Raw genomic sequence first — 72,089 nt, 5'->3', positions numbered from 1 at the left:
TCCTCTGTAGGAAACGAGTTTGTTGGTTGATTTTATTTATTACTTTATAAGTCATCTTTTCGCTGGAAAGATTAGCTTCAAGGATACATCCTATAGCTTTGAGTCCTTTGAGTCCATCCTATAGCTTTCAAGACCAATAGCTTTGAGTTTATCAATCAGAATAGAATGATCAACGGTGTCAAATGCCTTCTGGAGGTCCAGCATGACCATGCCGCAATATTTGACGATATGCCGCAATATTTGCCATCAAAGGGAACAAATAATATATAAATAATATATATAAATATATATACATAAAGTGTCCTAAAGCATAACCTAAAGCACAACTATCTAATACAGAGCCCAAATCAAAGTGACCATAACAGTCAATGCTAGTTAGTGCAACAAGTATCTCAACATCATGTCAAACACAAGCAGAAAAAAAAGCAAAAAAAAAAAAAGAATACTAACACAACCTAATAGTGCAGTGTCCAAAGATCAGAGCGATAAAAACAATGTGTAACGTGTAAAAACGTGTAATAAATGTTGTATGACATTGATTGGACTCTAGCCAATGGAACGTGAGAGATGCTGCTCGGTCCTCCTGTCACTGTGACTGTAACCCAGCTCTGCCAGTGGAGAGAGACTGATGGGCGGCACATGAAAGATTCAGAATCAGAACCCATCTGACACTTCTACACTCACACATGGCTGATGATCAAACAATCAACCTCGTCACAGTGATAACAACAACCATAACTTGATGGAATAGCGGAGTTTCAGCGCGGATGTTTTCGGCTTTAAAATTGCTTTTCTGCACCGGCTGTGTTGAGGGAGGGTCGCTCTTATGGTAAGTGGAAGCCTAGCCCTGAAACGTGACGGTCGCTGATATCAGTGATACCATGACGTACGACCGACCGTCATGGATGAGGATTCACCTCGGCTGGAGGACGCGAATTGAACAGCGTCTACAAACTACACAAACATTCAAATTTCACAAACAAAGTGCTTAATAAAGTCACAACGCATTGTGAATCTTGGCCGGTATTGTATAAATGTTGGCCGGCATTGTGCTCTTTAATAAGAGCACATTATCATTGCGTTTATCGTGCGCTTGCCCAGGCCTTACGGCCTGGGCATAAATATAACGATTGCATTCACCACGGCTTCGTAACTTCGCGGGCACTCGCGCCTGCGGCGCTCGGGCGGGAAGAGCAGGACCAAGGACCGCTGGCCTTCACGCCGCTTGCAATGTCGTGGACAATAACTGAATGTCGTGGACAATAACTGAATGTCGTGGACAATAACTGTGACATCTAACCATAACACGAGCGCTCCCTTCCTAGACACGCTTGGTAATCTGCTAGACGCTCGTGGAAGCCAAGGAAGGCAATGACCTTTTTCCTTGTTGGTTCGTGAGAAAGTCAAGTCAAGTCAAAAAATAATGCTCCTTAATTCATTAACAACAAGGTAGACATTGCGTGACATTTTTGTTTAGTCTTCGGTGCTTGTTGCATTACATAAGCCACCGTGGGGCTACGTTTCCACACGGACCATTACTTCGCTTGCGCCGAAATGTAGTTTTCTCCCTGATTCATTTCGTTCCGTCTACGTCCACGACAAAACTACAAATCCCTAACAGCCAATCGCATCGCGCTCACCAACGTTCTGTCAGTGTGGCGTGATTATGAATCCCACTGGGAAATATGGATAAACACGCCCCGGACTCATTTTTGAAGCTTGTGATTGGCTGAACCGGACGTAGGGAGCGCTCCGTTGTAGTCACTTGGACCGCGCGAGGTGCACCAAAACCCAATTATCATTGCGTTTATCGTGCACTTGCCCAGGCCTTACGGCCTGGGCATAAATATAACGATTGCATTCACCACGGCTTCGTAACTCGCGCGGCCGGCCCTGGCCCGCTCTTCGCGGGCACTCGCGCCTGCGGCGCTCGGGCGCGAAGAGCAGGACCAAGGTCCGCTGGCCTTCGCGCCGCTTGCAATGTCGTGGACAATAACTGAAAACGAGCGCTCTATGCCGTTTCCATCCATCTTTCCCAGTGGGATCCATAATCAGGCGATACTGAAGGGTCAGGGTGAGGAGATGGAGAAGGCACTGTAGAGCTGGAAGGAGCTGGGTCAGGGTGAAGCAGTGTGGCAGGAGGCAGATAGATGGAAGAAGCTGCATAGAGAGATGAGAATAAGATAACATGAAGCCAAAATCTATAAAAACATATACTTTTTCCAATGTTTTCCGAGTTCAATATGAATTCATATACTCATAAGCCCCATGTGTTTTTAATCAATAAATACAGCAGATAATTGTTATGGTTTTAGGCTCATTAAAAATAGATACTTGAGAAAGTATGCCCCACAGAGAGGGGCATTCGCTGCCCATGTGACCAAGAAAGACTACAGTGCAGTGTCTATAGTGCAACTTCACACCATTTCATTTAATGCCCATGTTTTATCATTTAAAAAAAGCCAAAAAGTAACAGTTATTTGGCCTGTGAAACTCAAATACTGTGTTTAGAGTCTCACATGAAGGTAATGCTTTTTATTTTGAGCAAAGGAAGTCCAGAATCAATGACTTAAATGAAAACATTTTGGCTTATTCAGGAGCAAAGGAGTCAGTCTGTGTGTATGCATATATTATAACTTAAGATGACACTGACCTGCATTTATTCTCCTCAACAATACGAAGCAGGCTCTTGTCCTCACAGGAAAAGCTGGAGGAAGATAGACATTTATAACATTATTGATAGACACTTCATCTGCTACACTTCGACATGTAGACAGAAGGAGCTGGGATCGGAACCGCCGACCTTTAGTCTCACAATGTCTAGACACTTACTGTGTACCGGAACCTCTGTGTTCTTCTGATCCATGTTGAAATTACAGCTCCTGCTCAGTCTGTTGTTGGATGAGCTCAGACACAGTTTGTCTTCACTTTTAAGGCCTCAGAATGGGGTCCCTCCCCCACCCGCATTCATGAGCAGGGCGTATACAGTAGCAAGTCGTCCAAGGTGTCAAGACAGATAGCTGCGTACAATTACAATGTTTCTCCTGTGTGTGCACAGTTGCATGCTGGGCGCTTGAGTCCAGGCCGTCCGGCCCACCCGGGCGCGGAGGCGGGCTCGGGCGGAAATGGAACGCCACGGGGAGAATTGGACCGCGACGCGGCGCGTTCCAAATTCCGGGCAAAGGGCCCTCTGCCGGGCGGACGGGGAGGCGCCGGCGGACGCGGCCGGCGTTTTCCGGACCCCGGGGGAAGGGCCTCCGGGGCCCGGAAAAGGCGAGGCGCCAGGGCCGGGGGGGCCAAACCTCAAAGAACGGGCGGGGTCTTTTGCGCAGGCGCCATGCTAATCTTCTCTGTATCGTTCCAATTTTAGCACATTGTGTTGTATATGCATACAACTAAAGGGTCTTCCTCCTTTGTGGAAAAAGCTTAATTTTTAAGATAGTTTTCCACCCTACAACTAAAGGGTCTTCCTCATTTGTGGAAAAACCTTCATTTTTAAAACTTTTTTCCACCATACAACTAAAGGGTCTTCCTCCTTTCTGGGAAAAGCTTCATTTTTATGTTTTTTTTCCCACCGTACAACTAAAGGGCCTTCCTCCTTTTTTTTCTTTATTCGACCCAGCGCACAATTAAAGTGTTCTCCTGTGTGTGGGGAGAGCTTCATTGTGGAAAAAGCTAAATTTTTTCTCACCTTTTCCATTTTTCCACCTAAATAGATCAAAAATGAAGAACGCTTCACAAAAATGGCTACCTATACTTTTTATGATGATTATTTACCTCTTTGCTATGCGGAGGGTATTCTAAGACCGTTGGTTCTCAAAGTAGGGTCCGGGGACCCCCAGGGGTCCTTGTGGGAGTTCCAGGGGGTCCCAGGCCTAGGAACCAAATGGACCCTTACGTGTATGTAACTCTGAGAGTGTACACATGGAACCAAAATGGACCTGGTCTGGCAATTCAACAACAATAAGGATGTTTACATTTATTGAAACACTCATGCATTTGTCTGGCCGTTTGTTTTGAGTTATTTTCCATACATTCCCTCTGTATTTGGAGAGCTGGGTGATGAAAGAAAACTACAAGGTAAAAACCAGCTCCACAGGACGTTCTGTCTCATTGGATAGTGAGCATCACTGCCGGGTGATAGTAGAGCAGTGCTGAACCATGAACCCCCAGCTCGTGGCCGGAAACGCTCGGCCGGAAACGCCTCCGACGCGTCCCCGGCGGCGCGCAATACGTCATGTCCTTTTTTCCCCTTAACATGGGGCTGGATGGGAGTTAGGAGCCAAAGAGCCGACTGTGTGACCGTAGCCAAACGGTTGATGAGATATAGGGTCACTTCCTGTTTGGTGAGGGGCACTTCCTGTTTGGCCAAATAGGCCCCAATTAAGGTTAAGGACTCTTAATCAAGTCATTTGACGCCACCCACGAGTCTGTACGACAAACGGTTCATGAGATATAGGGTCACTTCCTGTTTGGTGAGGGGCACTTCCTGTTTGGCCAAATAGGCCCCAATTAAGGTTAAGGACTCTTAAGCAAGTCATTTGATGCCACCCACGAGTCTGTGCGACAAACGGTCTTCATATGGGGTAAATGGTCCGATATACATCACTGGCCAGATGGATAAGAAATGGAGCAACCTCACCCTAAAGGGTGAGGTTGCATGTCGCGCTGAGGCGTCTTACTAGTAATAATCATTACTCTTGCCAGCATCAACTAATATGAGCTTTGCTACCTGCATTTTCATTGCATTACCACATTAGTAGTACATTTACATAATGCAACTTACTCAACATTATGGCAGCAAACTTAAAATAACTTGTCAGTACTGATTTGTGAGATTACAACCAGGCTAGAATACATGACAAGGGTTTAAACATTAATACTTAATAGGTTGTGTGCTTTTACCCAGAGGTGTTATCTTAGGTCAAGTCAATATCAGATTTGGCTCCTTGACAACCAGGTGTGACTGCACACACATAATCAGCCATATCCTCCATCCCACCCCTCCAAAAAATAGTCATCATCACTTTAGCCAGCATCAACTAATATTAGCTTTGCTACCTGTATTTTCATTACATTACCACATTAGAAGTACAATTACATTAGCAAATCAGCTCAACGTTATAGCAGCAAAATCCGATTTGACCACTTTTAAGTATACAGTGATAAAATGAACTAAAAATCATTTTCAGAGATGCCAACCAGGTTAGAACCCATCACAAGGGGTTAAAGATTAGTTCTGAATAGGTTGGCAACTTCTACCCCGAGATAGCTGCATATGTCTCAATATCAGCTTCGGCCCCCCGACTAAATAGAGTTATTGTCATGAAGCAGTCAGAGAATGGCAGTGTCATCAGAGTTTTTAAGGTAGGTGATATTGGAGGGTTGGCCTCAGCGCCAAAACAGGGTTAATAGATTAATAGTTAATACAGTTAATAGATGTTATCTTTTATGAATGATATTCATTAAGTGTGCCTGCCATGCAATGCAATGGAAAAACACTTATTGTAATCCGCCATACTTAGTTATATCCGTAAGTAACGTCGCCACAAATTTCAGCATGTAATAACTGCCGCACAATTTACGCTGACCCCGCAATATATACATCAAAACATGTGGCTCGGTCGGTAATGGGGTGCTATTACTTTTCTTTCCGATCCGCGTTGCCATGGCAACGTAAAAAACTAAGCTCAAAAACCCCCATTGACTTTGAATGGGAAAAAAAAAAAAAAGAAACTTTGGCCCCACATTACTCTGACATACTTTTGCCTAGCAACGTCACTTAAACTTTAAAATGCACACACAACTTTGGTCTGTTTCCGGCCAATAGGGATGAGCTGTAATTGATTAAGCCCCTCCCCCTCTGTAACAGGAAGTCTATCTAGGTCGTCCTCAGACGAGCCCTCCATCGTTGTTTCCAGTCATCTCGGTTCTCCATACATCTGGCCAGCTCATTGGTGTTCTGTGTCCCTACGTCTTCCTTGAGTACGTCCACGTATGTTTTTGTGGGACGTCCTCGCGACCGGTGCCCATGTGTTGGCTCCCACAGTACCAATTTGCTGGCTGGAAGCTCCTGGTGTCTTTGGCAGTGTCCTGCTAGTCTCATTCTTCTGGTGGCAATTTTCTCGCTTACCTTTGGTATTCCCTCATACAGGCTCCTGTTTGTAACATGTGCACTCCTGTTGATGTTGAGTACTGCACGCAACATTCTAGTGTAGCACCCGTCTAGAGACTTCTGCAGGGTTGGCTTCAGGGTCCAGCATTCACTGCCATAGAGGAGAACAGACTCCACCGTTGCAAAGAAGAAGCTAAGTTTGATTTGGCGGGGGAGGTTAGAGTTCCATACACTGTTCATGCCGTTCAGGGCCCTCCAAGCGAGTGCCTTCCTTACTTTAAGGTCTTTCTCAGTTGAGTCGACCCATGCGCCCAGGTACTTGAAGTCCTTGACTTCCTTCAACACAGCTCCTTCTGTTGTTGTCAGAGGTGAGTGATCAGGTAGGTTATAGGTGATAACCTCAGTTTTCTTAGCATTTAGCCTGAGACCAACTTTGGCACACTCTATCTCCACCCTGTTCAGGAGTTCTTGTGCTTGTTCCATGCTGTCGGAGAGCAGGCTGATGTCGTCCGCATAGTCCAGGTCTGTCAGAACTACTGCGGGATGCCGCCTTGACCTCCTTGGTGTTAGCGTGAAGCCAAGCTCTTGTTCTCGTCCCCCTATGGCTTTCCTGAGCGCATAATCTAGAACTATGATGAAGAGGTAGGGGGCTAGGGTGTCTCCTTGCATTACACCCGCTCGGATGTCAAACACCTCACTGCTGCCATCTGGGGTCACCACTTTGGCCCTTGTTTTTGCGTACATGGTCTCGATAGCCCGGAGAATGTTGGGAGGGACATTGTAGGCCTCAAGGATCTTCACCATCTTGCTTCTGTGGATAGAATCAAAAGCCTTTTTGAAGTCAATGAAGCACAGTACAGCTGCTAGGTTGTCCTTTTTCACCTCCTCTATTAATCTCCTTAATGCCAGGATCTGTGCTACGGTTGTTCTCTCCTCTCGAAAACCATTTTGGTTTTCTCTCAGGTGAGGGTCGATGGCATGCCGTATCCTGTTCAGTATCATTCGGTTGAAGACCTTAGCTGTAATACATGTCAGGCTGATGCCTCTGTAGTTGTCTGGCTTTGAGAGGTCTCCAGCTTTAGGCACCGGGATGATGTTAGACAGAGACCATATTTCAGGTTGCTTGTTGTGCTGTAGAGCATTGTTGCAAAAGTCTAGGATGAGGTTGTCTAGGTCGCAGTTCTTCAAGACCTCTGGGGGTATGCCATCCGGCCCAGCACTCTTTCCCTCTCTCAGGGTGGATTTTGCCCTGGCGAGCTCGCTGGTTGTGAAGGGTCCATCGTCGATGTTCAGGCCCTGGAGGACTGTCGGTATATTTTCCTCCTCTCCCTCTTCCACTGATGTTCCCAGGAGCCTCTGGAAGTGGTCGAACCATGTTGCCACCCTCTCCTCTGGGCTGTGTCCTTCCTGGCAGCAAACACCATGTTCAGGAAGAAAACAGGGAAGAGATGGACCTTCCGAGACCGAGCCTCGAGGCCTGGAGAGCTACCTAGGCTATATCAGTTGGACTATATCCTAGTGAGGCTAAAGTGGAGGAATTCCATCCTGAACGCTGAGCCATACAGCACGTTCAGCTCTGTAGGCTCTGATCACCGTGTGGTCTCCATGAGGGTGCGACTGAGCCTCAGGGTCCCAAAGCCAAGCCCCAAGATTCGGCATGACTGGAAGGCATTCACGACCAATCCGGGCCTCCAAACCAGGTACACGGAGGAAGTCAGGAAGCGCTTTCGGCAGCTGGATAGGGGAGAGGAGCCCAGCCGTGAATATGGGAGATTCATCACAGCGAACGAGGAGGCGACCAGACTGTGCGTGCCAGTGCTGAACAGAGTAAGAGCACCACCACGGTCCAGACACCCGAAGGTTGTAGCAGCACGAGGCAGGTTGGAGGAAGCACGACTCAACTTTGAGCGTGAGCCAACAGAGGAGAGTCGCGAGACACTGAACGAAGCCAAACAGTCTCTCTTCAGCACCTACGACACCATCAAAGGGGAAGAAGTGATGGAAAGTGTGCGAAGAGTGCAGGCGGCGCAAGGTGAAAGGCAATACGGGGAGGCCTGGAAGGTAATAAATGAGATGACAGGGCGGAAAAGGGCCAAGGAGGGCCAGGTGGAAGGACACATAACAGGAAGTGCCCTTCGCCAAACAGGAAGTGCCTCTACATCTCATGAACCGTTTGTCGTACAGACGCGTGGGTGGCGTCATATGACTTGATTAACAGTCCTTAAGCTTAATTGGTGCTTCCTTTGTCAAACAGGAAGTGCCCTTTGCTAAACAGGAAGTGCCTCTTTATCTCATGAACCGTTTGTCGTACAGACGCGTGGGTGGTGTCATATGACTTGATTAAGAGTCGTTAACCTTAATTGGGGCCTATTTCGCCAAACAGGAAGTGCCCCTTTATCTCATGAACCGTTTGTCGTACAGACTCGTGGGTGGCGTCAAATGACTTGATTAAGAGTCCTTAACCTTAATCGGGACCTATTTCGCCAAACAGGAAGTGCCCCTCACCAAACAGGAAGTGCCTCTTTATCTCATGAACTGTTTGGCGTACAAACGCGTGGGTGGTGTCATATGACTTGATTAACCCATTTAGACCTAAGTCCGCCTGGAAAAAAGCCTTAAAAACCTATGGCCGATTGGAAAAATACCCCTAAAACCTGAGATTTTATGGAAAACAAAATTTCAAAACTGTTTGATAGCTTACACCTTTGGCTTTCATGGGAAATTACTTGTCATGGTCCAGACCTTTATCATTCTTTAAAAAAAAATCTGCAAACTCAAATATTGTAATAAATCTTATAAACCGTCTAATAAAAAATACATTTCCCAGCCTATGTAGCACATAGAAACATAATTAGAAAATATTTGAGACCTTACACCATAGGCCTTACACCATAGGCCACCACTTTGACAAGAAACAACAATCCACCAGCCTTTATATTGAATATTTCAATTCTTGTTGTTCCACCAGCCTTTATTGAATATTTCAATTCTTACGAGCACCCAGCTCAATATTGAAACTTCATCGCCCCTGCTTTACACCACACCAATCCACCAGATTGTATATTGACTGTGTCAATTCTTGTTTTTAGCTCCATTTAACGGTAAATCTGGCGAGCGACATTTGTCATTATTATTATATGTGCGTGCACGCGTGTGTGTGCGCCTGTTTATGTGAATGAATGAACCATATCATCATAATCATTTTATAAGTGTTATTACTAGTCCGGGAGGCAGGCCCAGCCCTCATAATGTCCTCTGCTAACTTTTTTTCACTATTATTTCCTGTTAGCATATACCTTGGGCCATCACAAGTTCATACTGAACACCCCCAACTCGGGGCCGTTTGGTCGCAGGGGCCCAAAAACCCATTTTTTGGTACCTGTCTCTGGCGAAATTATGTAAATGTATAAAATAATTCACTAAAATTACATACATTGTCACACACGTATGAAGTTTGGTATGGAGTATCCTGACACATAGGGGTAAGTGGCAAAATAGGATTATAGTGCTTACTACCAATGTATTTTAAGATATCACCCTCAACATCCCCAGAAACACAATAAAATTGCTGTCCGCTTGACACATTATCATCAAATATGATCATTTTCAAGCAGGTTATGGTGAATATAATGACCTCTACTGTATATAGAAAACTTCCCACATTCATAAGCTTCAATTTGAGCCCAAGATGATCTTCTCATCTTGGGAATTACTGTTTATGTAGCCAAAATACTGCACTATACCTCAAAACGGAGAAAATATAATATTCAGTCAGTAGCTTTACAGAAGCCTAGAATCCAACAATGGGTTCACAAGTACTGCTGTTTGAAGTTATAAACATGAAAAATGAGTACTAGCAGGGAAGTAAATGTTGTTAAATGTTATAAAAAATATGTTTCATATGCACAAAATAGCTCTTTGCAATACAAAAATCAAACATCGGTTCGACGTGGAGCGGTGAATCTGAGCAGCTATATCCTGTGTGTGTGTGTGTGTGTGTGTGTGTGTGTGTGTGTGTGTGTGTGTGTGTGTGTGTGTGTGTGTGTGTGTGTGTGTGGGGACAGGTTATTTAGACAAACTGTACTGTACTGTACCTTACTGTACCTTACTGTACTGTACCTTACTGTATTGTACCTTACTGTACTGTACCATACTGTACCTAAATGTACTGTACCTTACTGTACTCTATCTTACTGTACTGTACCTTACTGTACCTTACTGTACTGTACCTTACTGTACTGTACTGTACTCTACGGTAAGGTAGAGTAACTGTACCTTACTGTACTGTACTGTATCTTACTGTACTGTACTGTACTGTACTGTACTGTACTGTACCTTACTGTACTGTACTGTACTCTACCGTACTGTACCTTACTGTACTGTAAGCTCAGAGTGGAGCATGTAAGCACTATAAGCCTATACTACTATAAACACTTTTGACCACAACAAATAGTGTAAAAGCGATAGCTTGTTTTGGTCAAAAGTGTTTTTATTTTTCATGAATCCGGTACTAGTTGTCGTTACAAACACAGACAAGCCATCAATCACACTCTGCTAAACAGATGTTATGCTTTTATGTATTTTGCCAAGTCCCGGAAAAGATGCCCTGTGATTGGCCATTACAGTCACTTTGACTGGCACTTGTGCCGAATACTCACCCCAAAACATTATTTATGAGATTGTGGTGGCTTGTGTGGGACAACCAAGGCATGGATGTGTTTGTAATGACAACTAGTAACACACTCATGAAAAAGAAAATCACTTTTGAACAGTAGTGTAAAAGTGATCTCTATGCTATGAGAGCTGCCGGGTTCTGCTGTGGAAACTGGACAACACCATTTCTACCTAATAGACCCCATGGTCTTTTGGGATCAATATAAGTAGGAAAATTAGCATATAAGTGATTTATTTAGGGCGGAGTTGTCCTTTAAGTTATACAAGTAGATGAGTGGAACTATGAACTCATCACCATACCCCTTTCCCCCCATCAACCATAGTAGATGAGGGATGCAGTATGTTGGTGGTTGGTAGGTAGTTAGATGAGGGATGCAGTATATGGTGGTAGGTAGTTAGATGAGAGATACAATATGGTGGTAGATAGGTTGGTAGATGAGAGATTCAGTATGGTGGTAGGTAGGATGTTAGATGATGGATGCAGTTTTGTGGTAGGTAGGTAGGTAGGTAGGTAGGTAGGTAGGTAGATGAGAGATGCAGTATGGCGGTAGGTAGGTACAGTAGTTAGATGATGGATGAAGCATGGTGGTAAGTAGGTAGGTAGGTAGTTAGATGAGGGATGCCGCATGGTGGTTGGTAGGTATTTAGATGAAGGGATGCTGTATGGTGGCAGGTAGGTAGTTAGATGAGGAATGCAGTTTGGTGGTAGATACTGTAGGTAGTTAAATAAAGTATGCAGTATGGTGGTAGGTACAGTAGGTAGTGCATATAGACCACTTTAGTGCAACTGTAGAATGCTTTAGTGAATCTGTAGATCAAGTGCATCTGTAGTCCACTGTAGTGCATCTGTATACCACTGTATGCATCTATAGACCACTGTTCTCATATGTAGACCTCTGTACTATGGATGCGGTATCGGCACTCGAGGTATCGGTACTCGCCCCGATACCAGCCTATTTTGCTGTACTTGTACTCGTCCGATATTGCTCACAGCAGTGCCAGTCCTTGTACCATTTTGTCCTAAGACACAGTTTTGTGTATGTTAGTTCAACTAATGAACAGTGTTTTAACCTTCTCTCACTCTAGGCATGACAACATAATTATTTAAAGCATTTTATTTTGGAGCGCCACACACAAGCACTTGTACAGAAACGTAACTTACAGTATCGGTATTCGGTATCGGCAAGTACTAAATTAAGTACTCATACTTGTACTTGGTCAGCAAAGAAGTGGTATCAGGACATCCCTACACTGTACTACAGTACATAGACATTATTCCTGGCCCATTGCAGGAGGGACGCCCCGCTCCCAACTACCCAGTCAGTCTACAGGGTACTTCCGGGTTCTGTCAGGCATGCATGCATATGTTAAGTCAAATTATTTCCCTCAACTTTTATCTCATTTTTTTAGCTGTACTGTACTGTACTATCACAACTGCCCCCCACTGGGGGCCCCAAGGCTGAGGAATATCTTGCCCCTACACGTCAGAGCTGTACAGTCAATTGGTATTTTTCATCTTTATCAATCAAATATAGTATGCCTTTCCTTTACTGGTGCTGATGTTTTCTTTTTGTTCCTTGTATTCTTCTTTGTATTTTATGCTGTTATCTTTTTATTATATTCTATTTGTTTTAACCTGTGCAGCACTTTGCGCGACCTGATCATGTTAAATGTGCTTTATAAATACATTTTGAGTGCTGAGTTGAGATGCAGTATACTCTAGTGATCTATACAGTAGATACGGTACAGTGGTCAATGTATGTGGTCTATAGATACAGTACAATGGTCCATATATGAGGTACAGTGGTCTATAGATGCACTACAGTGGCCTAGAATAGATGCAGATCTCATGCGGCTATTTCTTTTTTCATACCTCTCTCCCACAGGGGAACTTTTGCTATACTGTATTATTATTGTATTGCAAAGAGCTATTTTGTGCATATCAAACATATTTTTAATACCATTTAAAAACATTTGCTTCCCTGCTAGTATTCATTTTTCATGTTTATAACTTCAAACAGCAGTACTTGTGAACCCATTGTTAGATTCTAGGCTTCTGTAAAGCTACTGACTGAATATTATATTTTCTCCGATTTGAGGTATAGTGCAGTATTTTGGCTACATAAACAGTAATTCTCAAGATGAGAAGATCATCTTGGGCTCAAATTGAAGCTTATGAATGTGGGAAGTTTTCTATATACAGGAGAGGTCATTATATTCACAATAACCTGCTTGAAAATGATCATATTTGACGATAATGTGTCAAGCGGACAGTAATTTTATTGTGTTTCTGGGGATGTTGAGGGTGATATCTTAAAATACATTGGTAGTAAGCACTATAATCCTATTTTGCCACTTACCCCTATGTGTCAGGATACTCCATACCAAATTTCATATGTGTGTGACAATGTATGTAATTTTAGTGAATTATTTTATACATTTACATCATTTCGCCCGGAGACAGGTACCAAAAAATTGGTTTTTGGGCCCCTGCGACCAAACGGCCCCGAGTTGGGGGTGTTCAGTATGAACTTGTGATGGCCCAAGGTATATGCTAACAGGAAATAATAGTGAAAAAAAGTTAGCAGAGGACATTATGAGGGCTGGGCCTGCCTCCCGGACTATACCTCCAGATAGCTGCGAATCTGTTGTTCTGGAGTTTGGGTTTGACTCTGTGCTGCAAAGAGTCGGGTCTCTGAAACTAGCCGTGTCAAAGTGCGTCCGTGAAAAGTTATCCAGTCCTGATGAAATCCATGAAACACTTCTTCATCATCGTCGTTGTTTTCAAACATATCACGTAACAATAACAATGCCAATTCCAGCGGGCCTGGTTTGCCTTCGCTCAACACGTCTTCCATTTCGCCGCTATGAGTAGCTGCACTGGGATTCTCCGACAAATAAAGTTATGTAAGCAAAAAAAAAAAGATCCCAACATGCTTTGTGGTAGTCAGGGAAGCATACGTCATCGCCTCCTGATGCATTTCATTGGCCACGAGACCAGAAGAGGGTAAAAACTACAGGAAACGCATTTTGTGTTCCCGGTCTGAATGGATAAACAGCATTTTGCGTTCCCGGCCTGAAAGGTAGAAACGCATTTTGCGTTCCCGGTCTAAATGGGTTAAGAGTCCTTAACCTTAATTGGGGCCTATTTCACCAAACAGGAAGTGCCCCTCACCAAACAGGAAGTGACCCTTTATCTCATGAACCGTTTGTCGTAGAGACTTGTGGGTGGTGTCATATGACTTGATTAAGAGTCCTTCACCTTAATTGGGACCTATTTCGCCAAACAGAAAGTGCTCCTCGCCAAACAGGAAGTGCCCCTTTATCTCATGAACCGTTTGTCGTACAGACTTGTGGGTGGCGTCAAATGACTTGATTAAAAGTCCTTAACCTCAAATGGGGCCTATTTCGCCAAACAGGAAGTGCCCCTTGCCAAACAGGAAGTGCCCCTTTATCTCATTAACCGTTTGTCTTACAGACTTGTGGGTGGCGTCAAATGACTTGATTAAGAGTCCTTTACCTTAATGGGGGCCTATTTTGCCAAACAGGCAGTGCCCCCCACCAAACAGGAAGTCACCCTATATCTCATGAACAGTTTGTCGTACAGACGCGTGGGTGGCGTCAAATGACTTGATTAAGAGTTCTTAACCTTAATTGGGGCCTATTTTGCCAAACAGGAAGTGCCCCCCGCCAAACAGGAAGTCACCCTTTATATCATGAACCGTTTGTCGTACAGACGCGTGGGTGGCGTCAAATGACTTGATTAAGAGTCCTTAACCTTAATTGGGGCCTATTTCGCCGAACAGGAAGTGCCCCTCGCCAAACAGGAAGTCACCCTTTATCTCATGAACCGTTTGTCGTACAGACTTGTGGGTGGTGTCAAATGACTTGATTAAGAGTCCTTAACCTTACTTGGGGCCTATTTCGCCAAACAGGAAGTGCCCCTTTATCTCATGAACCGTTTGTCGTACAGACTTGTGGGTGGCGTCAAATTACTTGAATAAGAGTCCTTAAACTTAGTTGGGACCTATTTCGCCAAACAGAAAGTTCCCCTCGCCAAACAGGAAGTGCCCCTTTATCTCATGAACCGTTTGTCGTACAGACTTGTGGGTGGTGTCAAATGACTTGATTAAAAGTCATTAACCTTAAATGGGGCCTATTTCGCCAAACAGGAAGTTCCCCTCGCCAAACAGGAAGTGCCCCTTTATCTCATTAACCGTTTGTCGTACAGACTTTTGGGTGGCGTCAAATGACTTGATTAAGAGTCCTTTACCTTAATTGGGGCCTATTTTGCCAAACAGGAAGTGCCCCTCACCAAACAGGAAGTCACCCTTTATCTCATGAACCGTTTGTCGTACAGACTTGTGGGTGGTGTCAAATAACTTGATTAAGAGTCCTTAACCTTAATTGGGGCCTATTTTGCCAAAGAGGAAGTGTACCTCGCCAAACAGGAAGTTACCCTATATCTCATGAACCGTTTGTTGTACAGACGCATGGGTGGTGCCATATGACTTGATTAAAAGTCCTTAACCTTAATTGGTGCTTCCTTTGCCAAACAGGAAGTGCCCTTCGCCAAACAGGAAGTGCCTCTATATCTCATGAACCGTTTGTCGTACAGTCGATAATGTTAAAGCTAATGCAAAAAATGTTAATGTTAAAAAATCTAACGCTAATCTAACGCTAATGCTAACACCAAAATAAATCTAACGCTAATGCTAACACCAACCGCTACACAAGGTTGCACACACTTAGCGAGCTGCAGGCACACTTAAAATTTCTTAGAAATTTTCTTTTCTAGTTTTATTTCAATCCATCAGAACACAGTTATCAACAATCAAATATATCCATATACAGGACAATCATTTATGTAAAATACATAGAGAATATATTGTGGTTAAATTGATGTTTCTACATCTTGGAGGCATCTCGACCCATGATGGCCTTTTTAGTGTTCTTCTCAGGTTTCAAAATCATCAAATAACACTTTGGTCCAAACAGTGCAACCAAAAGGCCAAAACTAGACGCTAAAATAGCAAATACCTCAACTACATCTGCATATTTGCCTGGAGAACTTATATATGCTGGGATGAAGGCTATCCACACGGCACAGAAGATCAACATGCTGAACGTGATTAACTTGGCTTCGTTGAAGTTGTCTGGAAGATTCCTTGCCATGAATGCTAAAATGAAGCTCAGAAGTGCCAGTAAACCAATATAACCCAGCAACACTGCAAAACCAACTGTTGATCCCACTGCACACTCATAGACTATCTTATCACTGTGGTATTGAGTGTTTTTATGAGGGGTTGGAGAGGCAGAAACAAGCCAGACAGTGCAGATTATGGCCTGGATAAAAGTAAGAACCAGAACTGTTCCTCTCTGCTGCACAGCACCAAACCACTTCATAATGTCTGCTCCTCCGGGCGTTGAGGCTTTGAACACGGCCAACACCACCATAGTCTTTACTAGGATACAGGAGGCACTCAACACGAAGCTGATTCCAAACACTGCATGTTTCAGCTGGCAGGTCCACATTCTGGGACGACCGATGAACAGCAGTGAGCACAGGAAACACAGTTTGAGTGACAACAAGAGAAGGAAGCTGAGTTCTGAGTTGTTGGCGCGCACCATGGGTGTGCTTCGATGATAGATGAAGATTCCCAGGACAATGGCACAGATAAGTGTGCCCAGCAGTGAGATGGTTGTCAAGGAGATACCCAGGGGCTCTTGGTAGGAGAGAAACTCCATGCTCTTGGGGACACAGCGGTCACGCTGGGGACTGGACCAGGAGTCCTCTGGACAACTGGTGCACTCTGTAGAGTCTAACAAAGCAGAGAAGATGAAGGGGGCAGACAAGTACAATGTTAGCCTAAAGGTAACCTACCGTTCACTCAGATCAACTAACACAGGGATGCCTTCTTCAACCGCTTATCCGGAATCGGGCTCGAGGACCAACACAGGTGTTTCAATTGTCTGATTGGCATAGAACTGATGTTCTACGCCTATCAGAACACCTGTGTTGGTCTTCAACATGGCCGCTGTAGGACTACAAATGAAACCCATGAATAATACAATCGGTATCATTAACAAATATAGCATCGGTAAGAAAAAGAAAACTTTCTTTTGTTTGTATTTTTTTTTTCTTTTCCCAATAACGTGGGTTTTTCGGATAGGAGGTTTTGCGTTTTGGACATCGATCTATAGTGTAAATCTACCAGTCTCGTTGCTGATCTCTCCCCCAGAACAAGCAATGCAGTCAAAGCAGCAGACAGGTTCTCCTTTCTTTCTGGCCACACGGGTTCCAGGGGAACAGCTCTCACTGCACACTGACCTAAGTGGCTACAGATGAAAGTAACAATGATCAATCACAGTCACAATGACAATTTGAGCTCAACATTAGGACATTTAGAAAACCAAAGTGACCTTTTTTGTTTCAAAGTTCCAGAAGATTCTGTCTTCATCAAGGAAGAGTTCTTCACCTGCTGAGGCTGACTTCTTAAACATGCCTATGTTGTGAACCTTTGCACTCCCATCAGGGAGCCACACCCAGTTCATGATATCACAGATTGGCAAGGCATCACTATCCTCATCAAATAATACTTGATCACCAAATGATGTGGTGAAGTTTATCCTTTCCAGGTAATAAACAAGCTAGAAATGGTGTGATGAACAGAATTATGAAGAGCAACATCTACTGTCAGTGTCAAACTTTTGATTAATAAATACCTCATATTTACAGTACAATTTAACCAGTGATGGGCATTAGCGAGCTACAAGTAGTGATGCCATAGCTTAACTACATTTCTCAGTAGCGTCACGGTAGAGCCGCTCCTTTTGAACCAAATAGCTTTTTCTGTAGCGTAGCTATTTAGTAGACCCCAGTAGTGACATAGAGTCCAACAAAAGCTACACGTTACTAATAAAGTTTGTGTGCAAAAATGAAAAAAATATACTTCTATAGTACAGTCGGCAGCGGTGTCATTTGCCAAAAAGGACAGCTCTACAAGCTAACAACGTGTCTCGGCTCGACAGGGCGTTCACTTGAAGATCTACCCTTGCTTCCATGGCCCCTCCCCCTTCAGCAACAAGTCACACAGTCACCGCTAGTGCACACAGATAGAGATAGACAGACACACAGAGTGACGGAGGAGTTATGGACATACTTTGGATAGGCTATTCCAAAACCGACACAGTTAAACTAAGGTTATTTGCAAAGTTTGCAATGTTAGAACGTCACTCGAATGGCAAAGACATCCCTTCAGTTCAGGTGATAGCAATGCATGGAGGAGAGACAGTGGCGGGGCTATTCCCAGCGTCAACGTGAATCATTTGCGGGATTAATTTCTCCAGAGATCTTGGCTGCTGCCTCTCTCTGCATGCAGCGACTGGAGTGGAGAGGGGAGACGCGATGCATTGATAGAACGTAACACCCGGTAGAACATTCTCCGCTTTGAATACTGCCCGACTTTTTTATCTCTTTGAGGCAAAAGGAATGGGGCTATTAGCGTTGGCATGTAACAAATTATCACACGGACAGTTGAATTCAATGTTTTCAGAGGAAAGTCTATCTATCTATCTATCTATCTATCTATCTATCTATCTATCTATCTGCACTACAGTACAAAATGAATAGTATGAATCAATGATGCTTTTAAAAATAGGCTACTTAAAGTACAAAAAAAGGGTTAGGGTTAGGGTACTCAAGTACATTTACTCATTTACTGTCCACCGGTGGCTGCAGCTTATCAGCTGTTCAAAAACAGCACACAAGTCAGTGCACTATTTTGTCAACAGCTAACTAATGACAGTGAAGTGACAATTTAAGGACCGTTTAGACATTTTTAATACCTAAAAAATATATAACTAAAAAGACCATTACTGCATCAAAAGTTATCAACAAACTATGAAAAACGGTCAGACGGTCAAACATTGGCCAAATTGACAAATATTATAGGAAAGAGGCACACATTTTAAAAATGGCAGATCTACAAGCTCGAAGCACGTTGTATTCCGAGGCGTTGTGAGTTTATAGATCTGCTATTTTCCACAATATTTATCAGTGGAACAAAGTCAAACTAAATGTAATATGCCTCAACTCTTACATCCCAATTGCTTGTCAGGGTGGGGGGTCCCCAGTTCAAATATAAATCTTTTTTGGGGGTCACAGCCTGAAAAGGTACACATCCTCACTAACTAATCAGAATGGGGTAGTGTGTATGTCTGTCCGTATGTCCGTATGTGCATCTGCAACTCCACGTTCAGCAGTTGTTCAATTGTCTAAAAAACATAATACAAAAATCAATAACGCATATGCCTTGCTGACCATCAACTTTTCCACCTTCAGATGCGTCTCTACTTTTCATAATCACAGAATGTTTAGATTTTTTCCCAAAATTTTGGCCTGTAGGCGGCGCAGGGCCAGACTGGGGCACCACACAGTATAGGCACTGCAGGGCCTGACTGGGGCACCACACAGTATAGGCACTACAGTAGGCACTACAGTAGAGTACAGTAAGGTACAGTACAGTAAGGTACAGTAGAGTACAGTAAAGTACAGTACAGTAAGGTACAGTAAGGTGCAGAAGAGTACAGTAAAGTACAGTAAGGTACAGTAGAGTACAGTTAAGTACAGTACAGTAAGGTACCAGACAGTAAGGTACAGTAGTGTACAGTAAAGTACAGTACAGTAAGGTACAGTAGTGTACAGTAAAGTACAGTACAGTAAGGTACAGTAGAGTACAGTAGAGTAAGGTACAGTAGAGTACAGTAAGGTACAGTAGAGTACAGTAAGGTACAGTAGAGTGCAGTATAGTACAGTAAAGTACAATACAGTAAGGTAGAGTACAGTAAGGTGCAGTAGAGTACAGTAAAGTACAGTAAGGTACAGTAGAGTACAGTAAAGTACAGTACAGTAAGGTACCACACAGTAAGGTACAATAGTGTACAGTTAAGTACAGTACAGTAAGGTACAGTAGAGTACAGTACAGCACAGTAAGGTACAGTACGCTACTGTAAAGTACAGTAAGGTACAGTACAACAAGGTACAGTAAGGTACAGTAAGGTAAAGTACAGTAAGGTACATTGCGGTACGTTACAGTACAGTACATACAGTACAGTACAGTAAGTACAGTACACACACAAGGGGCCCTATTATGATCCAGGTCTTATGCCTTATGCCTTAACTTCTTTGCCTTTTTTTACTATTTTGTTTTTGTTTTTTAAATATTTCAAATAGCTGATCTGCAAGTTCACAACGTGCAGATGTAGATCAGCATTTGAAGTATTTAAAAATGTTTTTCAAAATAGTGAAAGGTAAAGAAGTTAAGGCATAAGCCATAAGACCTGGATCATAATGGGGCCCAGGGTATGGCTGCTCAGATTCACCGCTCCACTTCGAACTGGCTGGACTGGGCCCCCACACAGTAGGTGGTGCAGGGCCGGACTGGCGGTGCAGGGCCGGACTGGGGCACCACATAGTAGGCGTTGCAGGGCCGGACTGGGCCCCCACACAGTAGGTGTTGCAGGGTCGGACTGGGCCTCCACACAGTAGGCGTTGCACGGCTGGACTGGGCCCCCACACAGTAGGTGTTGCTTCGCTGTAGCTTAAGCTATAGGCCTATTTCATCGAGAGTAACTCGTATTGCCCATCACTGCATTCAACCAACTAAAACCGGGAAAGCATCAGTAACATTTTAGATTTTATCGTTGGCTATTCAAAAGTAGCAGATATGCAAGCTCACATTGCGTCACTTCATGCTGTGCTGCAAGCTTGTACATCTGCTATTTTTGAACATTTTTTAAATAAAAAAAAAGTGTGAGAGTGAGTTAGAACCCAACGAGCAATTTAAGGGTTAAATGATATCATTTGAGTGATTAAACTTCAACTTGACGTCTAGCTAAAACTAGTTTATCAAGGGTTTAAAATTGCAATTTTTTTCAACGTCTATACATAGACTAGACATTGTATCACCGTCATTTAGACGACTACATTTCGCCGTTAGCGGCCACCGAAAGTAGTGAAAATGATGGCAGCCAGCAGGGTTTAAAAACATGATTTCTTGGTTCTGAGAGCTGTTAAGGAAACCTGTGCGCTACCGCTGGACCACAGCAACAGCTTGAATCTGTGTTGTGTTCCTGCACTATTAGTAGTTGACATATCGCCTCCCGCTGTTCGTTTTAGGTCGGTGCATTTTGTTTGACAACGCAAACTAACTTTATATTGATGCATAGCTATAAAACGATTTTATTTAATCATTATCATTGAATAATGGTGGGGTGGCGATGTGGGGAGAGTCGAACAGCCGTACGTGTTTGTGTGTGTTGCTGTCAGAATTAATGTAACTCAGAGAAGTATGCTGTCATGAGCAGCACCACGGCATTATGCCGTTACCCTATTTATTACACTTTTAGAATTTTTCAAAGGACTTATTGCCCAGCTTTTTAAAGACGGCTAAAAGACGTGCACATTTGGCCAGAAAACTGCTCAGTGGATGCAAACTACAACTATTAAGGTAGAACCGGAGATCTAATCATTTCAAGCTATACTGTTAGCATCCGATAATGAACAACTTGATAAAAATGTAAAACATATGTTATGGTCTAAACATCGTTTTCATCCAAACGTTGATATATCGTTCAACTGGAAACGTCAGATGACGGCTAAAACTAAACTAGACTATATAGTGATCTTTAGCTCTTAAAATTACTTTAGTCCAATTTGAAAATCAGGTGTGCAAATTAAAGCTGTTTTTTTAATCAATAAGTATGGAATAATGGATTAAATGCAGTCGGCTAGAATCGGTCTGTATAAAGATGTAATCTAGCCAGTTGAAATTAAGGCTAAGCATAACCCAGACGGCTAGATGGGGTCTAGTGCTCACTGGGAAGATTTCTGCAAATGTAGAATCGGCCTGAAGTTTCCTTCAAAGACTGCCTTTTTTTCACCTGCATAATAGCCTGTTGCAAAGTTTTGTCGCATTCTGTCTCAAAATTGTTCACACATTTGTTATTCAGAATCATTAAAAAAACCTTAGTTTGACCCCTCACATGCTACTTAAAGCAGATTACTTTGGGGGTATCTTTTTCCTTTATAGCAGGGGTGTCCAAAGTGCGGCACGGGGGCCAAATGCGGCCCGGTGACACATTGTATACGGCCCGCAGCTTCACTCCTAAATTGTAATATAAACAGCCTGCCAGCACCGTCAAACAAGAATATTTTATAGTATAATTTGTTAGGATTCCTTGTTCCCTGTTAGCTCATTCTGAAGGGGTCAAAAAAGCCTATTTTGTTGTATTTTTTTCCTTGCACATCTGGTTACATTTGGTAATGTGTGTTATTTATGTTTTGTTCAGAGCACACAACTGACAAAAGATATTAAATATTGATGATGATAGTTAAATAAAATGTTGTAATTGCGATGCATGTGTATGTGACTTTGTTATGGTCCGCCAAAAGTATATTTTGTCAGGAGATTTATTTGGCCCTTGCACCTAGGGTGTTTTAATATTTTCTAATGTAGCACTCTTTGAAAAAAGTTTGGACACCCCTGCTTTATAGGATAGTGTATGGGCCCCAAACTTTTACCCCTATAAATGAAATTGCTCAGTGCTGACATGCGGTCAGTAGGTGGATTTAGGCCAATAAATATATACACCACATTTCATACCCCACCCCACCTCAGGGGCAGCCGGACTAAAACACTTTGGTTCTGGCATTCAATTCCTAACCCCATTCACTGGGATCTTGGGAGTTTTGGAGAGGGACTGCTTCCAGACAAAAGCTGAAGTTTGCAGGGCACGTTTCCCTTGCTGGAATAATGCATGCTGTGTTCGGGGGATCGAATCCAGGGACTTGTAGGCCAGTCAATCTAAGCTAAAAAGGGGCATGACCCAAAAGAAATTGCAATAGTAATCATTCAGGGCTTTTTATGATCCTTAGGCTCATCCAAAACACATGTTAAAAATCTTCCAAAATATTCTTAGTGGATCAAGGTAAATTCAGGGGAGTGCATCTCTCCACTCCGACATGTCTCCTTTCCAACATGTCTCCATTCCGACACTAAACGGACCCACAACACTATGGTATAGTGATGGTTTAGTGATGAGTCATCACTTTTCACACTTTTGTCGAGGAATGTTTTTTGTGCAAAACAAATGCTTGCAATGGATTCAGAATCACGAAAAACCCCTAGTTAAACCCCTCACATGCTACTTAAAGAAGATGTTTTTAGGTATTTTCTCCCGTGTATAGTAAGTGAAGGCACCCAAACTGGAAGCCCCTGAATTTACCTTGATCCACTAAGAATATTTTGGAAGATTTTTAACATGTGTTTTGGATGACCCTAAGGATCATAAAAAACCTTGAACCATTACTATTGCAATTTCTTTTGGGTCAAACCTTAGGTTGACTGGGCTATTGAGGCCATGGGTGAACTTGCTTCACTCCTTGCTTCATTCACTGAGTTTGCGCTGCATTTTTATTGTACATGACAACATGAGTACATTCCAGTGTTCAAGGTGCACTGATTCCATCGTGAGACTCCTTGGGTCTTGTGTGATTGCAATGGGTGTCTGTGATTTCAGGAAAGGCTGCCCAATAATTCCATGCCTTTTTTATTTTTTTTGCCAATTCCAAACATTAATGGGCAGTGCTTGGTATTTTTGAGGTCCCAGCATCTGTGAGATGTGTTGGGATATCTTTGTATATTTTTCCGCGGTGACATTGATGATTTTTTGACCAGTTCCTCTCCAGCTATCATCTAACGACCTCAAAACTGTCACTAAACCATCGTTTTCTGGGGTCATTTATAGCCCAAGGAATGTTTTTAGTACAAAACAAATGCTTGCAATGGATTCAGCATCATGACAAACCCCTAGTTAGACCCCTCACATCCTACTTAAATACCCAGAAAAAAAGGTTTTTCTGGGTATTTTACGCCTGTATAAAAAGTCGATGGGAGCCCAACTTGATTTGGCCACTGTGGCGACCCGAAGGTCGCCGACTCGGGTGCCCTAGCTAAATCATTAGAGCATGCCCTGGGCTACATCTGTGCAAAATTTGGTGTTTTTGGACTGATTAGCACGGGTGGCAGTGACAACAGGGTTTTTAGGAGGACCGGACCTGGGCAGCAGAGGCTGACCCTGGGGACGTGGAACCTAACAACGCTGATGGGGAAGGAGCCTGAGCTTGTGCGTGAGATGGAGCGCTACCAATTAGACCTGGTAGGGCTCACCTCCACACATAGCAAAGGCTCTGGAACCAAACTCTTGGACAAGGGGTGGAACTTGTTCTTCTCTGGAGTTGCCCAGGGTGTGAGGGCTCAAGCGGGTGTGGGGATACTCACAAGTCCCCGGCTGAGCTCTGCTACGTTGGATTTTACCCCAGTGGACGAGAGGGTCGCCTCCCTCCGCCTTAGGGTTGGAGGGGGGAAAACTCTGACTGTTGTTTGTGCATATGCTCCGAACAGCAGCTCAGAGTATTCGGCCTTCTTGGATACCCTGCAGGGGGTCCTGCATGGGGCACCTGTGGGGGATTCCGTAGTCTTACTGGGGGACTTCAACGCACACGTGGGCAATGACAGAGATACTTGGAGTGGCGTGATTGGGAGGAACGGTCTCCCCGATCAGAACCCGAGTGGTGAGTTGTTGTTGGACTTCTGTGCTAGCCATGGAATGACCATAACAAACACCATGTTCAAACATAAGGATGCTCATAAGTGTACCTGGTACCGGAACACCCTAGGCCAAAGGTCAATGATCGATTTTGTAATTGTGTCAGCTGATCTGAGGCCGTATGTTTTGGACACTCGGGTGAAGAGAGGGGCTGAACTGTCAACTGATCACCATCTGGTGGTGAGTTGGTTCCGATGGCGGGGCAAACCTCTGGACAGACCCGGCAAACCCAAGCGGGTAGTGCGGGTGAACTGGGAACGTCTGGAGGAGAACTCTGTCCGGGAGGAATTTAACTCTCACCTCCGGCGGGACTTCTCTGACATCCCTGTGGAGGTTGGGGACATGGAACAGGAATGGGCCATGTTCAAAGCCTCTATGGCTTCGGCTGCAGCTGTGAGCTGTGGTCTGAAGGTCTTAGGTGCCTCAAGGGGCGGTAACCCTCGAACACCCTGGTGGACAGCGGTGGTCAGGGAAGCCGTCCGACTGAAGAAGGAGTCCTATCGGGATATGTTATCCCAAGGGACTCCGGAGGCAGTTGCAAGGTACCGACAGGCCCGAAGGGCAGCAGCCACAGCTGTGTCTGAGGCTAAGCAGCGGGTGTGGGAGGAGTTCGGGGAGTCCATGGAGAAGGACTTTTGGGCGGCACCAAAGTTGTTCTGGAAGACCATACGACACCTCAGGAGGGGAAAGCGAGGAACCATCCAAGCTGTGTACAGCAAGGGTGGGGATCTGCTAACTTCAAATGAGGAAGTCGTAGGGCGTTGGAAGGAACACTTTGAGGAACTCCTAAACCCAATCACACCAGACCCATCCTCCCTGACAGGAGCAGAGCCTGAGGATGATGGAGGGTTGACGTCAATCTCCGGGAAGGAAGTCACTGAGGTAGTTAAACAACTCCACAGTGGCAAAGCCCCGGGGGTTGATGAGATTCGTCCAGAAATGCTGAAGGCTCTGGATGTTGAGGGGCTGTCTTGGTTGATACGTCTTTTCAACATTGCGTGGAAGTCTGGGACAGTGCCGAGGGAGTGGCAGACCGGGGTGGTGGTTCCACTTTTTAAAAAGGGGGACCAGAGGGTGTGTGCCAATTATAGAGGTATCACATTGCTCAGCCTCCCCGGGAAAGTTTACGCCAAGGTACTGGAAAGGAGGGTCCGGCCGATAGTCGAACCTCAGATACAAGAGGAACAATGTGGATTTCGTCCTGGTCGTGGAACTACTGACCAGCTCTTCACTCTGGCAGGGATCCTGGAGAAGGCCTGGGAGTATGCATATCCGGTCTACATGTGTTTTGTGGATTTGGAGAAGGCATATGACCGGGTCCCCCGGGAGGTTCTGTGGGAGGTGTTGCGGGAATATGGAGTGAGGGGATCCTTGTTGAGGGCCATCCAATCTCTGTATGCCCAAAGCGAGAGCTGTGTCCGTGTGCTCGGTAATAAGTCGGATTCTTTTCCGGTGGGGGTTGGCCTCCGCCAGGGCTGCGCCTTGTCACCTATCCTGTTTGTGATTTTCATGGACAGGATCTCGAGGCGAAGTGGTGGTGGAGAAGGTATAAGGCTTGGTGAGCTAAAGGTTGAGTCACTGCTTTTTGCGGATGACTTGGTTCTGATGGCACCATCGGTCCAAGACCTTCAGCTCTCACTGGATCGGTTCGCAGCCGAGTGTACAGCGGCCGGAATGAGGATCAGCATCTCTAAGTCTGAGGCCATGGTTCTCAGCAGGGAACCGATGGAGTGTGCAGTCCAAGTAGGGAATGAGACGTTACCCCAGGTGAAGGAGTTTAAGTATCTCGGGGTCTTGTTCACAAGTGAGAGAAAGGGGAAGACGGAGAAGGAGATCAGCCGGAGAATCGGAGCAGCAGGAGCGGTTTTGCAGTCGCTTAATCGCACTGTTGTGAAGAAAAAAGAGTTGAGCCGTAAGGCAAAGCTCTCTGTCTTTCGAGCAATCTTCGTTCCCACTCTCACCTATGGTCATGAAGTGTGGGTCATGACCGAAAGTATAAGGTCTCGGGTACAAGCGGCCGAAATGAGTTTTCTCAGAAGGGTGGCTGGTATCTCCCTTAGAGATAGGGTGAGAAGTTCAATCACCCGCGAGAGACTTGGAGTAGAACCGCTGCTCCTTAACTTGGAAAGGAGTCAGCTTAGGTGGTTCGGGCATCTAGTACGGATGCCCCCCGAGCGCCTTCCTAGGAAGGTCCTCGATGCACGTCCCACTGGGAGGAGACCCCGTGGCAGACCTAAGACCAGATGGAAGGATTATATCTCCAGACTGGCCTGGGAACGCCTTGGTATACTCCCAGAGGGAGTGGAGGAAGTTGCGCAGGATAAGGAAATCTGGAAGTCTCAGTTGGAGCTGTTACCCCCGCGACCCGATTCCGGATAAGCGGTTGAAGATGGATGGATAGCACGAAATTACCATTCTATCTCCCTAAGACCCCCGACTATTAGTGATGCCTGTCAGGTAATGGTGATGGATGGCGTCGTGGGTGGCCACTGTGGCCCAATTCCAATCCATTGACTTGCTGACTCACTGACTTAGCCAAAGTCAACGTGCGCGTTCACGTTGGGGCTTAAGGGCTTGAGGGTTGTTCCAATTGAAATCGGTAAGTCAGTGAGGGTGCGGGAAGGCCCCTTTTTATTGACTTTCCTTAAGTCTGTACATTTGCAGCCTTTGGCAAAGGAATTACCCACAGTTCATAGCGTTACTAGGGGAATCCTCTGAATCCTACAAATGTCAATCATTTAAATATGGAGATGAGTCATGAATCGCGGTTAGATAAAGTACAACAACAACAAGCAGTAATGCTTTCTCACTGTTCTCAAAGGGAGACAGAATGGAAGATTTAGCCTGTATTTAGTTAAAAATAAGGGGACATATGATAAGACATGTGCAAGGTACGGAATATGGAAATACAATTTAAAACAAATAACATTATAACCCATAATCTAAACAGAACTTAAAATGAACAGATTAATGCATATATTATAATAATAACAACAATCACAGCCTTTAAAGCAACGACTGTAAATGAGGACTGTCACAGCCCCTGTAGTCGGCCTACTAGGGCCTTTATGGTTGTAGGATTCTCATTTTAACTGACTTCCCACAGGTCCAGCTGATTGCCAATCGGGTGCATTGGGAGGGGCCAGTGTTCCCAGGGTGCACTATAAAAGGCTGGGTGTGGCCATACTCAGTCTCTCTCTCCTGCCATGAGTGTAGCAGCACTTTTGGCTAACTAGCCTAACTTTTGGTTTGCACCATTCAACATCCCCACACTACATTTTCCACACATCCACTCACTGCTGACACCACTGATTACTCTCATTGACACACCCCATAGGATTATTTTTTTAAGCCTTTAAGTTTTGTTGTTAATATTGTTTATAGTGTAAATAAATATGTTTTGTGCACTTTACAGCTGTGTCCCTCTCCTTTTGTTATGGCCTAAGAGCCGTGGTCATGACAGGACAGTAAAGAGTATGGGGTTATTTTTGTGCCATAATTAATTTGTATTCGAACTTTGCCTTTTTTTGAGCGGTGCAAACCGCTCCTATGGACCGCTTTTTTACCAAAATCATGATGTCACTAATGATGATGACATGAGTTAGCTAGACCAATGAAACACTTCGATTCTGTTGATTTGTCTATGATGTCATAGGCACAGAGGCACCCGATTGGTTCACCCTGATTTAGAACGCGTTTAGGCCGCAGAAAATACGTCATAAAAAATGATGTCATAGGCACAGAGGCACCCGATTGGTTCACCCTTTAGGTCGGAGAAAATAAACATGGTGTCCAATCAAATGCTTACTTGATTATGAATTGACCAAACTGAACAGACCAATGAATTTGAATTTCAAAATTGTATTAGATGAATATCATTGATAAGCGATAAAATAACCACACTTTTAGACAGACTGTGGATAATTTCACAGGTTATAAATGACAGGCAGCTAATACAAGTTTAAGATACAAATGAACAGACTTTGAAAAACTAAAATATTCATCTTCTGGCCTCTTCTCGCCTCTCTGGAGATCGACTCTCTGTAGCTCTACTTATTTTGGAAAAGATAAGTATCCACACGCTTCCCCTCTGCTCCAAGGCTCCACCATGGTCACCTTGCCCTTTGGTTTCCTCTCCCAGTAACTACCACAGATATAAAGAGCTAGATGCCTCGTTCGCCTCTACAGTTAATTGGAGCGATGTGCAAAAGTTCTAGTCCGGACTTCCTGGAAAAACGAAGGGAACGCTGTCAGTCAAAGTACTATTACCATCTATTGTGATGTAGACATGACATCATGTATATGATCGAAAAGAATTGGTTTATATTGATGTTGTATATTGTGAATGTTAACCTAGGGATTGTGAATGCTAACTTGTCGATGCTGATAAATGCTGACTTGGTGATTGTGAATACTAAACTGCTAGTGTTGAAATTGGCTAATTTATTGTTAGAACAGCTAGCTATTGATTGATCATGGCCACACACACACACACACACACACGCACACACACACACACACACACACACACACACACACACACACACAAACCATATTTATATATAATGTGTGTAATAATAAAAATATTATTTAATATCTTCAATTTAAAAGGGAAAAGCATTTATGATTATTTAAAGAAAAGGCTTGAAAATCGAAGTCCACAATATATCATACTCCCTAAATATTTTTGAACCGCTCACTTCGCACGGGTGCGATTTTTTTTAAATACACATAAACAAATTAATTTGAAAAAAATATCTAAAAAAAAAGTATGAATGTTTTTTGGGAAGCTGCAGTGATTATTATGCCATAACAAACAAAAAATATGAATATTTTCTTACAGTTTTACGAGTTGTTTTTTTGGTTACTTCATCACGAATGCTTTCATCATCTGCACGACTACGAATCTCAGTCAGCAGTGAGGAAACTGCCAAAAATCCCATGATCCGCAGAGAGCCAATGATGTGAGGCCTGTCCCACTAGCCAATCAAAAGGCTCCGGAGTTGGCATGGCCACCAGCTGTTGCCATGTCTTGTAAAAGTGAGTACTCTGGGCTTTCTTTTCCATATTTTTAGCTAATTCCATCACCAGTCCCTATGGAAATCTAAATGCTCAAAAAATAATACATAAATACTACAATGAAATAAAATAAATAACAAAATTATATAAATAAAAAATACATAGTTTTATAGATCTAGTTAGTCATCCATATGTTTTCAGATCTATGTGCCCATCCCCATGTTCTATTAACACATTGCCTGCCACACGTTTTTTATAAAACTCTTCCAAAACATGTCAGGGTTTTGGAGCATTTTGACTAATTTGCAATGAATATTTTGAAAATGTTTCTATGTTTCTATGTCTATGAACAAATGGAGTATATGGATGGAAAGATTAAAATATATACTTTCACGAAAAATAAACTGAGTTTAAATTATGTTCCATGATTTTTCTATGAATTCTTTAGCGACTACTGCTCCAGCCCAAAATGGCCTAATTTTATTAAAGAAAAGGCTAGAAAACACCTTTTTATGAAACTAACATGAATAAAAGTCTCTTATTGGTTTGATTTTGTTGTTTCAAGCCAATAGATGCAACTGTGGCACTGTGTCTCAACACACACGCGCGCGCACACACACACACACACACACACACACACACACACACACACACACACACACACACACACACACACGTGCGCGCGCACACACATGCGAACGACAATTGAGGACCTCCTCCTGATATTTCAGGGTAAATGAAACCAAGCTTGCTTGCTTGCAAACACACACACACACACACACACACACACACACACACACTCGCGCGCCCGCGCACCCATTTCTCAGCTAATGAAACTCAAACGAACATCTTTGCAGCACGCACCCGAATCCAGTGATTTCTTAGCTAATGAAAGGCAACATCTTTGCAACACGCAGGCATCAGTGGCGTTTTGCAAACTCCTGGGGCCCCCCTGCGAGGAGGGGGGTGGGGGCCCTTTCACCAATTGTAGCCCACATCATCACGTTAATATGAGTCCTTGCTTCAATAAGAATGTGTACACACGAAATTGGATACAATGAAATATATTTAATGGTCCAAAATAAAAATTTACTGACTACATGCAGCCAATAAAGGACCAATCTGAACAACACTGCAGCAGCAGCCAATATAACACAATGCTGTCATTCAATGTTATATGAGATACATGAAGGTTTCCTGTGTAAATAGAGCTACTATTATCTCCTTTTAGTTGACTTTGAAACAGTGAACTGTACCGTCATGAAACTGTACCTTTCCTATGCAAACTACTGATAAAGTATTCAATCAACCCAGAGTCAAAACCAACAAAGGGTCAAACTATTTTTTCTGCTATACCACCAAAATGTGGAAAGCCTTACCAAAGGCCATAAAGGAGTGTGGATCACTAGCATCCTTTAAAATTGCCCTGAAAAACCACTTACAGGCAGCAGCCGTTCGCAACTGGTAAAAAACTAACCTAGCCCAACCCTACCCTCCCCTGCCCCTACCTCCCCTGCCCCTTCATTGTATATACTTACTGTTTGTTTAGACTCTTTTTTTTGTTCTCTCATTTTTCTTTTCTTTACATATCTACTGCATAGTACTGTGTTCTATTTGTCTGCCATTCAATGTTATATGAGATACTTAAATGGTTTCCTGTGGAAATAAGCTTAGTCTTTTCATGGATCTCCTTTTAGTAGACCTTGTACCAGTGAACTGTACCGTCATGAAACTGTACCTTTTCCTATGCAAACTTCTAATAAAGTCTTCAATCAATCAATCAAATCAAATGTTTTTTGCAGCCATTTAACACAAATGTCCCATGTAACTTCTACCATGTCAGATCTCTTCACAAATCAGCACCATGGACAGCCAAAGGAAGTTCTGAGGTGTGAGGCAGAGAGAGAGAGAGAGAGAGAGAGAGAGAGAGGGAGAGAGGAAAGAAAAGCTGTGTATTAGTATTGCAAGGGCAACCAAAATAGCGCATCAAATAATTCACAGCGAGCCTGGATCACTGCAGACCTGTGCGTTTGTGTGTGTGTGTGTGTGTGTGTGTGTGTGTGTGTGTGTGTGTGTGTGTGTGTGTGCGCGTGTGCGTGTGTGTCCTACACAGCCATAAACAAGCACAACAAACTACAAATAGGCCCGCCTACACTAGCCCTTTATTTGGCCTAATATTCCTAATATAACAAAAATATATTCTTACCTTTAAAAAGCTCCAAAGCGTCCTTCCCTCCTTGCATTCTTCTTAGCGAAATCCTTTACAACGTCTCCTAAATCCAACTGGCGAGCGCGCTGGTTTTCAATGCTGAGAACAGCCAATCCTGACAGTCTGTCCTAGGACATGGTGCTTCTCAGATGTGTCTTTATGATTTTCAATTTAGAAAATGATCTCTCCGCACTTGCTACGGTGACTGGTATGGTTAAAAACAGCTCTGCTGGGTTCTGCTGGGCATAAGCAACGGATCCTTTGAATCTATGTTTTTAACTGGGAAACGATTATATCAATAGAACCGTAAAAGACAGCAACTTTGAAATGTTTCTCTGGACACGTGAGGCGCTGGTCTTCGCAGAGCTCGTCAAAGTGTTGCTTTGTGCGTCGTCCGCGTTTCTGAGTGAAATTACAGCTAGAGCCCCATGAAGCTGCAGGATCCTTTGCTGTGTTTGTCCCAGCAACAGAAGGGCCAGGAGTGGGACTGGGAGAGCTGACAGCCGGGTGTGTTGTTATCTTCATACCCCGGCCTCGGCCCCAATCTTCCCGCCGTCGGTGTCAATGTTAACCACCGCATCTCGCGGGGGCGCCGCGCCAGCACTTGCAGTTGTAGGTTTAAATATTGCAGAAATCTTTGGTAGTTTGGCTATATTTTGTTGTTGTTCTTGGTGCTTTTGAGAACCACTGCTGTACTTCCTCTTACTCATTTGAAATGATGCGCTGTGTAGTCTGCTGCTGCCATGTATGTCACGTGAGTGGCTACGAGGTAGTCAGGTGACAGCCTGGTGTTTGTTATAGAATGGAAGATTCGTGATTCTTGCCTATCATCTTTTACATTCAGTTTTTAAACACATTTCAAGGTTTATATTTTCTTTATTTAAAAATATTTGTATTTTTTTTGAAAAAAAAAGACAAAAAAGTTTGAGCGAGTACGGACGGTCCGAGGCGGCGGGGGCTCGGGGCCCCCGCTGTGCGGGGCCCCCACGCATCGCGTGGCTTGCGGGGGCTTCCCGTCCGCCACTGGCAGGCATGCGTGTTTGGGCAGATCAGATAACTTTCGACGCAGAGGAAAGTTTGCTGGATCAACGCACGCGTGCACGCATGCACACAGCACACAACACAACTGGATTTTATTTACCCCTTTTTGAGAGATCTTTCAGCGGGGTGCGTTCTTTCTTGTCCAGACAGAGGCGACAACAACCAGTGGTTGACCATTACACAACACAGAGGGACAACACTGGAATCGCCTTGGATCATTTTGTTTACTGACTATTTAGCCACATGGATTATAGTTTTACGAGCCACTACAGCAGATGACTGTTTGTTTATCAATGGAATATCTTTACGAGCCAGGAGTGGACTGGGGGAGGAGGACCGTGTATCAGGTAGGAATCTGATCAGGCTAAACACTGGGGTTTTCCATGTGTGTCGTAAATGTGTGTGCAGGGGTGTCACACCAAAATCTGGGCCTTGGGTACAAGGATTCACTGCGGGACCCCCATGATTGTTCTAGGGGGGATTTCAAAAGTCGCAGATCTACAAGCACGCAGAGTGCCGCGCTGTGAGCTTGTAGATCTGCTATTTTTCAATAGCTAAAGTATAAAATAATTAAGTCCCCTCCACCTTGGGCCCTAGTAACTCAGTCTCACTTCCCCCCTGTGTTAGTCCCGTCTCCTCCTTCTCTACTCCACTATATAAAACTGTCTTCACCTGTCACGTATAACAAAACTGGCAGACCCAAAAGCAGAACACGACACCAAAATCAAAGTCCAAGGGTTTTTAATTCAAAGGCTGGAATGGAGGGAGGTAAGGGTGTCGTCTGGAGTGGGGCTAGCAGGTAGGCTACCAGGTGGTAGTAGGCTAGCAGTGGTCGGCTAGCAGTGGTGGGCTAGCAGGTAGGCAGGTTGGCAGGCAAACAGACAGGCAACGCATGGAACTGTGAAAACGATCTGGCAGCGCGCCGCAGGAAACCAGGGCTTTTATGGAAAGGAGGTGATGAGTAGACGGCTGCCAGGTGAGTCTGATGAGAAGACCAGAGACAGGTGTGCCAATCTGGAAAGCCAGGAGCCAAGCCTACGCCCACACACAGACAGACAGACTAACACATAGACAAACACAGGACACTGGGGCAGGGGCCATGACAGTGCCTCCCCCTCAAGGAACGCCTCCAGGCGATCCACCAGGCTTGTCAGGGTGTGCACGGTTGAAATCAGAGATGAGGGACGGATCCAATATGAAACGACGTGGCACCCAGCATCGCTCCTCAGGACCGTAACCTGCCCAATCCACCAGGTACTGGAAGCCCTTACCCCGACGACGTACGTCCAGCAGCCGCCGGACGGTGTAGGCAGGGTGATCATCAATGACGCGGGGGGGTGGGGGGGCCACATCCGGCGGAGAAAGTGGGCTGGTCACAACTGGCTTTAGCTGGGAGACATGGAAGGTGGAATGGATCTTCATGTGAGGGGGTAACTTGAGCTTGACCGCAGTAGGGTTGATGATGGAGAGGATTTCATAAGGACCAACAAAACGGGGTGAAAGCTTCCTGGAGTCAGTCTTCAAGGGAAGGTCTTTGGAGGACAGCCACACAAGTTGGCCAGGCTGATACACAGGGGCAGGGGTTCGGTGGCGGTCAGCAAATCGCCGATTACGGTCCACTGAGCCGAGGAGGGCAGCGCGCACATCCTTCCACACCTTACGACAACGTTGCAGGTGATGCTGGACAGAAGGAACAGCAATGTCAGCCTCTTCAGCTGGAAACAGTGGCGGTTGGTAACCCAGGGAACCCTCAAACGGTGATACACCCGTGGCAGCGCAGGACAGGGAATTGTGGGCATATTCAATCCACACCAGGTGAGTACTCCAGGAGGAGGGATTCTTGGCAGCGACACACCTGAGGGCAACTTCCAGATCCTGGTTGGCCCTTTCAGACTGCCCATTAGTCTGAGGGTGGAAGCCAGACGACAAACTTACAGAGGCCCCAAGGGCGCGACAGAAGGCTTTCCACACCTGGGAGATGAACTGGGGGCCTCTGTCCGACACAATGTCCAGGGGTATGCCATGAATCCGGAACACATGGTGCACCATGAGATCAGCCGTTTCCAGGGCTGTGGGCAGTTTAGGGAGGGCCAAAAAATGAACCGCTTTCGAAAATCTGTCCACAATGGTGAGTATAACAGTATTGCCTTGTGAAGGAGGGAGACCAGTAACAAAGTCCAGAGCCAAGTGGGACCAGGGGCGACTAGGAACTGGCAAGGGACGGAGTAGTCCGGCAGGTGGCTGATGCGACGACTTTCCACGAGCACATACAGTGCAGGCAGACACAAAGGCCCGAGTGTCAGCGGTCATGGTGGGCCACCAGAAGTGCCGCTTGAGAAGGGACAGGGTGCGATTTATTCCAGGATGGCATGCAAAGCGTGACGTGTGAGCCCAGAGGAGGACCTTAGAGCGTACTGAATCAGGCACAAAAAGTCTGTTAGCTGGGCCACCACCCGGGTCTGGTTGAGCCTGCTGAGCCGTACGGACCACTGATTCGATTTCCCACGTCACTGCAGCCACCACACAGGATGAGGGAAGTATGGGCTCAGGACAAGAAGAAACCTCAGGTGAGTACAGGCGAGACAGGGCATCTGGTTTGACGTTGCGGGAGCCTGGCCGGTAGGTTATGGTAAACCGGAACCGTCCGAAGAACAGTGCCCACCGGGCTTGACGGGAGTTGAGTCGCTTGGCTGATTGAATGTAGGCGAGGTTCTTGTGATCTGTCCATACGACAAATGGGTGTTCTGCCCCCTCTAGCCAATGTCTCCACTCCTCCAAAGCAAGCTTGACTGCGAGCAGTTCCCGATTACCTACATCATAGTTGCGCTCAGCAGGGTCCAGGCGGTAGGAGAAGAAAGCGCAGGGATGGAGTTTTTGATCATCGGCTGAACGCTGGGACAGGACGGCCCCCACCCCGGAGTCCGAGGCATCAACCTCCACGGTGAACTGTCTTGAAGGATCGGGATGGATGAGGACAGGGGCCGTGGTGAAACGCCTCTTCAACTCCTTGAAGGCAGCTTCAGCTTCCGCAGTCCACACAAAAGGAAAGGATGTAGAAGTCAACTTGGTAAGGGGAGCGGCTACACGGCTGTAGTTTCTGATAAAACGCCGGTAGAAATTAGCGAACCCCAAGAAGCGCTGAAGTTCCTTCAAAGTAGTGGGTTGGGGCCATTCCTCCACTGCTCGCACCTTTTCAGGGTCTGCTTTCACCTGGCCACTTTCAATGACAAACCCCAGGAAAGTTGTAGACGTGACATGGAATTCACACTTCTCAGCCTTGCAGTAGAGTCTGTTCTCGAGGAGGCGCTGCAGCACCTGCCTGACGTGCTCCACATGCTCCTCTTTGTTGCGGGAAAAGATCAGGATGTCGTCCAGGTAAACAAAGACACAGCGATTAAGTAGATCACGGAGGACATCATTTACAAGGGCTTGGAAAACGGCTGGTGCGTTGGTCAACCCAAAAGGCATGACAAGATATTCAAAATGTCCAAGGGGGGTCTTAAATGCAGTCTTCCACTCATCGCCAGCCCTGATGCGAATTAAATTATAAGCATTGCGTAGATCTAGCTTGGAGAAAATGGTTGCTCCCTGAAGAGGCTCAAAAGCAGCGGCAATCAAAGGTAATGGATACTTGTTCTGAACGGTAATGTCATTTAGTCCACGATAATCAATGCAGGGACGTAGAGATCCATCCTTCTTCCCCACAAAGAAGAACCCTGCACCCACCGGGGAGGAAGAAGGGCGAATAGCGCCAGCAGCCAGGGACTCGTGGATGTACTTCTCCATGCTCTCTCTCTCAGGACGAGACACGTTGTACAGTCGACTAGATGGCAGTGGGGCCCCAGGAATCAGGTGGATAGCGCAGTCATAGGGCCGATGCGGTGGAAGAGACAGGGCACGCTGTTTGCTGAATACCTCTCCGAGGTCATGGTAAACAGTAGGAACTCTCGACAGGTGGGAGGCTCATAGACTTCAGGGGAGCTGGTGCCTTCTGACGGCGAGCGGGCAGAGCGCAGGCAGGTAGAGAGGCAGTAGGAGCTCCAGCTGACCACCTTCCCTGCAGTCCAGTCAATATGGGGATTGTGGAGTCTTAACCAGGGTTGACCAAGGACAATGGGCGCAAGAGGAGAGGATATGACATGGAACTGGATGTGTTCATGATGATTACCAGAAACAATGAGGTGAACAAGCACAGTGCGATGGGATACTTGAGCGAGAAGGCTACCAGTGAGGGCATTGGCTCGCAGAGGTGAGGATAGAGGCTCAAGAGAAATGCCGGCTTGGGAGACAAGAGCTGAGTCAATAAAGTTCTCATCTGCCCCTGAATCAACCAGGGCAAGCAAGGACAAGGACTGAGACTGCCACCGGAGAGAGGCAGTGAACTGCATACGAAAACGTGATTCAGGGGAAGAGACTGCTTGGCTCACCAGAACCCCCACTGCTACTGGCGAGCCTCCTCTTTTGGCCGCAAGGGGCAGGTGGACCGGAAATGGCCGAGTTTTCCGCAGTAGAGACACGCCCCCGAGTTAATGCGTCGAAGGCGCTCGTCAGGAGTGAGGCGGGTCCGACCCAATTGCATCGGCTCCTCACCAGGGGGTCCGGAGGACTCGGGTTGAGATACAGGACGTCTGGGTTCTTCTGGAAAGAATCGAACTGAGGAAGCTGTGGGCCTGGAAGGAATGGGTTCTGCTTGCCACTGGGCCATCTGGTCAGAGATCTTTATGGCGGTGGTAATAGCCTCATCTAAGGAACGCTGATCCCCTCTCAGAGCGATCTCTCTGCCGATGGCACGGTTGAGCCCACTCTGGAAGGCGGAGAGCAGTGCCTGATCATTCCAACCAGACTCAACGGCTAAGGAACGGAACTCGCCAGCAAACTCTCTCACAGAACGTCTTCCTTGATGGAGTCTCAAAAGTTGCTGACCGGCCTGTTGACCACGAATGGGATGATCATAGATTCGTTTGAGCTCAGTAGAAAACTGGGCAAAGGAAAGAACTGTGGGGGAATGCTGCTCATACAAGGCGTTAAAGTAGCTGAGGGGAGGCCCCTCCAGTAGACTGACAATGAAAGCCATCTTGGCCGCTTCTTGAATAAATCGGGATGGCTGAGCATTAAAGGTGAGCTGAACCTGGGTTAAAAACTCACGGCAGGTGTTGGGGTTGCCAGAATACTTCGCCGGAGGAGGAATATGTGGCTCTGCTGCATGGACAATAGGTGGTGAGGCAGGGACAGGAGGTTGAGAGGCATCTGGTGGATCAGTGCTGGGACTGGGAGCAGCTAGTTGAGTGGCAATTTGAGACACCTCACCAACTAGGGTCTGAAGGACAGCCTGGATGTCACCGATACGCTGTCCCTGGTTGGTTATGGCTGACTTAATCCTTTCCAGTTCCGCTGGGTCCATTATGGCCAGATCGTTCTGTCACGTATAACAAAACTGGCAGACCCAAAAGCAGAACACGACACCAAAATCAAAGTCCAAGGGTTTTTAATTCAAAGGCTGGAATGGAGGGAGGTAAGGGTGTCGTCTGGAGTGGGGCTAGCAGGTAGGCTACCAGGTGGTAGTAGGCTAGCAGTGGTCGGCTAGCAGTGGTGGGCTAGCAGGTAGGCAGGTTGGCAGGCAAACAGACAGGCAACGCATGGAACTGTGAAAACGATCTGGCAGCGCGCCGCAGGAAACCAGGGCTTTTATGGAAAGGAGGTGATGAGTAGACGGCTGCCAGGTGAGTCTGATGAGAAGACCAGAGACAGGTGTGCCAATCTGGAAAGCCAGGAGCCAAGCCTACGCCCACACACAGACAGACAGACTAACACATAGACAAACACAGGACACTGGGGCAGGGGCCATGACATCACCTAAATACACTCAAATCTAAACGAATTCTATACTGTCATCTCTAGGCTATCAATAAACTATCTAAACTCTAACTCTAACTCTAACTATCCTATATTCAAATCTTGGTTGGAGTCTTGTCCCACTGCTGTAGTGTAGTGCACTGCTGTAGTGCTCTCTGATGTTTTGGATTGGCTGATAACATGTGTTTCAATGCAGTTTTCTGACTTTTTTTTTTCATTCACGTGAATTACCCGGTTCCCTTTGATGTTGCCCTACTGTATTAAATCACAGGCGGCGCGAGAGCGCCATCAATTGTAAAACAATGAAAAGACTATGAAACGTAGCTGTACTGTAAGGCGGTAAATAGCTGGCTATAATGGAACGTATATAAAAGTGGTTGGCGGCAGATGTGTTAATAGATCTATGGAGTCATCATATGTTTTACGGGTCTACATGCCCATCCCCATGTTCTATAGATCTATGGGGTCATCATATGTTTTACAGATCTACAGGCCCATCCCCATGTTCTATATATTGGTCAATCCATGTTTTTATGTCCCATCCATATGTTTTATAGATCATCTATTGATCCATCCCTATGTTCTAAGGTTCTATGGACCCACATATTTTATAAATCTAAAGGCCCATCCCCATGTCTTACAGATCTATGATGTTCTCTAGATCTATGGACCACATATGATGCATTGTGAGCTTGTTGTAGATCTGCTATTTTCAAAAAAGTAATGTTGAAAAACATGAATAAACTAGAAAGGTGCCATCCTGGGAAATTGCAAGTGTGGTTGCACTGATGCAAGTCGCGAGGAATCCACTGGGAACTGAATTCCGTCTTTGCATTTCTATAATTGTATTAAATAAGAGAAGTACTCTTTGTATTGTACTTCTTTTAAATAAAGGGGCCTCTGCATCGGCCGAGGGACCCCCCGGGGACCCCCTGGAGCTCCGGGGACCCCCGCGGACCCCCTGGCGCTGCCGCAAAGGGGCTCCGAAGGGGCCCAAAAATAGGAGCGGCACTTTCATGGGAAATGCGGGACTTTGACTGTGCCATGGGTGACAGCGCCGCCTGGAGGCGGCCCCGCGGTACACTCCATAGATCTATAGAACATGGGGATGGGCAGGTAGACCCGTAAAACATATGATGACTCCATAGATCTATTAACTCATTGCATGCCAGGCCCGATAGTCCCGAGATTATTTCAATGTCTTTCCCTGCCAGGCCCGATAGTCCCGAGAATTTCCGCCATTTTGAAAAAAAATAAAAATAAAAATTCAATTTTTTTTTTTTTCAAAAATTTTTTTGGACCCCAAAAAATGTAGTAGGCATGATAGAAATCGCGAAATTGCATGTTTAACCCCCATAGCAACCCCATCTATCAAACATGGCAGCCATCTTTGTTTACATTTTAGGAAAACATAATGGCTTGTATCTCATGAATGCCTGAACGGATTTCCATTCGGATTTTTTTGTTTGAAAGCTGTGAGCAATGTGGACACACGTGGTGCATTATCTAGGCATGGGTGTGCATGATCCGTGCACTATGAATTACATGGAAGTCTATGGAGACCAGAGGCACCATAGAGTACGAAGGTATTGTTAAATGGCGGGGAATGTGTTAATAGAACATGGGGATGGGCATATAGATCTGAAAACATATGGATGACTCCCTAGATCTATAGAACTATGTATTTTTTATTTATATCATTTTGTTATTTATTTAATTTCATTTCATTATAGTATTTATGTATTATTTTTTGAGCATTTAGACTTCCATAGGGACTGGTGATAGAATTAGCTAAAATTATGAATAAGAAAGCTCAGAGTACTCACTTTTACAAGACATGGCAACAGCTGGTTGCCATGCCAACTCCGGAGCCTTTTGATTGGCTAGTGGGACAGGCCTCACATCATTGGCTCTCTGCCGATCATGGGATTTTTGGCAGTTTCCTGACTGCTGACTGAGATTCGTAGTTGTGCAGATGATGAAAGCATTCATGATGAAGTAAACAAAAAAACTACTCGTAAAACAGTAAGAAACAAAATATATATATTTTTTTGGCATAATAATCACTGCAGCTTCCAAAAAAACATTCGTCCTTTTTTTTAACGGATATTCTTTTCAAATTAATTTGTTTACATGTTTTTTTTTTTTTTTTTGTAAAAATGTTTTGGAGTAAAAAAAAGGCAAAGTACGAATACGAATTAATTATGGCACAAAAAGAAACCCCATAATATGGTGTTAAATGTGATGTAAAGTGTCATGAATAAAACACTCATCTAAAGTGCTGTCCCGTTCCCTTTGGAGCTGCACCCTCTGGCTGAGTCCCCAGGAGTTATTTTGCTCACCACAAGGGGGGTGTACCCATAAGCCCATACCATGTTGACATCACTAGTTAAGTCAGTGAGTCAACAGTCAACAGGGCTTAGGTGGGACATGGAATTGGGCCTGTGTTCCATCACCATTCCCTGACAGGCATCATTAAACAATCCCTTAACCTACACTTCCTCATTCACTCATTGCCTAAATGTTACTCCATAACCTCCCCCCGTATTTGTATTTTCCTGTGTTCTGTTTGATATCTTCATCAGGCTTGCTTTACTAGCATGGACAATGATGGGTATACAATTTAAGCCATTACTTGAATGAATATCTCTGTATGATTGCTTGCACTGGCCTGAACCCCTCAAGCTAACATAGCAGATGTCATTTCCATTGCTCTGGTTAATTGGGAGTTTGATACCAAATCCAGGGGAAATTCAGGAGTAATGACAATTCAGGAGACTCCTGCCGGATTCAGGGGTGTTGGCAACCCTGGCTATACATCAGGGGTTCCCAAACTTCTTTGTCTCAGGGCACCCCATAAATACTTTTTTAATCCGAGGCAACCCTACATTATAATTTTCACTCCCAGCACCTTATATTTATAGCATATCGTCGTTGTCGGGTGGAAACCTTATATGTCCAAAACCGTTTGTTTTGTATTTATCATCTATAAAATGTACTAAACTAGTGAAAACAGCAGATCTACAAGCACACACAGATCTACAATTACACAACGCCTCGCGTTGCGAGGCGTTGTGTGCTTGTAGATCGGCTGTTTTCACTAGTTTTGTGCGACAGTCTTGGCAGGTCTTTGAAACTTGGGAGATACAAGGTTTCTGCCCGACAGTGATGATATTTTAGTGATTATGTTGTGAGGAAAACGTTGAGATAATAGCCGTTTTGGTTAGAACTGACTGAAAATAACTTTGTACTTCAAGTTTAAAATCATACTAAATATTTTTTCCCAAGTGCCCAAATAAATTCCAAATATTATCAAATGATCTCGCGGCACCCCTGGACTGCCGTCACGGCACCCCAGGGTGCCCCGTCACCCACTTTGAAAACCCCTGCTATACATGATGTCAAGCTTGCACCACTCCTCCATTGAACTCAATGGACTTTTGGGGTTTGGGGTTACTCTATAAAATTGCTCAACAAAGTGTTACTCTATAAAGTTAGGATATACCTATAGTATAGAAAAGAAAAAAAAAACTCTGTACTGTTGTTTACTTAAGTAAAAGCATCAATACTGCAATATAGAAATAGGCTACTCTGTTACAAGCAGGGCAGGAATTTCACGGCGGCCACGACGGCCATGGCCGTCGTTGCCCCTCTCTTTGGCCGTGTGCCCCTCGAAAAATGACATGCTCAAACGGCCACAGTGGCCGTGGTGCCCCATGCAGTGCCCAGCGCCCACAGCAGTTCACAATTTCATTGAGGAATAAAGAGGAGACAAAAATGTAGAACTACAAAATAAAGACTGGGCTAAAATCTGTCTTCATTTTAGTTCACGAACAAAGAGAGTACGAAATATGTCCTGTGATGCGCATTACGTTCAAACACCTGCTGCTTTCTGACATGCAGCGGCAGATAGAGGCGGGACGTTCGCAAACGAATTGAGTCTTTTGAACGGCTCTTTGATATGAACGATGGGATCCGGTTCACAGTATAGGGAGCCATTCCTTTCTAATGATGAACAACAGTGGTGGGAAAAGTACAACAATGTAGAAATACTCTGCCACAAGTTGAAGTTTGGAATAAAAAATGTAGGCTACTTGATTAAAAATATCAAAGTATTGGTATCAAAATGTAGTTAAAGTACTGATAGTAGCTAGAAAGTAGGCCTACTAATTATGCAAAATGTCCCATTTCAACATTTTTCCAATGGATAAAATGTAGGGGGAAAAAACATTTGAAAATAGCAGATCTACAAGCAGCTCACAGCTTGTAGATCGGCTATTTTCAAATGGAAGGTAGGCCTATGTACATTATGTCTGAAATAAATGTATATAGGGTTGAAGTGATAATTATAATCAAAATGTACAAAGTAACTACAACTAGTGACTAGAATGAGCCAGTCTTTTGAACGGCTCTTTGAAATGAACGGATCCCAGAGATCCGGCTCACTTCAAAGAGCCATAAATCCCATCTCTAGTGGCAGAGCAGCAGCGCGGAGAGAGAGAGAGAGAGAGAGAGAGAGAGAGAGAGAGAGAGAGATAGAGAGAGAGAGAGAGAGAGAGAGAGTTGAATGGCTCACAGCAGTAAAAGTTACAAAACTACTAAGCGACGATGTTTATCTGCAACATGTTCCAACTTTATCAAGCCATACGTCCAACACGCGACAAAATAAAGGAATAATAAAGCTAGAACAGGGAACCAGGCCAGCTGATGATGTGATGGAAATAATCCCCCCGCCCAGATGTGTGGAGACAGAGTGAGAATGTGAGTGAACGGCTGTGTACACGTACCTGAACTCTAGCATTGGCCAAAAAAACGAATCCATACAAAAATGTTAAATCCATGTTGCTCTACTGTTAGCCTAGCGTGTAGCAACAACAAACACAAACTCAAATGACTAGCCCGCTTGTTTGCACGCGACGCTCACGTGTATGCACGTGCACGTGTTTGTTTGCGTGTGTGTGTGTGTGTGTGTGTGTGTGTGTGTGTGTGTGTGTGTGTGTGTGTGTGTGTGTGTGTACCTATAGGCTACTGGACTGGTGGTTCTGCAACTTCTGCAGGTGTTGTTTAGTAATGTTAGGCTGTGGCTACTGGGTTGTGGGTTCAGTTGGATGAACTGGACATTGTCTACTAGCTGGTATTGTCTTACTGTACTGTACTGTACTGTACTGTACTGTACTGTACTGTACTGAACTGTATGTAGTGTACTACTGTAATGTACTGAGATCAGTTGGTTGAATAGACATTGGTTATATAACCAGGACAGGTGTTCTGTGTTGTTTTGTGCTGTATTCCTAAAATAGTTTTTTTTTCATCAAAAGGATGAGAGGAAATGTGTGAAATAATTATGATTACATGGCAATCTTTGTCCAATTAAGGGGTAAATAAAGGGGTAAAATAATTGTCATGATGACTAAAACTAGTCTAAAATGTCAACAGTTTTTGTTTGTACTTAATCTTTAAGCAAAATTAATTATGACCGTCGGGGTGTGGACTTAAAATCACTGTTTTAATTGATGGCCTTCCTGCCCTGGCACTTGGCCTTTGTGCCCTAAAAAAATTGACAACACTAAAGGCCAAGTGGCCTTGCCCCTAAAATGACGAAATTCTAGGCCTGGTTACAAGTAAAAGTCCGGAATTTCAAAATGTACTTAAAGTACCAAAAGTAAAAGTCCAAAATGTTTGAAAATAGCAGATCTACAAGCTCACAACGTTGTAGATCTGCTATTTTCAAATAGTAGCATGTATAAATAGCATGTATAAAATATTAAAGTGGTTCATGTATGTTTTATAATATTATATAGTAACTAGTGACTAACGTTTTCAAATAAATGTAGTGGAGTAAAAGTACAATATTTGGATCTTTTTTCCTCAGAGGAGGGCTGTGGGCAGGTCAGAAACCCATCGTCTTGTGACATCATCGATTGCCAATCCAGCTTATAGAAACTGCAGGCTTTCTATTCCTGAAAAGTTGCAATTTTAAAGTGGAAGCCATTGCTCTCGCGATAATAAAAATCGAAATATTTTTTTCAAAAATATTGATTACATTTTCTTTTTGGAAAATGATGTCACAAGACGATGGATTCTGAACTTCCCACAGCTCTCCTAGGAGACTTGGACAGAGTAGAAAAAAATTGTGATATTTTACCATGAACATTAGTGAGGACCTATTATATGAAGACAGGTTGAAAAGTGGTGAACTACTCCTTTAAGTACAGTACTTAAGTAAATGTACTTAGTTACTTTACTCCACTTTTAATATCACACCTGCCAGGGCTGGACTGTCTGCAAACGGGCACAGCTGTGGCCAGTAAAAGGCCCTCTTCCTGGCACACACTGCAACATGTCATGGATGGCATGGGCCAGAGCGTACACAGCCTTGTACACATTATACTCTAGCCTGAGGTCAGACATATCCAAAAGCTTAGTCTCTGCTGTTCCCAGGTCCTCTTGTCCAGTACACACCCTTCCACCAGCATCCACCCACTCTGACGGAAGGGGTGCAAATTTACATTGAAATGTGTGCTCCCAAAACTGCCTGACCTGGAAAAAAGAAAAAAAAAAAAAAAAATGAAGACTTAAATGTAATACCTTGAGGTATTTAAAAAGAGACATCAACTTGACATTGCAGCTTAAATACTACATTCATCTTACGGACAGCGAACGGCCAATGTGATCTTTTCTCCGAGCACGACTTACAATGAATGCTGTATAAGTTTGACGAATCAACAAAGATCGGAGTCACCCCAAAGAACGTTTCAGAAGATGCCAGGTCTGGCATCTTCTGTGATTGAGGCATCTTCTGTGATTGAAGGTAATGAATGAAGTCAAAGACAATGACGGGATTCTAGATGCTGCCAATCCCAATTTCCGGTTGCCGATCCCAATTTCCGGAAGTTCTCAGACTTCCAATAAAAATGACGGTCATATATATATATTTGTAAATTATTTGTATGCATCAGTGACAAGCAGGTGTGTAAATGCATTACATATTGGATTGCACTATTTGAACATAAACATGTCATTTACACATTATATAGGAGCAGGTTCATCTTGTACAAAGTCATTCATTATCTACATTGTCATTTTCGCATTGAGCGCATGCAGCGTGCGTAATGGTTTTGCAATAATCAGTTGCATTTGAACATATCTCTTCGGAATTATTGTTACTGCACAGAAATGAGCACACCAGATTAATCCTTCATAAAGTGGCTCAGCAGCTGACCTGTTAAGGCAATACATTATAGGCTACTCACAGGTAAGTTGATTAAACATTTGTTAGAATCTTGTAGTCTCCAATTTTTTGTGTTCAAGTGGTAATGTTTAACGTGTCCACATTTATGAATATATATTGTTTCACATGGATGCGACAGTCTTAGTAGTGTGGATAGTGTGCATAGAAGTTTGTTTTTCGCGCGGACCGACAGAGTTTCTGCTGCCTTTAAACGCTAAATTATCGTTTGCACCAGAAAGAAGAAACAACTACAATCTGCCACAAACATCCCTTTCCCTAAGAGTGTTCATGCCTGAATGACTACCGTCCAATAGCACTGACTTGGATAGTCAGGAAGTGCTTTGAACGGATGGCCGTGATCATCTTCAAATGTGTGTGCATTGTTGTTCATTTGTGGTAGGACAACTTGCCAACTTTACAGTTTGAAAGTGCCTATGATGTATTCTTCTAACCTGTAATTATACAACTTGATTTGACTGATGATCAATACACTACTTTATAAAAACCGGGACGGGTACATTTTGACTGTGACAACTTCGCGGGAAACAACTCTCTTGTTCTGGTCTTACCTTCACAATAAAGTGTGTCCCATCCACATTTTCAACAGATTATAATTAACAGAGAATAGGTGTAACTCAACAGCGTGCGTGTCGTTTCGAGGTCCCAGCAGTCTGGTTAGGGTTAGGGTTAGGGTTAGGGTTAGTGTTTAGGCTTAGGGTTCGCATTCACCTGGTTAGCATTCACCAGCGTCTGCAGATTAGCTTTCACCAGCGTCCGCAGGTTAGCTACTGAGACCTTGAAACAACAGGATCTTTGAATTGCGCTACGCGCCCATTTGTGTGAGAAAGACGGGGAGAAAGAGAGAGAGAGAGAGAGAGAGAGAGAGAGCTTAAGAAACAGATTTGAAATGTGCCTGATTTGTGGTGACAATCATTATAATGAGGTGCCATGTCATTATCAACTGGTCAGGATGTCCACAGAGATTCATATTTTTCGGTATTTATCATAAAACAAACTGGCAATTACTGGACTAACGCGACCCATGAAAGATCATCTTGAACATTGAAATCCAAAAAGACTTTTTTATACGATGATATTTCTGTGGCTGTCGAGGTCATTTTCAGGATGGATTTCTAACAAGAAGTCCTTGAAGCCCGGTATCTCTCCACGGCGGACCGCAATTCCCAGGGTGCCTCTCAGGTAGGGCATGTAGCGAGGGGTCTGGAGGTTGGGGTCTGCTATCCAGCCCACGTCGGCTATCCACTGGAGACCTGTCACCTTCTGCCTTACCACCTGTTGATTGTGATCAACAACAACAACTACTAGAATAGTAATAACAAGTAACACGCCAGCGCGAGTAGCAATTTCCCCCAACACACACACACACATACACAGACACCGTTCGGTTAAACAATTTGTTTGATGAGCTGTGACAGTGGTCTCTTCATGTGGTGCTTTCGTGCCAACTGTTGGAGGTCAGTGTGTGTGTGTGTGTGTGTGTGTGTGTGTGTGTGTGTGTGTGTGTGTGTGTGTGTGTGTGTGTGTGGGTGTTTGTGTGTGTGTGTGTGTGTGTGTGTGTGTGTGTGTGTGTGTGTGTGTGTGTGTGTGTGTGTGTGTGTGTGTGTGTCTCAGCAGTTGTACAACTGCGTTTCAGGGTAGCATGACATAATAGCGTGTTGCAATAACAAAATAACATTAACCCATTTAAGCATTATCAGAACAAGGGTAATATTCAGCTTGTATGAGTTTGAACAGCCTATCAAAGGCTGTACTGTCCATGACGTCAAAATAGCATGGACCAATCAAAGGCTGTGAACGGTACAATTTTTTTTGTTAAACACGTTTAGCTTAGGTGAGCTATGTGTTACCTAGGAACTGTGACAATAACCACAATCTGTGCAAGTGTGGTTACTATCTAAGATCAAAGGTAATATTCAGCTCGTATGAGTTTGAACAGCCTATCAAAGGCCGTACTGTCCATGATGTCAACATAGCATGGAACAATCAAAGGCGGTGCTAATTTTGTTGCACTCTGTAGATCTGCTATTTGTCAACAGCTAAAGTATGAAATAATTATAAACGTGGATCATAGCCCCCAAACCTCGTCCATGAGTTTGATCATACGGATCCCGTACACAATCACAACGACCACGTGAGCCGTGGATTTCTTCATCACAGAGACGATCCTCCGGATTTCGGCCGGGTCGTTGTCCCAGGGCATGACCTCCAAATACGCCAGGCAACCGAAACCAGACCGGGCCAGCTCCGACTGGAAGATCTGGGCCGCGTCACGGCCATAGGCATCGTCGCTGTTCAGCAGCCCTGCCCAGGTCCACCCGAACCGCCTCATGATCTGGAGCATAGCGCGCACCTGCATGATTGGTAAAGAATAGAGGGATAAGAGCAGAGGCGTCAATAGAGCATCGCAGTGGAAGTGGTTTACTGGTGCCACTAAAAATCTCCCATTCGTTTTTCATAGACTTTTACAAAAATATTTATAACAATTATGTTAAGCCTAGAACCAAGCCATCCAGTATCTCAGTGAATCATGAACATGAAATACATGAAATGTAAATGTACTTCTTACATTAAATTAACAAATGTAATCTATGACTATCTGCGTTGATTATTCTGTTATTAAATCACTAACTACAAAGCAAATTAGAACAAAATGATTGGTGAACTGAATTTCCCCTGCGGGATCCGGATCAATAGTCAGTGGTTCTAAACTGGTGGGTCGGCAATCATCTGTGCTCACTCAACAGTAAACAAACCAACATAAAGTTAAAGTGTATAGAGGGTATCTGCACACACAAGTAACAATTTAAGGACTTTTTAATACCTCTAAAATGACAAATTAAACATTGGCCAAATTGGTCAAATATTAAAGGAATAAAATTAGAAAATAAGGCTTTGTGAGCATGTAGACCTACTAATTTCCTATGATGTTTCATTTTATTTTCTGTTGTTGCTGTATATTTGAATGTCTTTATTGTTGATCCTTCTGTGTGTAATCTCGTCAGTATTGCAAATGAGGGTGAACCTCAATGCTCTTTTCGAGAATAAATAAAGGTTTCAATCAATCAATCAACCAGATCTGCTATTTTCACAATATAACCGTGTTATACATAATGTGATGTCCCCAGTTAGAATTGGGAACACATTTTAATGTATGGGAGGGGCTTACAGTACATGTACACACAGTATGTAGCAACATATTTGTTTTTGTAGGCCAATTTCTGATTTAGGCCTAACTATAGGTTAGGCCTAAATGGGTTTATGATTATTTTGGGGGTCGCAGCCTGAAAAGGTTGAGCACCACTGATCTAAATCAGTGAATCTATAACACGGATTACACAATGTAAAGGTCTAATAATTCTCTATTGATGCGGTCAACAGAGACCTTAGGCTCTTATTCGCCCCCTCTATTGATGCACCTTCTCTTTATTGGTACTGTACTGCTCTTGTCTTTGTTTTAGTTTTTTTCCCCTCTTATCTATCTTTTCTTACGTCTCTGTAACTTTGTAAATAACTGTATACTGCTGTGCTTCTACTGGACAACTGCATTTCCCCCTTGGGATAATAAAGGTATCTATCTATCTATCTATCTATCTATCTATCTATCTATCTAATACACACACACACACACACATAAGCAAATGAGAGGTGACATGCAATATCAATTACACTCACTAGAGGGAGGTACTTCTCAAGTGTGTGGAACATGTATTACTTTTAGAAGTTCACCTGGATGGTGTTACTTATGATTGTTCTGAAGAAGGAAGGGTACTGGTTCTGGTCACTCAGACAGGATTCAGGTTCAGGTTCAGGTTCGGTTTATTAGTCAAATGCGTATCCATACAAGTACAGACAAACAATGAAATGCTTGTGCCAAGAGCACTCTCAGCCTTATTGCACACAAAACAATACGACAACAACAGGTCACCCAGGACAACCCAAAAAACAACAAAACAACCATACAGTGTGACAGTGTACAGTTTAAAAACTGCGTATATTGCACATGACTACCTACGTCTCGCTTCCATCTCTTCGTTAAGCAACCTGATTGCTTGAGCATAAAAACTATTACTGAAACGGGTGGTGTGAGATTTGATGCTCTGGTAACGTTTTTTTGAAGGGAGGAGATAGAACAGGGAATGGGCGGGATGACAGCTGTCCTTTAAGATGTTCTCTGTCTTTTTCTTACAGCGTGTGTTATAGATTGTGTGTAGCTGTGGTAATTCTGTGCCAATGATTTTGGCAGCTCTCTTCACAATTCTCTGTAACTGTTTACTGTCTTGAGCAGTCACGTTACCAAACCACACTGTTATGCATCCTGTCAATACACTTTCTATGGTACAGCGATAGAAATTAACAAGAGCCTTGGTGCTTAGGCCAAATCTCCTGAGGCGCCGCAGAAAGTACAATCGCTGCTGCGCTTTCTTAAGGATACCTTCGCTGTTTTGAGACCATGTGAGTGAGTTTGTTATGTGAACACCCAGGAATTTGAAACTGTCCACTATGTCTACAGGTGAACCATTTATGGTTACGGGACTGTGATTGACTTCAGATTTCCTAAAGTCAACGATGATCTCTTTTGTTTTACTAACATTTAGAGAGAGATTGTTATTCTGGCACCATAGGGTTAGCTCTTCAATTTCCCTCCTATAGGCCCTCTCATCATCGTTGGATATTAGTCCTATAACCGTGGTGTCATCTGCAAATTTGAGAATAGAATTATTTCCACACCTGGCAACACAGTCATAGGTGAACAGACTATACAACAAGGGACTGAGGCAACAGCCCTGGGGCGCTCCAGTCCTGGTCAATATCTTAGATGAATGCTTGTTCCCTATTCGTACAGATTGTGGCCTGCCTGTCAAAAAGTCAAACAGCCAGTTGCAGATACTACTGCCCAGACCAAGACCCCTGAGTTTCAACACAAGCTTAGATGGTACAATCGTGTTAAAGGCAGAGCTATAATCTATGAAGAGTAGTCTGACATAAGAGTTCTTATTCTCCAGATGTTTCAAGGCAATGTGTAGTGCGAGAGAAATAGCATCATCGACTGATCTATTAGCACAGTATGCAAACTGTAATGGATCAGTATTGGCAGGGATAATGTGCGTTATATGTGATATAACCATTTTTTCCAGACACTTCATAAGAACAGAGGTCAAAGCCACAGGGCGATAATCATTAAGACAGGTGACAGGTTTTTTCTTTGCTATGGGTACAATTATGGTTTCCTTGAAACACAACGGTACCACACACAATGACAGGGACATATTGAAAATGTCAGTAAAGACTCCCGAAAGCTGGTCAAAACACAACTTAAGGACACGTGAGGCAATCCCATCAGGACCGGCCGCCTTATGAGTCCCAACGCTTTTAAAAGTTTTACTCACATCTCGTTGTGTCACCTGCAGCTCCACCGCACCGGGTGTACCCCGCACCGGTGTAACTGGGTCCGTGTTGTGAGATTCAAAGCGGGCGAAAAAGTTATTCAATTCGTCCGGTAGAGAGTCCGAGGTGTTAATAACAGCCGGCTTCGGTTTGTAATCCGTAATCGCCTGCAGCCCTCTCCACATACGCCGTGCGTCACAGCCACTATAGTTGTTCTCCAGTTTGTCCCTATATTGTCTCTTAGCGTCTCTGATCGCCCTCCTCAGGTCGTATCTGGATTTTTTGTACCGTTCCTCGTCCCCAGATTGAAAAGCGGCTCGGCGCTCCCTCAACTTCAGACGAGTATCCTGGTTCATCCACGGCTTCTCGTTGGGATAGGAGCGAACGGTTCGCGCTGGGATGCAATTATCCACACAGAATTTAACATAGCTGGTGACAGTGTCAGCATAGTTATCCAAACTTGTGGCTGAGTCTTTGAAGATGGAGCACATGGAATAGTAACTTATCTGGAAAAAGGCACATAAACCTCTTTAATATCCCCTGCAAGCAAAGCATGCATGTGAGTGGGGCAAGGACAGACTCTAAGAGATGCTGAATGCTCCACTCACTCAACCAAATACATACATATATATATATATATATATATATATATATATATATATATCAGAGGTTGCGCTAGGATTTTTAACAGCCGGTCATCGTGACCGGCATGATTAAAATTTATCGGACATCTGATAAAAATACCGGACATAATAATTTGAATGCATGGATGACAAGCAGGTGCAAAAACATAGCCAATAACAACAGTTTAAGTCCTGCTGTATAGTTGGGACTGAACTAATTGAATGTAAAGGAGTAGTAGGCTGTACAAAAAACATACAGCTTCCGAAGCTGTATGTTTTGATGATGATCGATCATCTTGCATAAGGAAATTGATTATATTGGACTACTCACGCAGGCTGTGTGTTTGCACAGATACTGCATGGTTTCATAACAAGTTGTTTCTGTTCTGCATCATATTTCAGGCCAACACATAATAATGTACAGAATAATGAGAAATAGTCTGAAAGTGGGGTCTGCGCAATGTTTCATAGGTTGATAGATTAATCTGGCCAGAAAGGAATCAATTATAGACTACTCACTAGTATGGTCGAGTGGTCACGATCATCCTGCATCTCTGTTATGCAACTTTGGGAAGGTTGAAAAGGCTTTGGTGGTGATCTTGTACAGTTTCCATAACATCTCCTCATAAAGAACTTCAATCGAGTGTATAAAGTTTGTCTTATATGGGTTGTAGTTGTCCTGCGTGCCTTCCATAATTCCCATGGGTTCACAGTGCGCATTGCAAAATGACGCTGAAATGGACTGCTGTCTTCTCTCTCCCCCAGCGCCCCGTTCGCAAATTAATGTTTAGGCTAAACAGTTCTGATAATACAACTTATTTTGACTGTCCATTCATGTACTATAACTTAAACTGCGCGCTCATATTCCAAAACCAAGGCAGCTCATAGAGAGCATAGCGACAACATAACAAACCGACAACTAGGCCTACCCAGCAACAACTATCATTTCCTGTCTTACCTTCACAATAAAGTGTCTCCCGTTTACCTCCCAATGCAGCTTATTTCACACAGGTTATTATTAACAGGAAAAGTGTAACTTAACCCGTGTGTGTTTGTGCAACCAGACGTGCATGTGAGAGAGAGTGATGAGGGAGAGAGAGAGAGAGAGAGAGACATTGAGAAAGAGAGAGAGAGAGAGAGAGAGAGAGAGAGATTTGCGGTGAACTGCCGTGTCATTTTCAATCGGTCCTTATGTCCGATGAGGTTTATATTTTCCGGTCTTTGTCATTATAAATCGGTCAAATCCGGCAATTTCCGGTCTAACGCAATCTCTGATATATATATATATATATATATATATATATATATATATATATATATATATATATACATACATACATACATACATACTGTACATGCATATATACTGTACATGCATAGGCTACATGCATGTTTCTTTCTTTTCTTTCTTTGGCAAATTACCTCCCCACTTCATACCACACACAAAAGTAGCACAGAATAGCCGATCTACGAGCTCAACGTTTTGAGCTTGTAGATCGGCTATTGTTTTATTATTCCTTTGTCCTTAATCCTTAAAGGTAGACGTTTTTAGACATTGGTTTCCACCCCACAGCAACGACACACATTGTACGTCACATATTTGTATAGGGGAAATCTCAATATTTCTAACTTTCAATAGTTCGACTAAGGGTTAGTGTTAGGGTTAGGTTTAGGCTTAGTTTCACTGAGGTTAGGGTTAGGGTTTGGGATAAGTTTAGGCATAGTTTTACTGAGGTTAGGGTTAGGTTTAGGCATAGTGGTTAAAATTCACCAGGTTAGCATTCACCAGCGTCGGCAGGCTAGCATTTCACCAGGTTAACATTTCACCAGGTTAACATTCACCCGTGTCGAACAAATGGAACCTCGAACAAATGTTTTGTCGCAATATCGACACGCTCCCATTTGGATAAATGACCAAATCACCAGAATTAGGAATAATATCAAATAGGTGATGGCAGAAGGGCGTTCGGGTAGGAAACTTACCATGGGCACTCTGTACAAACCTAATACACTAGAGATGGCGATGGAGTTCGCTGAGGAATCAGCGCCCACAATTCCGGGCACCGGAGGAGACCCGAAGCAGCTCTCATCCAACTGAAACTGCTCCTCCCTCCCACTGATCAGTGACAAGGCTGCACGGAACGCAAGTCCAAGTGTGAAACAGGTGTCATAGAGAATGTACCCCAGAGTGACATTGGGTAGTAGACTGGGGTTCCTGTTGATCTCTGTGATGGCAAAAGCCATGGTCTGGGCCCACCTGAACGCGTCAATGTTGAAACTAACAGACAAAAGCCCCACTGTAACCATGCATAGATATTTTATTGGAAATATAATAACAACTTTAGAACTGACAAAAAAAAAAAGGTTCAAATTCGTTCTCCAGCTATACCACTAACATGTGGTCAATTCGCCCTACCGAAAGCCTTAAAGGAGCGTAAATCCCTAACTTCCTTCAAAATCGGTCTGAAAAGTCACCTACAGGTGGCTGCTACTCAAAACCTAATAGACTAAGCTCATTCTTACCTCCCCTTTTCCACTGTAAATATCTTGTATTTGTTTTATGTATTTATTTTTTATAACTACTTCTTTTGTTTTCTTTTTGTTATTGGTGATATCCTATATGCATAGTACTGTGTTCTATATGTCTGTCTTTCACTGTTATATGAGATACATGACGTGGTTCCTGTGTAAACAAGCCGTAGAGCTTACTAGGATCTCCTTGTAGTTGACCGTGTACCAGTGAACTGTACTGTCATGAAACTGTACCTTTTCCTATGCAACCTTATAATACAGGGGTCTTCAACGTTTTCAGGCCAAGGACCCCTTAGTTGAGAGAGAGATGAAGCAGGGACCCCCACAACCTTCGTTTGACAGCACAATCATCAGTGTATTTTGGATTCATGTCAATTTGTGTTTTCAGATATTTAACCACTTGAACTGTCTTAATAAAGTCGACCTTTCACTCTGTACTTATTTATTTGGACATTTGAAAAAATATTTAGTATCATTTTAAACTTGAAGTACAAAGTTATTTTCAGTCAGTTCTAACCAAAATGGCTTTTATCTCAACATTTCCCTCCCAACATAATCACTGAAATATCGTCACTGTCAGCCGTGTCAGGCAGAAACTTCGTATCTCCAAGTTTCAAATGTGTACGTCTTTTGGTAAAGCAAAGCCCTGCTTCATCATACAAGACCGTCGCACAAAACTAGTGAAAACAGCTGATCTACAAGCACACAACGATGCGAGGCGTTGTGTGCTTGTAGATCTGCTGTTTTCACTAGTTTAGTACATTTTATAGATGATAAATACAAAACAAACGGTTTTGGACAGGGTTAGTCCAAAATGTCCAAAACCGATATGCTATACATATAAGGTGCTGGGAGTGAAAATTATAATGTAGGGGTGCCTCGGATTAAAAAAATATTTATGGGGTGCCCTGAGACAAAAAGGTTTGGGAACCCCTGCTTTACACCACTGACACTCACCCATAGCAAATGGGGTCCTGTTGTTCGGAGGTGAAGGACAGATCAGGGAAGACGGAGGAGAGGTGGATCTCAAACACAGCGCCCAGAACCAAGTCCCCGGGCTTGTGGATTCTGTTGAGATGGAACGGTGCCTGTAACTCACAAGAAGACGAGGGAGATGAGACAGACAAGGGATAGATGGCACACAACAACATCAGGTATGAAAGCAGGTACGGGTCTAGAGAAGCCCTCATGACTGCCCTCCTCTGTCTTACACCCTCCCCCCTTTTCTAATCCTTTGGCCAGTTGTTAAGTTTTATATGCAGCGCTGTGCCATGTCCCCCCTGTGCCACCTCATGGCATTACGTAATCTTTCACGGCACCCATCTGAGCGGAGGCAGAAGCAGGGGCAGGGCTTAGCAATATACTTTCATATGAAAATAGTAAACAATTATCTGTGTGTGCGTGCGTGTGCGTGGGTGTGTAGCCCTCACCAGGGCTACATTGACAACTATTCACCCCAATTTAGGTCACACATACATTATGTATTGTGTTAAAAGTAGCTCATAATGAATCTGGACATGCTGGTGTCAGAAAAACCTACGATAGGCTACTTAGGCATTTGTTTTGGCCTTGTATGAAGAGGGATGTTTCGGCATTTATCAAAACTCTGAAAGGTCTCCTGCAGGCCTATTGCACTGAGTTAGGTAAAGATTGGGAAGAAGGTCTGCCGTGGCTAATGCTTGCTGCTAGGGAGGTAACGCAGGTTCAGCCCAAACCTTTGCTCATACATTGCTTAGTCTTTGCTCATACAGTAAGAGGTCCATTGGCTGTGCTGTTGGCTGTGCTGTCTGGGGATTGGATAGAGGCACAGCCGCCCAAAAATGTGATTGACTTTAATGGTTTTCGTCATCGGCTCTACACAGCTGGGTTGATGGCTAAAGAAAAGTTAGCATCAGTTCAGGATAAGATGAAACAGGTGTATGACACTAAAGCTGAGCGCCGTGTGCAGGGCCGCTACAACCCATTTTGGTGCCCGACGCACAACTGTCTGTCTGGTGCCCCCCGCGATAAGTGGTAATGTTGCACTGGTGTACATATGTCCGCTGTCCACCGTCATGGTTAACACCTTGCTTGCTTGTGCATCACTGCCTGTCTCGTTTGAAAGTGTCTGTGGGGGGGGCACGGTGGCGCAGTGGTTAGCGCTTCGCCTCACAGCTAGAAAGTCCTGGGTTCGATTCTCGCCGGGGGACGCTGTGGGTGCTGGGGGCGTGTTTCTCCCTCCGCATCATCAGTGCCCATACCCTAGGTGGGGTCGGCGATAGGGCCTTTCTGTGTGGAGTTTGCATGTTCTCCCCGTGTCTCCTAGGGTTGATACCCTCACAAATACATGCTGTAATCCTGGTCTCAATAATGCCTCCCCCTGGCCAGCCGGGGCGCTTGATGGAGGGGGAAGGATCTGGTAGGAATAACGTGTTCCTTCCACGCGCTACGTCCATCCCCGGGGAAATCCCCCCTGTCAGGTGAAAAGAAACAACTTGGACTACTCATGCATTGAAGGAAGCATGAGGTCAGTCCGTTGTCTCCCCAGGCGCAGCAGAGGGAGAGCAGAGCCCAGGATTACATAAGCAATTGGCAGGTTAGCAACTCTACTGTTTAAATGTATGTTTGCTTTTTATAGCCTGTCATTCTATTATACTACTATGTTTTAGATTATAATATTGGTTATAAGTGTGATTACATTATGGGGGATGTACAGGTTCACACCTTGTTGCGACCGTAGGTCACAGTTTAGTCTGTGAACCGTCACAGCTTGTCACAGCTTGACCGTATCTCTGTCTATAACGCCTGACACTGTGGTTCCCCTGACACATCACTGTGACATCATAGAGATGTCAGATACTCAGAGCAGAGATCTCCATATATGGGCATAAAAGGCTGACACGTCACTGTGACATCACAGGTGCCATCACAGTGATGTCAGATACTCAGATCAGGGATCTCCATATATGGGCATAAAAGTGATTGTATGTATGTCAGACGACAGAATCCATATATGGCCAAGACAGATGGCCAAGACAGATGGCGTCTTAGTGGTGACAATACTATTTAATCTTATACCTGTATGTATTATGTTGACCTGTATTGCCTTCTTTGTTTGATGTTTTTGTTCAGCTAATATTATTGTTGACAAAACATGTTTTCCATGTTTCGAAGGAGTAGTCTGGGGCCTTAGGGAGATAAAATGTGTCCCAGCACAGCTGGCGGCTAGTAATTGATTTTTTTTTTTTTTTCATTTTCATGTTTTCATTTCATTTGAAAGCTGGGGATCATAGCTACAAAATGATATATTGGTTGTGGAGATTGACCCAACAGTTTTGAAGATATGGCTTATAGAATTATGCCATGCTGAAATAGTACTTTTGAGAAGTTTTAAATACATTTCTAACCTGCAATGACCTGACTCCGCCACATGGGGAGCAATCTTCAATTCAATCTTCAATTCAAAGAAGCTTTATTGGCATGAGAACACAAACGTTTACACAGTGGTGTAAACGTTCCCGTTCACCCCATTTTTTACAGAACCTCAACGCCAATTGTACGTTCTTTGGCTCGTTCTTTTGTACCTTGGTTTGATGTCTGTAAGCTGATGAGGGGTCCCGCCGCCGTGTACTGTAATCACATGGCGAGCAGTGATGTTCTTAAAAATCCATTATGCGTTTACATCAACGGAGACCATTTCGCTTCCGTGTTGATATCTCTGGCCCAGGGGCTTTGTTGCCAATGTGTGCTCCTAGTCCATGGGAGGAGGAAGCGGCCACATTAATGGCATTACGCCCCCCTCTGCTGGCTGGTCAGCGAAAGCGCATGCAAAAAAGGCCAAATAGGTCAAGAGTCAAAAAAAAAAAAAAAAAAAAGGCCAACAATCTACTATAACATTGCAAAGGTAAGCCGCTTTTTGATGGCACCAGACCCAATAAATAAATAAATAATCTGGCAGTAGGAGAGTTAAGTAAAAGTATCAATTCTGCAATGTAGAATCACTCTGTTAGGCTGGGCTCAGACCAAAATGCCTACGAGAGTGGAATCCGCGTTCCGCCAATGCATTTCAATGAGAAGGCGGCGGTTTCATGTCAGTGGAGGATATCTGCGCTCCGCGCAGACCTTGCGTTTATGCTGGAGCAAAGAAATTCTCCACGCAGATTCTGGTTTCCCCCCCTGTCCAATCGGGTGAGTCGAAGGCGTAACATTCTGAGAATCAGGAAGGGACTGGGAGATGTTTTGTTTTGATCAAGAGTCTCGTGCACCCAAACTCTTCTCTTTTTAGCTTGTTGCATCTCCCCTTCCAATAAAGCAAGGGCGAGTACCCTTCGCCTGTCCATTATAGAGTTGACACGTAAAATATGATGAGGATCGCTACGCTAGTGTAACAGGCTACAGAGAGGGAAGGCGGTGTGGGAAGTGAGTGACAGGGGCGTCACTGGCTTTGGGACGGAATATGCTCTCTGCGTTTTTTGCCAGCAGCGCACCAGAAGAGTTTATCCACTGCTGACCATATTTTGGTCTGAGGGCAGCCTTACAAGTAAAAGTCCAGAATTAAAAATGTACTTGAGTAAAAGTACAAAAGTATTGGTATCCAAATGTACTTAAAGTACCAAAAGTAAAAGTACAAAATGTTTGAAAATAGCAGATCTACAAGCTCACAACGCGTCGCACCGCAATGTGTTGTGAGCTTGTAGATCGGCTATTTTCAAATAGCCTTGGTATAACAGGGCTAAAGTGGTTTATGTATGTTTTAAACTTTAGTTATTGCTTTGTAGATTTTGATTTTAATAGTCCAAAACAACCACTTCAGCTGTTATTGTAGCCTATACACATTTTGGCCATTTGAAAATAGCTCACATTGTGAGCTTGTAGATCTGCTATTTTAAAATATATATTTATTTAATACCGGACTTCTACTTGTAACAGAGTATATCTAAATTGCCGTGGGCATATACTTTTACTTAGGTAAATAAGATTCTTCCTATAGTGGCAAAGTTCTATGGGGCACCCGTTTTCGTCAGTCCACGTTGCTCTAAGGGAAGCTACGTGCGCAACACCGTAACTCGTGCCCTATCTAAATTGGTCGGGCTAACTGTGCTAACTGTGCTTCATGTAACTAACATAATCAGTGTTTGTGTAACTTCAGTCAGAAGGATAATCTGACGGTTCTGACAGACTTAACCGCCTCGCGTTGTGAGCTTGTAGAAGAGCAACAATAGAGTTGGGTCGCCGTTTTATTCCATGTGTAATTGTGTATACCATGCCTGCGTTAGCCTGCAGCTAGCGCTAACTAACGTTAGCGTTAGCCGTTAGCCACTCATCAGCCAGTCATCCAGAATAGTCTAATAAGTCAATTTTCCAACGGCGAGTGAACGATTGCATTCCGTGTCCTTCATGGATTTTTTTCCCCTGGCTGTCAATGTTTTTATTGTCCAAAAAGAAAACGCTCTGAACGTTAAAACTAGATAGTTTACGATCATGACACTGAGTCAATGCTAAGCAGTGACAACAAAGGACTCTCATCGCATCCGGCTCAGGCAGGAAACGGAACGGATCCTTTTTTTTTCCAAACTCGAGAAGAAGAACAGCGCCAGAACAGCGCAATAATAAATAAATAAATAATAGATTAAATCATTATAACAACGTAACGTGGTTCATTTGGAACATACGTGGCACTACATGAACAGGATAAATACTGTGGTTTGCAACGCTAGGTAATGGAGTCCCGATTTTACCGCATTTGACTACAAAGGGCTGACAAACTGAGGCTTGATTAAAAATAAACAAACATTGCTGGGAGGACCAACAGAATTATGTCCCGATCTCTCACATTAATCAAAAAAAGTCTTATTTACATGCAGAGTTAAGCTCTGGCGTTTAAGTGAAATGTAGCCTGATATTTATGAAATACTTTTGTGGCTTTATCACATTTTAAAGAAAAAAAAAATACCATGCGAAATGACTGCCCCTGGGTGAGATTCAGACACAAATGACTAGGTCTGGTACATTGTGCCTTATGTCTGCATTGATCATTTTTAATTTTTGTACAGAATAAGAGCTTTCATATGATGTATCATTTGTTGAAATTAGAACATATTTGAAGAAGTTATGGGCATTTTAAACTAGCAACCCATAAAACACAAAGGTGTTAAAAAGCCCTCTGAAAACTAGAAACAATTTGACTCCTCTGCAGACTAGAAATGGGAGGAACAATGGGAGGGTCAATACTACTACAGGGTACTTAACTACACCCCTAATCACTCCCCCAACGCTAAACCACCCCCACAAGTTAGCTGTCAACGACCTAAATTAGATAAACTAAATAAACTAAGTACATTTAAGTACTGTATTTAAGGTATTTGTACTTGAAAATTTGTACTACTAAAATGTGAGAAATGTGAGCTGGAAAAAAGGTCCTTATGTCTGCATTGGTCTTTTTTCTGCTTTTTGCATATCATGAAAGCAGAATATAAGCTTTCAAATGATGTGTCATTCATTGAAATCTGAATATATTTGAAGAAGATATGCTTATTTGAATGTAGTTAAACCTCAAACCAAACCAACCTCACACTACTGGCAGTCAGGTAAGGGGTGTGTTCAGTAGTGGAGAAGGAAAAATAAATCCCTACATTTATCAGTTAATGTAGATTAAGCTGCATCACTCTGTCCTGCATGCATATTGGTGCATGCCTAATTGAGTAGTGGTAAAAGGATGTATGTACTATTATAAATATGGGAAGATCACAGTGTTTATATACATAATTCATTAATCACAAATGTGTGTATTTTGTTTCTTTTTTCTCTGTCTTGTTCAGACCTATGACATGGAGGTGTCCCAGACTTGCAGCTGTACATTTATGAGCATAGGAGCTGTTCACTGGACCTGGCATCTCCATGGGCACTGGGCATGAGGATAGATGTCTCTATTCACCAACTTTAGACATTGAGAATGATATGGTTTTACAGCTACATTTATTAAAAACAATAGACTTCAAACAAATATTTGTCACATACAAATTTAATTTCTAAACGTAATACGGTAATACCTATTCAAACGTATTATACCAAATTTCCAGGCCACAATGTGGTACAATGTGGCATTTACTCCAGTATACTTAATTAAAAAGAAAAAAACAGAAGATGCTATTGGAGAACCTGATTTGGACAGGGACAAGACTGGACATAATTACGATGACAGGCATTTTATAGAATTGTTGTAGGTTTTTATAATTGAAGCTATCGTTCGAAAGCCACATATTTGTGAAGACACTTTGCAGGCAACGCAAATATATGAAAGCTATATGTGCTTTTTGTAAACTTTCCTTGCTTGCTGCACAATTGTATCATGTGATTAATTTATTATCAAGTGAGGGCCTTGTGACAAAAAAGATCAGATCTATAGGCTAACCACCCAAAACGGTGCAACACAGCTTTTACATCTGCTCTATTTTGTCACGTGATGTCCAGTAGGTGTGCATTTTATAAAACACTCAGAGAGTGCTGGAGTACTCTTCAGAAACTGTGAGCGGTCAATGTCGCCCTTTGAATATTGCTGCGGTCAAGGTACCAGGGCACACGCTGACTGCTCAGTGTCAGAAGCTGCGTTTCATATACACCTAAACAGAAAATCATTTATACATGTTTATACATGGGAGTAATTGAATCAGTTTTGAAAGATGAAAATGATAACGTTGAGGTGATGATGTCAACACCAGAGCACTCTGAAGTTTGAGTAAATTTGAACGTTCTTCTCTTAGTCCAGTAATTTTAGGCCAAAATTAGGCTAAACCTAAAACAAATTGCAATAGTAGCAAACTCAACTGATTTTGTATCCTCAATATGTCCTTAGTGAGGGAAAAAAAGTCCCAAGGAGTCCCATCAGGGGAAAGTTTTGAAAACGACCTACCTACCTTCACCATCCTGACGCGTCGCTCCTCGAGGGCAGATGTGTCCAGAGTAGCTCTCGCAGTTTTTTCCTTCTTTTTCTTTTTTTCTTCCCCTTACGTGTTTCTTTCCTTATGTGCGACCCTTCTTCACACGGGCCAGACCGGGCATTTGTCTGGGTGGTCTTTGTTTTTATTTCTGTTTTAGTGTTTACGTGTTTTTATCCGTGTTTTTATTTTTTTCATTGTTCTGACCGGCTGGTCAGCGTCCGTGAACAATGGACCTCTAGGCCTAGCCTGTTTAGCGCGCGGTCTACCCGAACGGTGCCGTGTTTTTTTATCCTACAAAGGAGTGAGTCGGGCCGTACACGGCTCTCGGTGCCGTGAATCGACCGGTGTGGGTCGTTGGATTCGATCCGTGACGGCCGGTTGGGCTGGAACAGCCCGGGAGTTTAAGGACACGATCACCGCTGGGACTACTTTTACGCGCGGACTTGCGGATGTAGCCGTGTGTTTTTCTTTTTTCTTTTTAAAGACGTGGAACTGGACTGTTACAAGGTACACGGTGCACGCTTTCGGTGCACGCTTTCGGTTCACGGAGTGAACCATGGACATGAACATTATCGCGGGAGACAAGGAACCGCGGAGCGAGGCGATGTGGACGGATAGGACCGTCGTGGCGCACGGGGCGCAGACGGCGCATGGATACGGACAACAACAACCGGCGCACGGAGACGCTCGCTTACAGTACAGCCGGGAGAAATTACTCTCACTCAAGGATCAATACTCTTTACCCAGTAAAGACATTATTCCTTACCTGAGGACTGGAGGTAGGAGGAAGACTGGAGGTAGGAGGAAGAGTAATGGAGGAAGGAGGAAGAGCAGTGGAATTCACAAAGGGAAAAAGCGAGCCCTGTGGAGAATCAAAAACCCCTCTAGCTCCCCTCCCCTCCCCCCCTCTTCTACACAGCACTGTCTCCCTTCTGTTGTCTTGGGGAATGTTAGATCAGTTCAGGATAATGATAAAGCAGACGAATTGGTAACCCTCATGTTAGCTCAGAGTGAATACAAAAATGCCAACATTATCTGTCTTACAGAATCATGGCTGAACAGTTCATGTCCAGATAATTCTATCTCTGTAGATGGTTTTTGTATGATAAGAGCAGATCGAGAGATAGTAAAAAACAATGGCAAAATGAAAAGAACTTGTTTACTTTAGTAAGACCTGGTGCAGGGAAGAACACGCCACAGTGAAAAAAGTGATTTGTAACCCAGACATCGAACTACTGGGGGTCGTTTTGAGACCAATTTATCTACCACGGGAATTCTCGTGCGTTGTCCTGTTGACCGTGTACTGTCCACCTAGTGGCAATGCAGCGGTAGCTCGGGACACTATTTTTTCAACTGTGGCCAGTTTTCAAACGCACTACCCTAGCTCCCTTATTCTGCTGAACGGGGACTTAAACCAGGTGAATGTTGCTAAGGGCCTGTCTGATTTCTCCCAGTATGTCACTTGCAAAACAAGAGGTGAGAATACTCTTGACCTCCTGTATGCTAATGTTAGGAACGCATACAGTTGCGTCTCCCTCCCCCCAGTGTGTGGCTCTGATCACTCCATGGTGAAACTGGAGCCCTCGTATCTTCCTGTCGTGAAGAGAGTGCTTCCATTCATCAGGGAAGTTCAGTGTTGGACGGGGGAGGTGGAGGAGAGACTCAGATTTGATTTTGAAATGACAAACTGGGAATCATTTTTCAGTGAACATGAGGATGATGTAGATAGCCTCTGTCAGGTTATCACTGACTATATCTGCTTCTGCGAGAAGGTGTGTGTTCCTACTAAGAAGGTTCGCTGCTTCTCTAACAACAAGCCGTGGATGACAAAAGAAATCATTCACCTCCTTAAGAGGAAAAGGGATCTGTTCCATGCAGGTGACTGGGAGGGCGTGAGGGTGGTGGTGGAGGAGCTTAAAACAGTCAAGGCTCAGGCAAAAGGGAGCTACAAAGCTAAGCTGGAGAACTCTCTGAGGGAGAACAATACGAGACAAGTGTGGGGTGGTTTCAGGAAGATCACGGGGTATGGCTCTGCCAACTCTACTGTGCCAGGCACGGAGGAGCTGGCAAAAGAGATGAACCGTTTTTTCAATCTGTTTGACAGAGCTCCTGTTAATGTTCAACAAGCAGCGGCTGGGTCAAACGGTGACCTCGGTTGCCGCCCTCTTTCTTCCCCTGCACCATCTCCCCCCCCCCCCCCCCCCCCCACCACCCACCCACCCTGATTCTCACCACCGAGCAAGTGAGGCGCCATCTCGGAAAAGTCAACACCAGGAAAGCGGCGGGACCTGATAACATCAACTCTAAGGTGCTTAAGGCTTGCGCGGAGCAGCTCGCTGTCCTCCTTACGCATCTCTTCAACCTCTCCCTGAGGACGGGGAAGGTACCACAGCTGTGGAAGTCCTCCTGCATTGTCCCGGTGCCTAAGAAGACCCGTCCCTCGGTCCTCAATGATTACAGACCAGTCGCCCTGACATCACAGGTCATGAAGGTCTTCGAACGGCTGGTTCTGAACCTACTGAGACCGGCGGTCAGTGATCACCTGGACCCCCTTCAGTTTGCCTACCAGGCTGATATTGGGGTTGATGACGCCATCACCTACATGCTCCATAAGGCTCTCACCCATCTGGAAGATCTGGGCAGCACAGTCAGAAGTATGTTTTTTGACTTCTCCAGTGCTTTCAACACTATCCAACCGTCTCTGCTTGCGGAGAAGCTTACGCTGATGGGGGTGGACAAGGGCTTTGTGGCATGGATCACAGACTACCTTTCAGAAAGACCACAGTCTGTGAGACTGCAGAGCTGTCGGTCTGATGTGCTGGTGAGCAACACAGGGGCCCCTCAAGGAACTGTGCTCTCACCCTTCCTGTTCACTCTCTATACATCGGACTTCCGCTTCAATTCCAAGACCTGTCATCTGCAGAATTTCTCAGATGATACCGTGGTGGTCAGCAAGATCTCGGGTGACAACACGGCTGAGCACGATGGTGTGGTTAGGGACTTTGTGCAGTGGAGCGAGGCTAACCATCTCAGGCTCAACGCAAGCAAGACCAAGGAGATGGTGGTGGACTTCCGCACCTCCAAGAGAGTCCCCCCGGTGCCAAGCACCATTAACGGTGAGGTGGTTGAGCTCGTGGATAACTACAAATTCCTCGGAGTACACCTGAATAGTTCACTGGACTGGTCGGACAACGCGCAGGCGATTCACAGCAAGGGGAAAAGCAGGCTGTTCCTCCTGAGAAGACTGAGATCGTTTGGGGTGTGCAATAGGATGCTACAGATGTTCTATCAGTCTGTCATGGCAAGTGTCCTCTTTTTTGGTATAACATGCTGGGGTGGCAACAACAGAGCAGGTGACACGTGAAGAAAGCAGGCTCTGTCGTTGGGTCCTCTCTGCAGGGGGTGGAGGAAGTAACCAGGGTGCGCACAGCGAGGAAGCTAGATTCCATCTTGGAGAACTCCTCCCACCCCCTCCATCTAGAGATCACCAGTTACTGGAGTAAGAGAGGAAACGACCGCTTTACCTACCCAGGACGGAGATGTGAGAGATTAGGAAAATCTTTTGTACCGGCTGCCCTTAAGCTGTACAACGAGACACATAACGGACGCTTGAAAAGGTCTCCCTTCATAACTTAGACTGACGGAACCATTGCTGTATTGACTTTGACCTCTAAGGAACTATTGCTGTATTGACTTTGACCTCTAAGGACCGTCCAGGAAGAGTGCTCATGTGCGTCTTGCGGTGACACGCTTCCTAGTTTCTTCTTTTTTCGCACTGATTTTTGACATTGCACTATTAGGTTGTGTTGGTAGTTTCTGAGTATTTTTGCTTTTTTTAACAATGACAGTGAGATACTTGTTTGCACTAACTAGCATTGACTGCTATGGTCTCTTTTGCAAGACACTTTATGTATATATACTTATATATTATTCACCCCCTCTATTGATGCACCTTCTCTTTATTGGTACTGTTCTGCTCTTGTCTTTGTTTTGTTTTTTTGTTTTTTCCCCTCTTATCTATCTTTTCTTACGTCTCTGTAACTTTGTAAATAACTGTATACTGCTGTGCTTCTACTGGACAACTGAATTTCCCCCTTGGGATAATAAAGGTATCTATCACTTACTATACACTACACTATAAAGGAAAAAATGACTCCCAAAAAAATCTGCTTTAAGTGGGATGTGAGGGGTCAAACTAGGGGTTTTTAATTATTCTGAATCCATTGCAAGCATTTGTTTTGCACGAAAAACATTCCTTGGGCAAGAAATGGCCACTCAAAACGATGGGTTAGTGATTTTCACAGTGTAGTGTATAGTAAGTGAAGGTAGTTAGGTCGTTTTCAAAACTTTCCCCTGATGGGATTCCTTGGGACTTTTTTTCCCTCACTAAGGACATAATGAGGATACAGAATCAGTTGAGTTTGCTACTATTGCAATTTGTTTTAGGTTTTTTCATATAACGACTGGACTATCTGTATATCCGAGGTCACACACTGCCACCATTGAATGTAATAAACAGATTGATGATGAACATATAACTGTCCTGTTTATGCACCAAGGTCAGTACAAGCATGTGTCGACCGTCCAGGAAGAGTGCTCATGTGCGTCTTGCGGTGACACGCTTCCTAGTTTCTTCTTTTTTCGCACTGATTTTTGACATTGCACTATTAGGTTGTGTTGGTAGTTTCTGAGTATTTTTGCTTTTTTTAACAATGACAGTGAGATACCGAGGTCACACACTGCCACCATTGAATGTAATAAACAGATTGATGATGAACATATAACTGTCCTGTTTATGCACCAAGGTCAGTACAAGCATGTGTCGCCCTTACTGGAAACTGGAGTGAAATGTGGTAGATATAGGGTGAAGTGGTTTTCTCAGTTCTGGTATCTCAAAACCCCATTGACTCCTGGGGATCCCAGGGGTATTTTATAATTTCAGGGTGTGTGAACAAAACATTAATAAACTGATCCATAGACCGATCCATAGATAAATAGACCAATAGTTAATTTGGAACCATTAGACAAGGGTCTGTGTAACAATTTGGTTCCATTTCACTCTGATGTAAAAACGTGTGAAATGCGTTACATTTACTTTTATATAAATCAGTATAAGGGGGTACTTTGACCAAACAAACAAACAGTGGTCTATAATGTAGATGTAGAACAGTGCAGAGTGAAAACTATGATGGGGGAGTGGGGGTGTCACAGATAAATAAATTGGTAGTTTGGAACCACTAGACAAGGTTCTGGCCTGGGTAACCAATAACAATTTGGTTCCATTTCACTGAGGTAAATGAGCATTATTAAAACAAGTGAAATGGGTGTGTGTGTGCCCCCAAAAAGGGCTGTGCACTGTGCACTGCCAAGTACACATGGCTAAAATTCGTCCAACATGGCAACCCGCAACTAAAACGCGATGCAGCATTCGGCCACTAGGGGCGCACTTTCCCAATTATATAAAATGTAAATATTCAATACAAAAAAAGAAAAGAGGTCAATTTCTTGACTATTGCTCCTTTAACCCTGTCGTCTACATTGAGACACCCTAGGCTAGTAAAGTGTATGGGAGAAACGTGGGCCATGGGCCCCAGGTTAAGAAGTAGTCGAATCAGTTTGTTTTGGGAGGTTTGGAGTTAAGTCTTTAAAGGAGTAGTTCACCCCCACAATGACTTTTTTTTCTATTGATTACTCACGCCATTGAGACAATAAATGTTCCCTCATTAATTCCGGATGGGGACCCAAATGCATTCGGGTCCCCATCTGGAATCAGTGGGGGTAAATATACTATAAACAATTTTGTGTTTGCATGTATTTACTCTCTTAGAGAATGTCTGGTCCCAAAAAGAATGGATGTTTACCAAGGTGTAGTGACAGTTTGTTATCGGTAAGCCACGGACGGATTTTGTCCTCTCCCGAAATCAGGAGTAACTCAAAGTCCAGCACTTGAGTCCAGTACATGTACTTAGTTATACTTTCCACCACCGATGGCCCACAGGCCTGATGAAATAGTGGCCCAGCAGGTGTCACAGGTGTTGGAGGAGAATTCCTTTTCAATAATAACGAGGAGAACGAGTCCCTGGAGATCTTTTCAAAAACATCCTCCATTTAATTAACAACATGTGAGTTTCTGGGGAAACCCAGGGGGTCCCAAATGATTTGCTTACTGTGCAACATTGTTTTTGTCATTCACCGTACCAACATACAGTGTACATGTATTACAGGATATCTGCAATTTATTTCTAAATTGCCAATTTAAAGACTTTTAAGACCTTTTTAACACATTGGCCGCCATTTTAACATTGACTGTTTGGCTCTCCTGCCATTTTGTTTAATGAAAAATTTTATAATTTTTTTTTATATTGACATTTTTCCTAAATTCTGTATTCTTTTGACAATGTCCTACAGTACCTGAAATGAAACATGACAACCTCTAGTCTCACCAAAAAATAAAATAAATAAATAAAAAGCTTTTTTTTCTATAGTTGCAGCCATCTCAAAATAGCCATTTTTGACCAAAATCCAGCTATAATTGAAAAAACTGGAGATATTTACCTTTTTGTGATCGATCGCTTTTCAAGTGGATAATTCAGTTGATATTTGAATTTATGGCGTCAGGCACTTATCAGATAAGTGTACTAGTGTAATAAGTGTAATTGTGTAATAGGGCAATAACTGGAATAGTGTAATAGGGCTGTAATAGGTCACCTCTTGCCCTTAGGGCGTCATACTGACTTCACAGAAATAGAAATAAGCTTTTTACCTTTTATTCAACATTCAAGTGTTTTATTTTGCACAGATCACATTTTGACACACACACACACGCACGCACGCACGCACGCACGCACGCACGCACGCACGCACGCACGCACGCACACACACACACACACACACACACACACACACACTTATAACTTATAACTTTATATAAGGCAAGGCCTATGTGTATAACTGTAAATATGTTCCCCATATTCAATTGTTTTTATTTATTTGTGGCACTTGCTTTGGCGATGTAAACGTAGCCTATGTTTTCTCATGCCAATAACGTTCCTTTGAATTGAATCGCTCTCATGCTCTGTTGATTGATGTGCGCAAACTGCTGGCTGCATGGCCTCAGTGGCCTGTAGAGAACTGATTGGGACAATTTGCCCTGCTTGTTGCTGATCCGTTCTGGGTCTATACCAGATGCGGAAACGTGTCTTGCATGTATCTGAGTGTTACATAGCCGGATACAGTAGGCGGGCTTTAGAACAGAGCACACTCATTATAGTCTATGAGCACACTGCTGCGATGTGCGATCACGCTAGATGGTTCCAGGAGGCGCGCTCGTGCACGGCGCGCCTCAAATGCACATGCCTGCATGCGCGCGCGCATCGCGCGTGCACAGCAGGGAAAACCTAGCGAAGCTAAACAGTAGGCCTACTTTGGAAACAGAGCTGCCAAATGATGATCGTTGCGTTTGCTTTTTCTTACTCGTTGAAACGATTATCGTGCTTGTGATGCGGCTGATGCGACGAGGCGTTGTGTGCTTGTAGATCTGCTATTTTCAGTACTTTTGTTACATGGAGTTATATGGACCTTGGACGCGACCCTTTCATCAGACTGGAATATTATCCACCAAAACAACAGTACGTTTAGGATGGAAACAGAGCTGCCAAATGATGATCGTCGCGTTTACTTTTCTTACTCGTTGGAGGACACTCGTGAAACGATCATCGCGCTTGGGATGAGGCGTTGTGTGCTTGTAAATCTGCTATTTTCACTACTTTTGTTGGAGTTATATGGGCGCGACGCGTCGCTTTTCTTCAGACCAGAAAAGCCTGACCGAGGACTTCGCCGGGGGGTATTTTCTCCTCTCCTCTCCCGCGAGCAGGGCTTGAAGATCGGATTGGTAGTCGAATGGACCGGCGCTGCATCAGGTGATTCTATGTGTTTGTACTGTAGTGGGTTGTTTGGCTCAGAGGCTGAGGATCTGTTCAAATGCTTCATTATTTTATACTTTTGCTATTGAAAAATAGCAGATCTACAAGCTTGCAGCGCGACACTCGTTGCCATGCTGTGAGCTTGTATATATCTATTTTTGAAATCCCCCTATGAAGACAATTCGCCGCAGTGAATCCTTGTACCCACTGGGTACAAGGATTCACTGCGGGCCCCCCATGAATTTTCTTCATAGGGGGATTTCAAAAATAGATGTATACAAGCTCACAGCATGGCACCGAGTGTCGCGCTGCAAGCTTGTAGATCTGCTATTTTTCAATAGCAAAAGTATAAAATAATGAAGCCCCTTCCACCTTGGGCCCTAGTAAATCAGACTCAGTCCCACTTTTCCCTTGTGACGCTCCTGCTGATCTGATCTTCTGATCTTCGTTGTTGTGTGGCTGCCTGGGACATAATATTTTGTTGTCGAGACTTTGGGGGTTATGATGAAGCTGTGTGTTGTTGGCCAATGAGGCAGGTCATGGCTTTCCAAGTGAACATTTTACTGGATTTTGTTTGATTTGTGCAAAATGGTCTCAGATCCAGCTGCTCCGTTGTCGCTTCTGCCAGCCCCTTCACCAGGCATGTACACACATAGACATCAAAGGGGGCTTGAGCCCCTGCCCCTGAGGGCTGCATTCAATAGAATTGTCCACCAAAAGGCCCCTTTAGAAATGTCAGCCCCTGCCTCTCTAAATATTCTCTGCACATCCCTGCCCCACATCCTTCTACATGCGTGTGCCCAGTGTGTCGCTGATTGCACTCTGCGGGCTGCGCTCTGCCACGCTAAATGCATTCACTGTGGTTTATTGGGAGTTTTATTCATTTCTATTGAGATTTATACGTTATTACACTCTTGTTTTCAAACACACTTACTTTGATGAGTGATATCTTTGGTTCCTTATATGACAGAAAGCTCAAAATTTTTCACGGGCTGCAGAAGAATGTAATTAAACATTACATTATATAAAAGCAAATTCTCGGGACTATCGGGCCTGGCGGGGAGCGACATTGGAATTTTCTCGGGACTATCGGGGGAGGCGGTCAATGTGTTAATACCTCTACAATGGAAAGTATACAGTATAACTAAAATAAGACCATTACTGTGTCACAAGTGATAAACAAACTATAGGCCCAACTATATATATATATATATATATATATATATATATATATAAAATAAATGTCAAATATGACCTAAGAAAGACAAAAGGCAGAATCCACTTGATTTAAACTTTGAAGTTCAAGTTCTAGCAAAAACAGCTGATCTACAAGCTCAATGTTCTGCCAATCCATTGGAAATCTATTGCCTTGCCAATGGCAGGACGTGCAAAGTTTTGAAATGGCACGTCTGCACAAGCTTTGCGAGGCATTGCGAGCTTGTTGATCGGCTATTTTCCACAATATCTATCTGTCCAACCGAGTCAAACTAAATGCAATGTCTCAACGCCTACAATAAATACCAAGTGCTTGTGATTATTTTGGAGGGTCATGGCCTAAAAAGGTGAGAACCAACAAAATGGTTGTTATTATAATATAATACAACATACCCCCAAATCCCAAACCGAACCAGTATACCGTACCAAAGGGCTCTGTACCAAACCGAACGTCTCTGAACCGAATATATAGGCTAAGTTTCCACACCAACGTATAGGCTGGTGCACCATACCCATTCACAACAACGCAAAGGTGAGACAAAGTCCCTGTTTTGCAAGTCCAAGTAGAGTCTCAAGTCTTTGCTCTCGAGTCCCGAGTCAAGTCCTAAATCTTTTTAGTCCAAAACAAGTCTTTTTGTTTTTCGAGTCGCAAACATGTTGTA

The 72,089-nt window shown here is 44.0% G+C and overlaps 1 protein-coding gene across 1 annotated transcript; it reads right to left on the bottom strand.

The window, feature by feature from the left end:
• Positions 1–15,697: 15,697 nt before the first annotated feature.
• Positions 15,698–62,275, bottom strand: LOC308283196 (extracellular calcium-sensing receptor-like; the record flags this gene model as incomplete). Its single annotated transcript, XM_080723574.1, has 9 exons — positions 15,698–16,611; positions 17,005–17,128; positions 17,213–17,440; positions 44,847–45,122; positions 46,903–47,106; positions 47,915–48,184; positions 53,826–54,099; positions 55,332–55,462; positions 62,267–62,275. The coding sequence occupies 9 exons, from the start codon at positions 62,273–62,275 to the stop codon at positions 15,698–15,700; spliced, it is 2,430 nt and encodes an 809-aa protein (XP_080579700.1).
• Positions 62,276–72,089: the final 9,814 nt, after the last annotated feature.

This window comes from Nannobrachium achirus (assembly GCF_963921795.1).
Source record: "Nannobrachium achirus genome assembly, chromosome: 4".
Taxonomy (NCBI): Eukaryota; Metazoa; Chordata; class Actinopteri; order Myctophiformes; family Myctophidae; genus Nannobrachium; species Nannobrachium achirus.
This window is presented reverse-complemented; position numbering and strand designations above follow the sequence as displayed.